General features: G+C 35.5%; 1 long non-coding RNA gene across 1 annotated transcript; it reads left to right on the top strand.

The window, feature by feature from the left end:
- Positions 1-19298: 19298 nt before the first annotated feature.
- Positions 19299-58005, top strand: LOC125690735 (uncharacterized). Its single transcript, XR_007375764.1, has 3 exons — positions 19299-19336; positions 49681-50595; positions 57644-58005. It is a non-coding gene; the product is annotated as an uncharacterized LOC125690735 (long non-coding RNA).
- The last annotated feature ends 14084 nt before the right edge of the window (positions 58006-72089 follow it).

The raw sequence follows: 72089 nt of genomic DNA on the forward strand, positions 1-72089 counted from the left end.
TCAGTGTCAGACAATATAAAAAGTCAGTCTCCCTCCTACTTATAAGCTATTTTTATGTTCTGGAAGTCTGCAATGAGGTCTTTTCAGATTTCTCTTTTCCAAGCTGAGCAAGACCAACTCTATCAATTTTTCTTCCTAAGAGAAGTGTTCCATCATCTTCATGGCCTTCCTCTGGACACTCTTTAACAGCTGCATGTCTTTCTTCTGTGGGGTGCCTCAGATCTGGGTACTATCTCTTCTGGTAGTTCTTTCCTTTAGTAAAATGCTTTTCTTCCAAAAATAAGAAATATTTCTGTATTCTGAACACAAGAATAAATAGGTAATTAACTCTTATCTACAATTGATTTATTATTTTATAATATCTATGATACTTTATAATATAAGAAAATGAAGTCAATATCTTTAATATATATTTTAGTACGTAGTAAACCAGGTGGAACTAGGAGGAAATGTGTGTGACTCTTGTACTGTATTTTCTCACAGCAGATGAGAATTACACAGTATCGTCACTATTATTTTCAATAATTTATGCTCTTAAGTTAAATAAAATATGAAAATAATGGCCTATCCTTTTTAAATTTTTTAATGATATAACCTTGATTCTTATTAGGTTTATGTTTACAATATTGCAGTTTCTCCAACCTTGAGACAGATATTACATGCATTTTTAGAAGCAAATTGAAAAGTTTTATCATTTTTTTCAGCTTTCACTTTTTGATTATATTGCCAATTCTGATTTTTTGTGCATGCTGGTGTTTTTTTTCTGTTCTTTTAGTATTAATTACAGCCCTGTTCTTCAGTGATATTCAGCAAATACCTTCATTTTTACTTAGAGTTATGATTGCAAATGTTAATGAATTTTTTTGTTGTTGCATTTTACTTTACATTTTCCTAAAATAGAGAGAGTAGCATGATAAGTCTGTTATATTTCTTTGCCTTTTCACTTCCACTGAATTTACAGAACTTACATCTTCTAAACATAGATTTAACTTGGTGATACACGTAAGTATCTGAATAAAAAACTCTTTTATGTGAAGTACTAGAGGAAACATTTACAAACACAAACAAACTGTAAAATACTAGTGAATTTTTATAAAGAATATTTTCGTGACTGGATCCCTAGTTCTGTATTGAGTTTAGCTGTGCAGAAAGGTTATCCTCACACCATCCAGAGTGTGCTTGTTTCTTCCAATGCCTTGCTGTAGGCCATTTTGATCTGCAGGCAAGCCTATGGAGCAAATGAGCAATCAGAGGAACAAGCTTTATTTCTGGATTATCTATGCATTATCCTGCTTTCAATTGGAGGCTAGGAAAGCTGCAGATGAATTAGTTACATGTTTCTTGTTAAGTAAAAATATTCCATTATCTTGAGAATTTTGTCAAAGCACACATGAGCTAGACACACAAAGAAAATTCTTAATGTGTTAAAGGTGTTAAAGAACATGTTCTTTTATATTTGCATGTATAAAAATTATTTATAAAAGCAAACTTCTGTTTTTTCCATAATTGCAGTCAGTTTATGTTTGTTTAGTATTTTACATGTCTGCATAACCTGTGCAGGCTTTATTTATTTATTTATTTTTCTCTAAGGAAATGGGAAATGTTCGGTAGATTCAGTACTTAGTTTTTTTCTTTTCTCAGTGAGAAATATTTGAACTACCACTCTCAATGACTTGAGAAGCTGGAATGTGGATTTTTCACAATATGTTGTAAACCAGCAGCTGAGAAGATACATACCCTGTTACAAACATGTTCAAGCAAATTCTATGTAGGGAAAAAGGAATACAACTCAAGTAATATCTCTTGCAGCAAATTAATAATTGCTTAAATATTGTTGGAATATGTACTTATATCATGTTCTTTTTTGATATATTACGGATGTTGAATAGCGAAGAGCCATGTAGTAAGCCAATAAAAGTAGCATGGAAGATATTCATGACAATCCTGTTGCATGTTCCATACTTTTATACTCCTGTCACGCTATTAAGGTTCCTCAAACTTGCAGAAAATTAATAGCACTTACCAATTGCTTTTGAAACAATTGCCTTCCAGATTTTGGAGTTCAGATGATCAGGATGATGACTAGTTTTTGGGTTTCAAACATCTTATTGTACTAGTTTTAGTTCAAGTTAGTGCAAGTCAGATTAACTTCAGCATTTTGTTTTCTTGTTTTCTTCACTTCGTGTGTGCGCGTGTGTGTGTGCAAGCATACATGAAAGAGGAAATTAGCTTTTTCTTCAAATTCTCTTGTTGTTAATAAATTGCATATCTTCTGGAAGTTAAGTGAATAGACATATTGGTGCCTAAATAAGTTTTGTGGTATTCTGTGATAGAATCATCAAATTTGAATCTGTAACCTTTCTGCTTACCTAGCTTTCAGTGATAATTAACTGATGTACAGATGAATCACACTGTCTTAAAATAGAATTAATGAGCATTTCCATTGAGGGTGCAATCTACTAGATTATTAAAGAGCATCTGTGTTCTTTCAATTATGGTAATTTCAGTGTTTTAAATAGTGTTTTACATTTCCTGATGGGAATGCAACTATACTCAGCATATGCTTATTAAGCCACTTAGCAAACAGTTTTATTAATAAAATCCGAGGTGTGTTATTCTATATTTTAAAAACCTGAAAAACATGCTCCAAATACAGGAAATAAGTCCCAGTGCAGCTATTCAGGACAAGCTAAGTGTAAGAACTGAGTGGTCTTCATACGGTAGTTGGCAGCGTATTTGCAGTGTTCTGAGAAACAGTAGCTGAGGAGTACCACTGGAGTAAATACAAATTCACCTTTGTATGTGAATTTCCAAAAGAAGCTCTCTATTCACTTAGAATAGTACAAAGCTATGTATCTTTTTGGTTGTAATTGTATTCATTAGAGGGGAGACATATATTTGGATGGGAAAATAGTAACAGTTTCCCTTGAATTCAAAGGAGAATTTGTAAAGATCCTCAATACCTGAAAATCCGGTAGTGTTTAAGAAGAAAATTAAAAGCACTGTCTCAGGAAGTCTGGGCCCAACAATATACCTGTTCCGTGGTTGTGCTCATGGATTTGAAACATATCTGTGCCTTTTAAATGACAGGTCAAACTTAGTAATGTTAGAAAATGAAAAGGAGAATGTAGACCTTGGAAGATATATAAATATATATATATATATTTTTTTATGAAAACTGAAATCAGAAGAAAACCTCTTTAGATGTCCTTGAGTTGTCAACTAAAGGAAAGAATGATAATAAAAGAAAACCTGAGAAATCTAATACCTAAAAGAGAAGAACAGTACAATGTATGGGGTATAGCTGAACTTTCTGTTTAAATCATGATCTGAGACAAGGACCTGAATCATGTCAGAATATATAATCAATACAGTGGGCTGATAAAATAATCCAAGAATGTACAGAAGTCATTTTCTAATAATGTTGTTGTTGCTGTTTAGAGTAAAATTACTGCAGTATAAAGTCTTGAGGGAAACTGTCACATTGGAAAAAAAAATAGCTTTAAAGTGATGTATAACAATAATAATAATAAACTGTAACAGCTTGGGATGGAAAAATGGATACTCTCCACCTCCTTCCTCCCCCCCTTCCAAAAACAAAACAAAAACAGAAGATAAAACAAAAAACAAACAAAAAACAAACAAACAAAAAAAAAAAAACCAAGGAGGGAATATGTCTTGCATGCCTCCAAACATTTACAAATTTAAAGCAATACAAGATTTTACACATTTTTACTAAATTAGCAAGCTAGCTAATTCATTCAATATTTGCTAGCAACTATTCTGGGGCTGATAGCCAAGCAGTCATAGACAAAGTCTGTTAATAACAGTGGATTTGCAATAACAGACATGCATTTGTTTGCAAACATTCCAACATCTCATATTACTCAGCTTTTTGCCACATCATTTTTCTAGGAATGTTGGGAAAATTACAGAACAGAGCAAAGTAGCATACTGTTTCTAGCTAGATAACAGACCCGATGAAATTCAGGACCTTTTCGTAACAAGGAACAGAAAATTGTTTAGCATTCAAACTACATTTCCATTAGTTAGTGCTGTTTAGTTTTTATGCTTTTATAACTAGATTTTTACACAATAAAGCACTAGAGCCTTGTTCTCCTGGATTGATACTTAGCAATATATGTGAGCTATATGCTTATCAAAAAGTAATAACAAATATACTGTTAAGATTTTTCATGGTCCACTGGACACATGTACATAATCTTCAAACTTGTCAGACAGCATAATTTAGTAACCCCATTTTACAACTGGCTAAATTATAACATTGGAAAGTGACATTAGGGATTCTCACATGAATTGCTTTACCTATAGCCCTCTCAGAAGTAATAAATCAGCATTTTATTACTAATAAAATGAAGTTTATTATAATCACAAAAACTGCTTTACAGTTTATCATTACTAATATTTTCTTACTGTATGGTGTTGTAAAGCAAGCCATGAAAATTAGAAAATTGTGTTTAAAGTGTTAAGGAACTATACATGTAATTTTAGTCGTTTTGTTGATCTTCTTATTAAGGTAGCATGATAAGTATGAAATGGAAACTAATTGTTAGTGGATCCGTGGTGTTTTCAGAGGCTCATACTAGAACTGTTGTAGATGAGAGACACAATTTCTCAACTTTTAGAAAGCTGCTAGCTTCAAACTTTTCTTCCAGTTTTTTATTGATAGTCTTTTTGTTACAGAGCTCATTTATGGAACTAATAATCTCACAGTCATCTTAAAACTTTCTAAGTATGAAATTATCTTTTTTTATTCTGTCAAAATTTTTGCAAGTTAATTTATTGGCATTGTCCATGATAAGCCAAGGTTGCACATTTCAGAATCTCAACTACAACACTCAAACCAACCTTTTTTCAGAATGGAAGTGGGCTTTTTGAAGTATTTCCAGAAATGTATTTGTGAATTTCTCATAGTCCGTGTGATGTTGTCTATAAGACCATGCATGACAACTGGCATGTAGTCCATATTGAAAACTGCTTAATTCTTTGTTGGTAAAAAGCTTTAAAATAAAAATATTTACTTCATTGTATTCGTATTAGGATAATATTTAACAAAGAAAGGAGTTTTTATCATTGCAGGGAAACAGAACAGAATTCTGTGCACAAGTAAGAAATGTAGAAAATAAGCGGTTGCATGCATCTACATGCTTTTTATATATATAAAAAAGTAACTAACATTGCTTTTAAATACTGATAAGACTTTTGATGTAAAAAATATTTCAGCTAAATCTAGGTATGTTTGATTAAAATCTTATTAGAGCTCTTCAGCAAATTAAATAATTTCTTTCTCTTGGGCATTTTCATATCAATAGATCAGTGTTAATAATCTTAATGAATTGTCTGAATTTTGTTTAAACTTAATCTCCCATGTCCCTGCGAAGAAACCATTCCATAGCTTGGAATAGTGTTATGATTTTAAACAGAATAAACAATTCTTCCTATTATTTTTTTTACTCATAAGGAAATTCAGTAGTCTATAATCCAGTGTCATAAACTTGAAATTTAATTTTATATATTTTAAATTCTTTGCAAAGTGCTTGCAGTCTAGAAGAATGAGATTTAATTTAAGGCAACAGATTAACAGTAGAATGTAACAATTAACAGACATTTTATCTTGAAGTGATTTTCCTGTCTTGCAACAGAACTCACTGTATTTCAGACATCTTCATTAGACAACAGTGCTATATTCCTGGCTTCTGGGAATAAAATTGTTTTGTTTTGTTTTTATGATCCTTCCAGGTGCAGAAATATTTCTAGTTCTAAAAATAGATCCCTGACTTTTGCATGTTGTAATGAAAGCCTGAAAATGATTCATAAAGTTCAAAAACAGAAGAATTTCCCGTTTTTTTCTCTCGTGTCAAATATTTTCTTATTAAGACTAAAATAAATGATTTAAATCCAAATGCTGTTGCAATGTACTCTCATATAATGTTTGTAAAGGACATGTGATATTTCACCATATATGGATATTTTACCATATATATGTAAGTATGTTATAGACAGTTTTTAAGTGTTTTAAAAACATAATTTTTACATAAGCACTTGAGTGGCTATTGTATTCCTCCTTATTTCACCATTGAAATATCATTCCTCTGTTTACTGATTCAATTAATATGTTATATGGGCAGATAACTTCTATTAGCTCTAGTGTAATAATAATTATTTCTTCTTTGCAAATTCTTTCTTTTTGAACTATTTTAAGGAAACTTGCAGTTTGAATTCAACATTTTGGCAGATTGCGTGCTATGGATTGGGAATTCATCCTGTGTTTGCATATTAGGATAAGGACCAAATCATAGACTCATTTGAGTTGGAATGGACCTTTGGGGGTCCTCTGTTCCAACTCCCCTGCAATGAAAGGGGACAACTACAGCTAGATCAGGTTGCTCATTGTCCCATCCAGCCTGGCCTTGAGTGTCTCCAGAAACAAGACATCCACCACACAGCACAACAGATTTGGGTTTGCTTTTTGGGAGTCTCCCTAGGAACTTTTGTTGTTTTTTTTGTTTTTTTTTTTTTTTTTTTTTGGTGAAGAGAAGTATTCGTCCATGAAACTGGTCAGTAAAGAATGGCAGGTTGTTTCATAAAGACAGAGTCTATTCTTGAGAAAGTCTCTTCTCTGTCTTGGGGAGTGGCTGGGAAGGACATAATTGATGGAAGGACTACTACCTGAAACTGCTAAGATTTCCAAAAGCTGCAGAACTGCTCTGGGTCTAAACCAAAATCTTCTTTTCAAAAAATGCTTCCTTTCCTATTTCTCCCTGCTTTCTCCCTGTAAACACAGAAATGGATATTATTGGAATGTTTCTGTCTTGTATACTTCTGTGAAATTTCAGCTCAAATGGAATTCTTGATGATGACACTTCTCCAACTTTTCCTTTCCTTTTACACTTTGCATTCTTTTTTTTTTTTTTTTTTTTTTTTTTCCCTTCAGAGGACTAAGTGTGTTTAACTTACCTGCTGTACACTTGGGTTCTATGCGGTTACATCTAAGAAGTCTTTACTGTGTGGGTGGTGAGACACTGGAGCATGCTGCCCAGAGAGGCTAGGGATGTCTCCTCCAAGGAAGTGTTCAAGGCCAGTCTGGATGAGGCTTTAAGCAATCTGGTCTAGTGGAAATTGTCCCTGTCTATAGCAGGGGGGCTGGAAATAGATGATCTTAAAGACCCTTCCAACTCAAACCATTCTATGATTCTATGGTTGTGCTGCACTGCTGTTGGGCATCTGTGCTGAAATACTGACTGTGAAATAATATAAATATTTCTCTTTTTTTTCTTAATAAATAACAAAGTAATATGAAAATTCATTAATTAAGAAAACTATTATTTATAATTCTGTTTTATTTCTGGATTCAGTTTCTTATACACACCATGAATTCAGCTCAATTTTCACCCATTCATAGGCAGATTACATCTGTACTTTAAGTACTGTGAGACTCTTGAACTATATTACTTCTGAGCTTCTAGGAAGAAGCATTATTCCATTTCCAGTTAATGTGCATTTTTTGAATGGTTTTTAATCACTATTCTGAGCTGTAAAAAAAGAAGTGTGTAGCTGTTGAAACATCTTTACTTGACCCCTATCCCAGCCTGAAAAAACATATGAACAGCACAGTTTATAGGCATGTTACTGTCTAAAGAAGGAGTCTGGTTTACCTCAAACAGGTATGTATGCATTACATTTGAGGTCTATGTGGGCAGGTGTTTGATTTAAAGTGCAGTGAAATAAACCTTGCATGTGTGGGCTGTTTTTAAATTTTGACAAGCTAAGGGAAATTGTCTTTTTAAATAGGATCCTATATTAGGTAATGGAAATAACTGATTATTTAATAGAATGGTTTCAATAGGTGAGTATTAACGGTAGTCTTTCATTTGTGGCTGTGTGAAATTATCATGAACGGCCTAATATCAGAACTAAAAACACAGGCCTCTGAGGAAAAACACTGAAGGTTGCCAGCAGTTTATCATGTGTGAAGTAAATTGTAAAAAAAGAGGATATCCAAGTTTTGTAGCTCTTTTTGAGACTATTCCAGTGCTATACTTTTTTAGCATGCAGCAATTCCATTGACTCTGAATTACTGAAGCTTGTAGCCTTTTAGTGGATTAGTTGCCTGTTACTGCCATAACCTAGATATATTTTTATTGTCGTTAAAATTAATTCTCCATTTACCACTGGAATTAACCCATTATTTCTGTCCTTTTACTCAAATATTAGGAGGCTGTAAGGCATGAAGAGTAAATGGACTTAGTTATTTACATTTTAATGGACAGATAATTGTTTCTGTGAATATTTTTGACTGTATAATTAGTCTAATGATAATTACCTACTTTATATGTATTATCTACGAAGTAGGGATACTTACGATAATCAGATGTTAAAATTTAATATCTATGAAAAACTGTCTGTAAATACAGAAAAGTGGTCATTATTACTAAAGATGTTTGTTAAAAATTAGAGTTGGATAAATAATGAATAGTAATATACATTGATACTTTATAAATGAAACATTTGTGCTTGCTTTTGATTGATTGTACTGAGCTCTGGTCACAGCCATGTACTTACCATTGCAGCTCATTTTTGAAAAAGAAAATGATTGAAAAACAAATAACTGAAGAAAGAAAAAAAAAGTAGTTGTTAAAAGGTAATTGTGGATTGCTAATCCACATAAAATTTTACTATTCCTTCATATAGTTGTAAAATTTGGACCTAAAATGTCTGCCTAAGACAGGTCACTTATCAAACTCAGGAGTGGGATGTGACATTGAGGCCTGATAGTAAAGTATGTAGGACATACTTACATACATTTCCATGTAGGACAGCATAAATGCTGGAGACCCACTCGCAAATCCCATCTCAAACTATACAGAGCCTGTTCTATATAAACTGCATAATGCAAACTGTAAAAGGCTTATTTTATATTAAATTATGTATCAACTCGTCTCATGCTCCATAGAAATGGAGCATGGTATAAACAGGTAGATGGGATGTGTTCTCAAGCTCAGGGAGCCTGAATTATCCATGCATAGGGTGTACAGCCATAGATATTACACTGATGTCTGTTCTCTGCAAAGCTGTGCTCTTTTCATATCTGTCTTTCCTCATGGCCGGGTGTGAGGTTGCTCCAGAAGGGTGGGATGATAAGCTTGGCTTCCAGGTGGGGCAAGAGGCTATGACCTCTGAACAGCACAAACAAAGGAATATAATCTATCCTGATTCTCTGTTTTAATCTAAGGAGTTTACTTAATTTCATGGGAAATACAGTGTTTACCTGTTAATCTTAAGCTTCTGAATTAATTCTGCGTAGTGTCCAGCTTTCAGGAAAACATGTTTTTCATAATTGAGATTGGAGTTTTATGTATGGAACCTAAAAAATCCCACTGATTTTCTTTTCAGTTGAACCTGTTGTATTACTCACTGTCTCAGTTTTAGGCTACAAATCTTGGAAAGGTGCACTCATCTGAATTATTGGCTTCAGGATCAATCATTTTACTTCACCTTTTGATGTTTGTGAGAGTGTTGGATCATTTACTCTAAACACACCTGAAACAGAGGCAAAATTATCACTGCTTTCAGAAATAACAGATTTTGTGAACTATATAGTAGTTTAAATATTAGTCTTGATCAACCTGTTTACAACATGTTCCAGTAATGCCATATAACTTCTTCAGTGTGAATAGTCTTTATATCTACCAAAACTTTGTGGCATAACTACCTGAGAAACTGTGATACTAAGAAAAATATTCTACCCTGCCTATTGGCAGAAGTAAAAATTAAATCTGGGTAGCTTTCTGTACGTGCCTGAATCTCCAAAGCCATGAATGTATCAGTTCTCATGGAATAGTAGAATTACTTGGGTTGGAAGGCACCATAAAAATCATTTAGTTCCAACTTTCCTGTCCTGGGAACATTACCAACCGCTACATCAGTTTTGGTCAGAAACCTGTAAATTTTTGACAAACTATACATTTTATGACAGAAAATGGTGTTATCATCTTTTTTGTTTACATGACTAATAAGATTTTTGCAATTTTGTTCATTGTTTCTTTAGGAAAGAAAGAAATAATGATGAATAATTTCTTTCAGTTTGTTTTCTGCAAGAAAGAGGATACAAGTTTTCTGACTTCCTATACACAGTGGAAATTTCATAGCAGTAGATAAGACCATTATTTGTATTTCCAAAATTATTCTATTTTTTTTCCTTCAAGTCGATATGAGAGAGATGCAGGGAAGCACATTGGACTGTACTGGTGTTCTCTTTAATACATGGATGTGTCTGAGTGCGTGCACAAAAGAAATCCCAGTTAACACTCTGACCTTGTGTGTTAATCCTCCAGAAAAGCTTTTGGATTCTACTGCCTAAGCTTGCTGACAGCCTTGTACTGCAAAGTTGTCTGTACTTTGTTGTTATTCTGTTCTATTTTGTTTTGTTTTTTCCCCATTTTTGTAGCTCTCATTAATTAAAGGATCTGTTAGTTTCTTATGGGAATCTTTCCAGATCAGCAGCTTTAGCAAAATGATGTGACTGGTTACCTCTTTCTATGATATTATTAAAATCTTGTAGGACAGGAATAACGCAGACTCCTGCAGTACTGTGTCTTTCCTCTTTAGTGACCCAGCTCATCAAGAGAAGATGCAAAGGTGACCAATCATTGACAGCAGTGCTTGTGAAGTGTGGTGAAATTGCTTGCCTTAATAAGTGAAGTATCACTGCCATCTAACTAGTTAGTCTCCTGACTCCATCATTGTGTTTTCAACATATGTTTCTGCAGAAGTACTCATCAGTACAAAGAATTGACCTGTTCAGTACTAGATTCCTGGCTAAATTAGTGGAACACCTCTTTCTGTGTTAGGCCCTTCATATCCTACCTTAAATAATCAAGCAGGGCAGGTTTTTATCATAAAACTGCAAGGTACTATGACTGCTGCAGACATGAGATGCAAAACCATACCTTTTTTTTACTAGTTTTTTGCATACTGAAATATATTATGTTCTTGGAGTAAAAATTTTAGTCTTGATGCTTGTGTCTGTGTTCTCATTATAAACCCAGCTCTTTGGCATAAGAAATGCATTGTTCACATAAAACAATTAGTTGACACATTCTTATTCAAATTACCAAATTAACACTCAGAAAATCAGGATATGGTTCTTCAGTTACTGGGATAAAGACTTGGTTTGTGTAATCTTGCAGTTAATCTGGGGATGCCCTTCTGTAGAGCACAGTTCAGTTTCCCTGCATAGTACCAGAGCATGACTGTCAATGCTACCCAGGAAAAGGTAATGTCACACACTAAATTTGACTACTGTGTCCTTGGAAAGCCTAAAAGTCAACTTACAATTTACCTCATTTCTTCTCCTTTTCCTAGCACTGAATCTTAGATAGTTGTGTCTGTTTCAGAGATACAGATTAATTGAAATTCCCCCACATATTCTGTTGCATTTAATGCATGCTGTCTAAAGAGAAAAGCTAGGACTTTGCTGTTTTGTGCTTTCAGTTTCCAAGAGAAAAAACATATTCTCTTTTACAATAACTTCAGTGGAATAGCCTTTTCAAGCAATTTGTTGTTTTTTATCAAGCACAGTAGAAGTTCATTATTTCTCATTGTAATGTTCAATGTTCATGTTCTCTATTCCTGTTTCTCCTTCATTTTATGTGAAACATTTTTATTATCTAATTATCTAGTTTTCATTAGATACCTAATTTTCAAAGGAAAAAAAAATAATAGAAACTTCACAGTGCCTGCAGAAGAAAGTACACAAGTAAAAATACATAGGTCACTCTGTCCCTTATTTATTTTGAAGGAAAATACAACAGATAAAAAAAAGGATAATAACACCATTTGACAGATCAAATTTTCACCTGCAAAACATTGTTTTTCAATATAGTCACTGCCATTATCTATATATTTTCATCAGTGAAAGTTAGACAACATGACAGACTTACTAAAATCTACAAGTGGAGGAGATCCACTGTTTCACGGATGCTGTGACATCATCATTGCTAGGAAAATGTTGGGCACTCAGTCCATCTTTCATCAGTCTGATGGAAATCAGAAGGCTCCAAATCAGGACTGCACTGTGGTTGTGATAAGACAATCCAGCCAAGATGTGCTCCATGGTCTTCAAGCCATGGAGGGGAATAGGGCCTGATGCCATGGTGTTGCAAGAGAAAGATAATCATCTTCTCTGGCCTGACTCTGGAAGTTGGAGCCTTCAGCTTAAACATGATGTAGTGGTTAGAGTTCATGGTTTGTCTGGGTTCCTAGAAATCCAGAGGGGTTAACTCTTTCCTGTCCCAAAAGTCAATGCACATCACTTTATCCACTGAGTGCTACATCTGGAACTTCTTCTTCAGTGGGAAAATCACATGTTCACCAGTCCACAGACTGCCATTTTGACTCCAGCTCATAGTGGTGACACCATGTTTTGTCATTGGCAATATCATGATTTAGGAAGCTCTCGCTTTCAGCCTGTTATTGGTTCAATAGTGCCTTGCATAAAGTATTCTTTCTATTCCTATGTGACCATTCACGAGACCCACCTCATGCAAATTCTTCAACATTCTGATATTGCCACCATTGTTTCCAATGCACTGAAGCTCATATTCTGCTCCACGTACAGTTCTCTAATTGTAATCCACTGATTAATATGTTGGAATTGATCAAGATGCTCTTCTTTTTGTGGGAAACAGTTGTTTGTGGCCATTCAGATTGCTGCCCTCATTCATGTCACTGCTGCCTCTGCTGAAATACACCACCCACCACCTCAGTGTGCTTATATCCACTGCTTGGTCTCCATTAACATTCATCAAGCATTGATAATTGTCAATGGATGACATTTTTCAGAATTACAGAAGTATTCATTTATACATCTTTGCTTCATTTGTACTTCTATGTCAGACACCATTTTGTCAAACCATCCCTTTGCTGCTATCTGTCACACAGGAACAAAATGTAATGAAATATTGGTGGAAAGGTTCAGTCTCTACTGTCATACCACCAATGTCCATCTCTGACATTGTGGGCCAACATCATAAAATAGGAGGCATTACTTTTGGAACTTAACTTGTAGTAGAAATACCATAATTTCATTCACAAACCAAATAAGCAAGGTACATACATAGCAGTACTTACAGTATCTAGTGAGTCCAAATAATTTGAACTTCTCTTTCCTGTTGTATGCATTTAGATCATTACAGAAGTTTGCACTATGTGATTACTTGTTGCAGTTTTGAATGTAAAAGAAAACTTCATCTCCTCCTAAAGCAATAATAGCAATGCAGATAGAAACTGTTAGAAAAAGTTCCTTCTTTCTAAATATTTTTGTAATATGAGTCATAGTATATACCACAGTATTAGACAAACCAGCATTATTGCTTTTCTGTCTCATCTCAAATTGTACTTCTCATGCAACTTGTAGCTAATATGTTATCTATAACTTCTGAGCCAGATGCCTGACACTTTAGGCATGGCCATAAACAAATTTTAATGTATTCAAATGAGACTGTTTAAAACATGTTCTTCGCTTGCACATGTCTTAGTTGTTTTGAGCTGAACTAGATGATACTAAGGTAAGAAATAATTATGAGACAAACCTCATGAGGCTCTCAGAGTACTTAATTTGCACTGACTTGAGGCCATACTGTCAGAAAAAAAAAAAGAAACAAAAGAAAAAAAAAGCCAAGGAAGCAAAAATATAATGAGATCTGAATACACTAATTAAACTTCCCAAGCCAAAGGGTTGATATTTATAAACAATTGCTGTATTCTATATGGTCTACTTTATTATTGCTTTTCTAAAGGATCTTTCTATGCCCATACATGGCTTTCAGCTCACCTTTCAGTTCAGTGCTGTCAATAATTCTTTTTGAGAAGAAAATGTTTAGGTTTTTTTTGCCATTCTTGTTCAGTAGTGAAAAATTAACTTGTGCTGCAACTCCTGTCAAAGTTCTTAAGATATGTTTTTCTTATCAGGTCTAGTAATTCACTTCCTAGGAACCTTGATCAATGTGCTTGATATTTTCAATAAAATGGCAAGTCCACATGGAAGCAGATGAAGTGAAGCATCCAGTCATGAACCTGACCTTTTTTTTTTTATTCTGCTGGTTTGATAACATTTTTGCAATATGGGAGATCATTTTTAACTTAGCCAAAGTGACATTTTTACTTTTTCCATGTACAAAAAAAAACTAAGTAGAAATTCAATTTCACTGTGCCTTACTTTTCCTGCTGAACTGCTTAGACCTTTTCAAATACCTTCCCTGAATTATCAAAAGAAAACAAAATTATTGCTTTTTTTTCATGGCAACACAGTATTTCTGTACTTCTACATAGAAGACGATAGATGTACAAGATAAGAATTCACACAAAAAATCACTGTAACTAATTGTTTATTTTCTCCCAACTGTGTTTTGATAATGAACAAAGTAGTAATATGTGCTGTTATGAAATAGTTATGAAGTACTGTACTGAATATGGACAGGTAAAATATTGTAATATTTTTCTGCAACTGCATTTCTTCAGTTTGCTTTTCATTTCAGTATTAAGTCTTCCAGAAGCACTTGAAATGCTAGTTACGAACTCATTTTTGAGGTTGGCAGGGGCTGCTGGAGATGATCTAGTCTAAGCTCAGTCCCTGCTCAAAGTAGGCTCAGCTAGAGTAGTTTTTCCACAACTGTGTCTTGTCTGGGTTTTGAATATATCCAAGGATAGAGGCTACACAACTTCTCTAGGAAACTTGTGCTAATATTTTATCACTGTCAAAGAAAAATGTTTGGAGGGTGTTTCTTGTTTTGTTTTGTTTAATTTTTGAATGAAAAACACTTAGATGAAGTTTTATGCATTCCAGTCTGTGTGTATTACTTTGTCTTTTCAGTGGCTGCCTCTGAGAAGAGTCTGTCTATCTTTTCATCTATTTCTTAAACATGTTGAGATTTCCCTTGAACCTTCTCTTTCAATGCTCAGAAATGCTAATTGTATCAACATCTGTCTATGTGACAAATGCTTCAATCAGCTCTCTTCAGGGTTTTAAGTCATGCCACAGAAGAGAAAGCTGTTTCTGTGACATAAATGCAAGATTGCACGCTTTATAGAGGGATTTATTTTGTACATTTATGTTCATTCAGTGCATATAGTCACTCCTGCTGTTTAAAACAAGGAAAACAAAATGGGAAGTTGGAAACTTGACTCTTCCTGTTCTTCTTACGATACTTTATTTTTAAAAATCCACAACCCATATTCAGATGGTTATTGGAAATTGAGTTGTTAAATAGGAGCTGGCATTCAGGTTACCACTGAATAGAGAATAGATTTTGTATTGCCTTGACATATAGAAAATGGACTCAAAAAAAGACATGGCTAAAAAGCTTTATCTAAAGGGAGCAGCAATCCAAAAATGTTTTCTGACAACCAGTAAAGCTGAGGTAGAGAAATGGGAATTTGATGAGGCAGGGATCTGGGAAGACAGACTTCCACTTTTCTCAGTGAACCATATTGCCTGAGCACTGAGATGTGCAATCAAGAAGAGAAACGATAGGCTTTTTTTGTCTGTCTCTTTGGATCTTGGCAAGAAGAACTCTGCTAAAGTTGTGTCCTTCTTTCCTATACAGCTGAGCAACTGTTTCCCTCTGAATCCCTGTAACTGTAGTACTGTTGAAGGAAGCTCTCTTGTGTGGTTCATATCTTTTCCTCCCAGCAGGTTCTGTTGCTGTAACATTCACTTGAGGAGGCCTGGTGACTGATATTAATACCAAATCCAATCAGGCACAAAAGTTCTTCTGAATCTCAAAGGAAGGGAAAGGTGCTATTTCTTCTCTCCTTCTTTATCTTTTCTTCACCCAGTGTGCCAGGAGTGCTGTGTTAGTATAGAATCTTCGAAGTGTGCCTATTCACCATATCTCTGGTAAAAACAAGCCTGAGAAATGGAAGGGGATAATTTATTTGCAGAGCTATGGATCTTTGGAAAGAATTAATAAAACTCTAGATTGTAAGTTGGTACTAGAATTTTTTATTACTATCACATAAACTAATTAACGTTCAAAATTCTGGGTAATACTACTCAAATTATTTCTTAAGGACAACTAATTCAATTGTGGCAGTATAAGTGAAGGGAATAAATCCTAAAATATGTATTCAATTAACTTATAGATTAATTACCTCTTAGCTTTGACTGGATAGTTAGAAATACTGTTGCTTTTAAACAGGCTGGGAAGTCTGACTTTTTTTTCCTATATTGATGATAATCTACTCTTTATCAATAGACAGGATATTACTCTTTTATTTTACAGAACTGTTATTGTAAAGAATCCCAGAAATTCCACATTTTGTCTGAATTTCTTCAAGATATTCTGATTCTTAATCTGCAGTGTCCATAAGTAATGCTTGAGAAAATGTTGTAGATTCAGTTCTTATAGCATATGAATAATCCCAATCCATGGTACAATTTATTCTTATCATGACTGTGAATAAGAGTTAAAGCATTGTGTCTGAATTGCTACCAAAAGCTAGAGGATACATCAGCAAATAGGAGAACCTGGTAAGCCAGCAGAATTCAGTTCTAATTATTTAATCAGTAAGGTCAAAACAGCATCAAATTAACAGTGATATTCAGTCTACAACATTTTGTAGTGAATGTAAAACACTGATGCAGGATCTGATGATGATTCACTTTTGCTTGTAAATTCAATTTTGCTTGTAAAGCCTTGTAAATACTTGTGAAAATAATTGTCATCAGTAATAAATCTGAAGATCACACAACTATTTTTATTTCAGAAATTGTTAACACTTTACTCATTCATTAAATTTAATGCATTATGTATATATATTCCACTGCCTAGGAACTATAAATCACGTGCAGTAAATTACTACTCTCTCAATAGAGAAACAAACCTAAGGTGTGATTCAATAAACTGCAGTACATGTAATAAGAAGTGATTAATCTGCATGCTTTATTTAGTATTAGACATGCATTTAATAGCATTGAATTGATGCTTAGGTTAAGCACAGAAAACCATTGTGTCAAGGGCAATGTGTATTTCATGGGAACAAATACAGGAAAAGAGGAAACATCATCATCCAGAATTGCAGAATCTCTTTAATAAGCCAATACTGACTTTGAAGATTAAGATTTACTGAGTTAAGAGTGAAATATCAACTGATGACAAAATCAGGCCATTTGCTTCCTTAAGGGATGACAAATCTTTATTTTCTTATTTCAAAACCAGATTTAAGAAGAAAATCAATGCATTTCTTGTTACTTAGGTTTACTGCTGCAGTCATTCACATGGGCAAAGCTAATTTCCATTTAAGTGCAAAAACAGTTAATAACAATTTTCTTCTTAAATTGAAAACATAAGACACAAAGGAAACTGGAATTTCATAAAATGTTTTGTTTTCATTAATGAATAAGGAACTTAATAAATAGATATTTCCATTGAATTTGATTATTTTTCTCTGAAATTGCTTTGGGCTAGCTTGTGGAACTATTGATTCTTGTTTTATTATTTAATGATGTCTGAAGGAGTAACAAGTAGAAATTTTACCGTTGTAATCCTAAAATTTCTTGAGGAGTGGAAGAAGAAATATAAATACATATGTTGCTCCAAAAGTAAGGACTCCTATTTATTTCCGTGGAAACTACAACAAATACAAAGAGCACAATAGCACTATTTGATATGGTAAATTCTCAGCTACGAAACACTATTTTCCAACATAATCACCATCATTAGCTATGCATTTTCACCACCAATGAACAAGTGCTTGTATGCCACACTAGTAAAAATCTGCACCAGTGGAGGTTGACCCATTATTTCACAGCTGCGATGGCAATGACATTGTTGCAATGCACCACTAACCACCTAACTGTCCTCACATCCACTGTTTGGTCTCTATTAACATTCACCAAGCATCCAGGACCATCAATGGCTGCAATGTTTTTCGTATGGAGAAATTTAATGACACAGCTTTTCTTTGAATGCCTTTCTATGGCAGACACCATTTTGTCAGACTGCCCCTCTACTGCCATCTTTCACATAGCAACAAACTTTAATGGAATATTGGTGGGAAAGTTCAACCTCTTCTACGATACTACCAACATCTACCTCTGAATCTGTGAGCCAACATAAAATAAATAAATAAATAAATAAATAAATAAATAAATAAATAAATAAATAAAATGATGCAGCTCTTGTATTAAAACTTCATATTTCATGGATCTTGTCTTGAGAATATTTCATTTGGCCAGTAAGCTTCACCACATCCTTGCAACATTCCAAATTTGAAGTTCATAGATTCTTTTGCTGAATTAATTGAGAAGTTTGCATCTTCTGTGAACCTAGTTACACCATGACATTCAAATTTTCAGTTTATTTGCTTACTGGTTAGTACTTTTCACCATACATTTATTATTTTTTTCCTTCCAAGATGCTGTGTTCTACAAGGTAAGAAGGGTCAGTGAAAGTCCTTGTAGACATGTTTTACAAGTTATCTGTAGAGCTTGTTTCATTTCAACTGGGCTAGTATTAACTCTGCAGTAATAATACAGTAAATTGTAGGGAGACATATTTTTAGTAAAGTCTTTTGGAAGCTTGCCTGAGTGCATGCATCTGTAGGCTCAAGTCAATCCCACAGAACCTAGACACTGTGTCAGCATAGTGGTAGAGAACAGCCAGAAAAAGTTTACTTCTGAAACCTCTCCATGGTTGAAATGAAAGGCCCACCAGCAGAACTAGAACTACAGCAAATATAATAACTGAGTACTGGCCATAGCAGCTCTAGAATTGTACAGCTCAGTAGGGAATCCCTATAGTATGATAGACAGCTTTCAAAGGAAATCCAGATGTTTGTAACTGTTAATTCTTCCATTTAAGTTTCATAAACACATCTTTAAGCCTTGGGTTTTTTTTTTTTGTTGGTTTTTTTTTTTTTTTTTTTTGTTTGTTTTTAATGCTTTGGCACTTTCCATCCCAGGCATTATTCAACAGTTACACTGTCACTAACAGAGTAAGGTTTTTCTTTTAAAGTATCTAAGCAAATATTGTGTTTGGGTTCGGCTTCCACCTGCTGAAAAACAGTTGCCAAGTCTTCTAAGGAAAAGGCATTTGTATTAGAACTGTTCAGTCATGGCCTGAACCACTGATTCATCACTCAAGACAAGGACTGAGTCAGCCATGGGAGCACAGGTGAAGGCAATTTCTTGTGCGACCAGAAGGGGTGGTTCCACCTCTCCTAGCCCCCATTTAAGGGCTGACTGCCACAGGTGAAGGATTTCTTTCTGGAGATGTCTCCTTTTGGGGTTTTTTACTGTGAGCCTAAGACATGGGTAAGTATTTCATTTTTGGTTACTTCTTTCTATGTGCTAATCTTTCTAATTATAAACCTGTAAATGCTATCGTAACCACACCGCTCTTTTAACTGTGCATTTGTTAATTGTACAGACATTAAATACTTCAGATGATCTTTAGTTCTAAAGGAGAGCTTTGCTTTCTTTTGCACTTTGAAAATATGTTCTGTATTATGTGCAAATACAGTGGTGAAATTTTCGTGAAGCTGCAGTAGTTGGTTTGTTTGTTTGTTTTGTGAGAAACAGTGTCCAAAGTCATAGTAGGGAGTTGTAGAAGTGCATGATAGCGTGTTGTTCTTTTCAGTACATGGTACTGTATTAATAAAGAAGAAAAATCTGTCACCAAATGGCTTGATAGCTTTCTGGGTGAACTAAAGGGAACTGTAAAATGTCAGCAGAACAAAAGATGGTATGCATGTGTTCTGTTGTATGAGCCACACAGATGAATTGGCTAAATTAGAAATAAATTTATTTGCCAGTACTCTGTTTCTGTTCTTTGCACCCTGTTCTCCTTAAATTAAATGCTGCAGCGTTTTGAAACACTTTGTAAGGGATTGCTGTGTTCTATAGCATAGAGACCAGGAATTTTCATTGTGTTCAAATTACAGGAAATCCACAGAGGAGTATATATACAACTGATACAGCAAAGCTAAGATGAGACATTAAAACTGTGTTTTCCTAATCACTTCAGGTTTATAGAAAGACAGGGAAATAAGAAATAAATAGTTGAAAAAATTGTCATGCAATTTTTATGCGTAGAATCATCAGTACACACCATAAAAACATAATCTGAATCAGCTGATGCGTCTGTTTTAATAAATTATCCAACCATTTCTAAAAGATATTTTTTATTATCTCCAGAAAGGTTTAGGAGGACAGGCAGCCCTAGTCTTTGATTTACTCACTTCAAATCCTTTATCTGTTCCATTGCCAGGTGTCTTGATCTGGATTTTTTTTTTTTAAGCAGTTTTCTTTCAGTGAGATCATACTTCTCAGTTTTAATTATTGAACAACACCAATGGGTCCATACAAGTGGATGTCTTGTTTTTGATCTGTGAGTGCTTTGTCTTACCTCTTACTACTCTGTCAAAGGATAATACACAAACATTTGCAATTTTTTTATGACTTGATGTGTTTCGTGGTATATTTGAGGCAATTGTAATGATCTGTTGAATTTACCCACTCAGTCAGCATGCTGTTAAGTTAGACCATACATGAAAACCGAATTCAAGCCCCTTACTTCTACTGACTGATGTACAAATTTAAGTGACTATAACTTTTCAAGTAATCTTATCTGCCACAGTGGTGTGCTTGCATTTGAGGTTGTGTGTGCAAACAAAACTAAGGTTTCTGAAGGCCATTGAAAAAAAAAAAAACAGTATTTTTCTTATATTTCTGAATATCTCAGTAATCTTGTCTTACAATAGGTTTGATACACCAGTCAAAGCCTTTCATCTTCATTCTTTCTCTATAAGAGATAACAGCACTTTAGTGTGTTGAAAACCCTACTCCCCAAATGCAAATAACCTGGAAGTAAGTTTCCTAAGTATGAGAAGGATGAAAGCCTGACTGAAAGTCCATTATGTCATCTTTACTGTTCTTTTAAATTTATGCTAGAACAGCAATATTTTTTTCTCGTGGTTTTTGATAAACTTTTCAGCTTCCTTATATTTACATCCATTAAGCCAATTATAGAGTGATTTTGTAATACTTATTCTCCTACAGACATTATATTCTACTCTTGGGGAAGTGTGTGTGACTTTGCTCGCACTCATAGGAAAGCATTCAAGGAATCTTATTTAAACTTTTACACCTTACAAATATATATATTTTTTTGTTGCTAGATATTTCAAAATTGCTGTTTTTAAAGGGGTATGATAGAGAAAAATCTCTCCTTTATACTTTGTAGTTCTTAAATGTACTTTTTTTTTTGCCTCATCAAAATCATACAGAACTCCAGAGGACAACTACTTCTTTAACAATCTTTATTTCAGTTAGTTCTCAGGTGTCGTTGCCTAGACACTTTTGATATATCCAGAAAAATCTGCATGCTACAAGCTGAGTAGTGTTGTGTTTATAACTAAGTAGTTTAGCACACTTTTGCTATGTGTATTTGAGGGGAAAAAAAGACTTATTTCTACTTGAGAACCCTAGCTTAGAATGTGCAGAAAAATTTGTTTACAGTGAAGAAATAAAAGAGCAAAGAACAAAAAAAAATCTATAAATGTGAGATTAACAATGTGCTATTACTTATTTTAAGACATAACTAGTTTTTGATCTTTACTTGTACTTTTAAGTAGGTGACATCTTTTCCAGCCTAACTGTCTCTTTTTCTCTCTTTTCTTTTGTTTTTAAACTGTGTGCCTCTTTTACCGCAATTAAATAGACATTTAATGTAGGCTTTATGATGGATTTGGCTACAGCCCTCTGGAGCTGTTTCTATTAACTTGCAAATAAATTATTATATCTTACAGGCTCTTAACAAACTTTTGCCTGCTTAATTAGGTGTCAGACAGTAAGAGATGCTACTCTTGTTTTCATATTAGTGAGAGATAAAACATTGAAGTAAACTGTGGGTTAATTAGAATTACCTTGCTGGGAGTAGTTTTTTTGCACACCACTGTATGGTAGGGAAAATGGATTTGTTTGCTGCTTTTGTGAAAAGATGCCCAAATACAGCTTGGGCCAAAACCTTAATTGCTATGTTATTATTCATTTGATATGATGTAGGTTCCTGGATTAGCACCTGAAAGCATACATAACAAGATGCCTTTTAAAATTTTATTTTTCCATTCTGTTGGTATGATATTAAACAGAATTGCTGAATTGTCTACTAATAATGAACAGATTTTCCTTGAAACTTATTTATAAGTATGCATGGTTTTTTAATGTGTACAAATTACTTTCCTTCATGTTTTACTGTATAGAAGTTACTGCACACACTATTTGCTAAATGAATCATATGATTAAAACCTGTGTCTCTGAAGATCTTAATAGCTCTTCCTAGAATGTTTTCCATCCTTAGTTCATCATTCCTGAATAATAGATTTTCCGAATGGTGCAGTGTTCCAGTGTTTTCTACAACTTTTTCACTTCTGTTAATGGCCTTGTTTTTGAAAATCATAACAAAGAAAACTCTCTAAACCAAATGATAGTTTAGAAAGCCAACACTGCTTTATTACATTACTGGGTGCATGAGGGTTTCTCCAAAAAGTACACACACAGGAGCTAAATCACACTCATATGTGTTTACCATATGAATATTCGTGCAATTTCTACGAAGTTCCCACCTGTATGGGAACTGAGAAGTCACAGCTTGAACAAATGATCTAGCACCTGGCCACTGAATTGTGGCTATCACTCTTTTTTTTTTTTTTTTTGTTTGTGTGTGTGTGTGTGTAGTTTAGAACTTGTTATCTGCTATTGCCTTTTCCTACACCACCTATTCTCAGAATTATCATGCATATTAAATCAAACATTGCACCTGCATTCCTGTTCAATCAAGAGGTTCTTGCAAAGGGTCTTTGGTCTTCCAGATTACCCACGTGTAGTACTGGTATTGAGGTGCGTAGATTGTTCTTCAGAATTTCTCTGCCTAGTAGATTACTCTTTAGCACCTCCCCAGTGTTTACAGGAAAGGGTCTTGTTTTTAATCTTTGAGTACTGCCTAAATTGTTTTAATCTTTAGTATCCTTTTGCTGGCCTAACACTTCCTTGCCTTTGTTTAAAATGCTGTACCTAGTGTATCCTAAGGTTTTGTTGTAGGAGATGTCTAGAGTTAGCCTGTGAGGGTGTCATATTTAATCACAACTTACATTGCATGTATTTTCAAACTTACGTAGTTCTTCTGTGAGACTCTTCAGGTACCATGGTAACTACGGATGCGTTTTCACATTTTTCTAAACTTTGCTTTTGAATGCAAGGTCTTAAACTAATTTTGAAGAAAACTCATTGTCTAGTATATTTCTTCTATACAAAACATTGTGGTCTTCTGTTCTGCAAGTTTACCACAAGTGTTTGGTAGTGCTTAAGGGTGTAAAACAAGCAAACAAGTGCTCCGCAGCCAATGTTATGTTACAAGTAGTGCAAGTGACTGACTCGTTTGTCTGTGACAAGATTACTTCACTGACAGATCAATCAGGTGGTCCTCGTAGTAAATTGCATGTTAGTGATGGCTCTAATGGCCTTCGCACTTGTATTTACAATACAGAATTGATTTGCAGGCTTTGTCTTATCATGGACTGTTTGCTTAAATTTAAAATTGAGTTTGTCTTGACTGCTTCTTCAAGGCCTGTGTCTGAGAGATGAGTGCTTTACACCCATCAGTGGACGATCTGGGAGGACTATTAGTAGAACAATGCCTCAAAGGAAGACTGAACTAAAGAACAATATGCTGAGAGATTGTCTATTCTCTACTCACAGAAAACTTCGTTGTTTTTTTTTTTTTTTTTAATGTATTGTAGGACTAGTTGAAATTTTGAGGCCCCAGTGAAATTACTGGTAATATGAAGTAATAGGTTAAAAGCAGTTACTTGAGTCATAATGTTTTGTTCTTGCTGGTGTTTGAAATGTCTCTATTTGAAGAGATGTTTGAAGGGCAGTGTTTTAAAAACATGCTGGTAATTGTTATATTTCTGCAAACACTGACACAGGAAACTAAATGAGAGTTCATTTCCTCTTTCTGCATATGTACAACTGTAAACTATATCTAAAGATGTTTTAGAGACAACTCCTAGAAAGCACAGTGGCCCTGGGTACCTACTCTATTGAGCAGACTAAAGAGATTCTGTTCTTCTGAAGGTTTTGGACAGACCTATTTAGTTCTGAGAATTATCTTCATGTTTATCTAGATACTAATTCTAGAAAGCTATTGATAAAATTACTTGTTTATGGTGTGAGGATAATGTATCCTATAGTTATGGGGATAAGATTTCTGATATACAAAATTGACAATATGTAAATGCCATAAGATGTCTAACGCAATTAGTTACAACCAATTTTTGTGTTGTTTCAAAAGAATACAAAATGGTATCACAAAGCAAAAGGGCTGCATGACTGAGATAAGTTGCTTACTGACAGACTCAGCACATAAGTTTCTTCTCCCATTAGGGAAATTCAGCACTCAGTGATCCCTGTTTTAACTTGGCCCAACTCTACAAAACTGTAAATAGTTCAGACCTCTGAAGTGAGCTATAAATTGCTGCAGTTTCATGCTTCAGTGCTTTTTTGCATTTGCTTAGTGTAGCAGAAGTGGTAATACTGCTGTGTGGGAGCCTGTTGTCTGCTGATGAGCTTGGCTGAGAATTCTTAATTTAGTGTTTGCCTAGCTGGGATCTGAAAACAAGTTCTCATGCCATGAGGACCTAAGAGTGGAAGCACAGGCCTGAACCCCACCTGGAGTGACAGAGCATTCATTTCACTTGGCACTATACCCTTTCTGTTTGAGAGAGAAGGAAAGTTGTTTCTTAAAACAAAGCATATTACAAATATGCCAATTAGTTTTTTTAAAAAAGAAAAACAGTTGATTTGAAAGCAGTCTCCCTCTGTGGCTTGTGTGTCATGACAGAGTTTATAAAGGAAGTGAAAAGGCAGTCTATTGCTGAAAGTGGGTGACAGGAGAATATCAAGCATAAGTTAGGGTGTCTTTTGTCACCAACCAGTACTACTAGTAATCACTAGCAGAGAAAATTGTTTACAAGAAAATATCTCTGAACGATGTCTTTTGTGAAAATAACTGCATGTTTAAAGTCTGTACATGAAGCTACAAAACTTCCTGCCTTACAGCTGAGCTGCTAGAAACAAGATTTGGTGATTGTTTCTAGAGATGTTGATTGGCATAACGTACAAAATTGATTACATTTAAGGGATTTGATCTAGTTATCTCAGATCGCAGTGCTTGGGTTGTTGAACTTCTCTGTAAAACTTTGTAGTTAGTAAAAGCAGAACTCCCTATGATCTAAACTTAAACATACTTTGCAAATAAATATTATAAATTTCATTGAACAAATGAACTAATTCAAGATTTTTTTGAACATTTACATTTTGAGGGCTCTAAAAAGCTTTGACATGACAGTGTTGGAGTTTGTCTGCTTTGAACACCTTCAATTTTGGAAGGTTGTGAGGAGAGAAAGATGGAAAATTCAAATCAAAATACTTAATCTGAGACAGAAAAAAACCTCAACTTTCCAAAGGTTGTGAGAGGTAGCAGAATCAAAGTCTGCATTCTGCACCAAAAATTGTCACAGAGTTAACTAGATCAGTCTATGCCTGTGGCAGGTGGGGCAGTAGGCTCCTCGGCTTCCTCCAGCTCCACAAAATGGGAAGGAAATGAGAAAAGGTGTAGGAGATGGGAGCTGGGATCAAGGAAGAGGGGGGGGAAAAAAAAACGGCAACGATCTGTTGAGGAAATCTTATTTTACTAACTATGGTATCAGAATGCAAGATAGCACTATTTAGTACAATCTAATGAAAATTGAGACTAATAAATCAAATAAAATGAGAGAGAGAATTCCTGAGACTGATCAAACCTGATAAGCTTGGTACAGCTAGGAAAGCACACTCCAACACCTCCTGCAAGGCTGTAAGAGACGGACCTACCAGGAAGGGCCAGATCCCATGACTTCTGCAATGTACGGGGGCAGGTATCTGGAATTGGAATATTAACTCTTTAACTCCCAGTGCACTACATGATGTTATGATGTGGAATACCAAAAGCCAAAAATCACAAAACCGTGACAAAGATTAATTTTTAAATTGGGTTATAAATTCTGTGCTTGGAATTTCTTATGTTTTAGTTTCAGCTGGGATGGAATTGTTTTCTTCAGAGTGCTCAGTATGAAGATATGTTTTACCTCTTGGAGGAAAACAATGATAGTAGTTGATGACACACCGATGTTTGTATTTGCTACTAAGCAGTGTTGTAGGGAGCTAAGGCCTTTCACAAGGAAGGGCCCAAAGAGGTGGAAAGGAACAACTGGTACAACTGGTTGGTACAACTGACTTAAAAATGGCCAAAGGGATATCCTACCCCATATGGCATCAAGTCATGGAAGGAGCTTTCAGGAGAGTGGGAATTTGGCTCTCTTCTGCTTCTCAGGGGGCTAGCTGAGAGTTTTTCTGTTTTTTTTTGGGGGGGGGGGGGGGGTGTCACAAGCAAATCTTGTGTGTCACTTGCTATACACATTTGTCATATGTTATTCTTTTTTCTCTATCTTAAAACTGGTTTCAAAAAATGTTGTACTGTGTATCTGTTATGAGAATTTATTCATGTGACAAGTATTCTACATCAGACAGTCTGCCATATTTTGAAAGCAAAATACCATAGCTTCAAAAGTCAGTGAACTGTGATAACTGATTATGTACTCTGTTCACAGATTGTTCAGTTCAGGGCAGTAGTTCATACTAATTTCTGCTAGCGAGTACTCAGATCCTTTTACTTTTTCTACAGGAAATGGCTATGCTGTAGTAGCTTGATCACTTACAACTACATTATGAAAATATTTTGTAAAATAAGCAAGATTAGGAAAATTTTAATAAAGTAAAATCCCATCTATGTGTGGAGTTCATATTCACTTGAATAAGGGATATTTACAACACAAATTAGTGATGGATACTTGTCATCTAGAAACTTGTTTGATTCCTTTTCTGGCATTTCTTCTTCATTCTTGCTGCAGCCCAAAACCGTAAAGTTTTTGACTGCACAGCAAACTGAAAAACAGTGAAAATGATGCTGTGTTTTGTAAGCTACATGCCTCATTTGTGCCAGATGTTTATCCTGTTATCACAGTTGTAGAAATCAGAAACTAACATTACTGCTGACTAGATAGTTTGTAAATGCCCCCACAGATCTTTGTGTTCCTGAAGAGGAGTAAATTCAAAACAGATTGGTGTGCTTGAATGGGATAATAGCAAAACTGTACCCAGCATGATTCTCTGAATTGTGGCAATAAGTTGGTCAGTAAATTCTTTGAAGCGAGAAAAAGAAGAATGCTTTTCCTTAATGGTTATTTGGAGGAGGTGTGTAGCTGTTATAAATTCATGCAACAGCAGTGTGACTTCAAGACAGACCTGTGAAGATCTGAGAAGCTTGGCAGGGCCACCAATGTTTCATCTGCAATCCTCCCAGCCCTACCTCTATCTGAAAAACCCATACTCCAGATTCTCAGTCTCCATGATGTAGTTTGGAGCAGAGGTAACTGTGGTAAGATTTACAAATCAGAGTGTGTTTCAATTGGAAATCTGCTAAGCTAATTTCATTATAGTGTTACATTCTTGTTTCAGATAATAAGATACTTGTACTCCTGATTTCTAGTTCCATTTGTCTTTATGTAGATTGGAACAAAATGAAACTGTCTAATTTATGACAGAGGTGCTATGCTAAAATTTGGTGACTGGATCTGTTTCAAATAAAGTTCATATTTTTTTATGAAAGAGACTTCATTAAAACATAAAACATTTGTGTCCTATCAAATAAGTTCAAAGAAAATGGAGTCACAGGGAAAACACTCCAATAGGAAAAAAATCAACTATTTATAAACATTCTCACATTTACATAGGAGTAAAAGTCAAGAAGGACAACATTAGTTGTTTGCATTTAATGATGTTTCTTCTGGGATCAGGAGCTGGAATTGTTTCTTTCATTCAGGTCTGTTTATGGAGAGGTCTTACAGAAAACACTGGTGGTTTATGCACACATAAGAGAGGGGAAAAGGATTAGTGTTAAGAAGATGGAGATTGATATTTAAGGCTCTTGACAAGCATTTCAAAACAATGTACTCTTACTTCAGACCTCCCTCAGCCCCAGCATACACCCTGTCTCTTACCATGGGTATGTAGTAGGATGAGAGATGACAGGTGTTGTACTACATCATAGTATAAATAAATTTACAGGCTGTAGTGTGTAGTGTAAGATTTTCCTCTGGCAGTGTTTTTTGCCTTCTATCTCTTCAGTTGGTAATCCTTGGCACAAGCCATAGTGTTCAAGAAGGTGATTCTTCTTTTCATCTAATTATGACTAAGAACACAGTGTGAATTGTTCAGTACCAGACTGCACATTTCAGAAAATTAAGCCAATGGAAGTTCCTTGCATATCATTACTTATGTTAAGAAGTCTTGATAAGTACATATGAATTTCTGATTAGCACGTTTTTGAAAATACAATATAAATGTAATTAGCAAAAACTTACTTAGCAACTGCATAATTGCAATGCATAGCTCAGTCAGAAAACCAACATGAATTATGCTACCACTTAGTCATGTGCTGCCAAGGTTGTGTTTCTTTAATAACCAGGTTTTGTTGTGGGATTTACAGACCTGGGTCCTTGTGCCTGTATTTGCAGAACTCCTGTTCTGAAATGTTGTCCCCTGTTGTCATTATGAACTTTGTCTCATTTTTATTCTCAAGTCATATCATATTTTACACTTGCACACATACATGTCCTTCATGATCAAGTCATTTGGATGTCTATATATATGGATGTGCACTGAGTATATAAACAAAAGCATTATTGCATGAGTGTTTATGAGCACAATATTTCTTGATACATGTGTGTATATATAAACACATTTAATAGTGGTGTGTGTGTATTCATACGTCTCTGAAAACTGCATATTTTGCACTACGAACTTGTGTAGAGCTGAAACTCGTTCTGATATAATAGAGGCAAAACTATGGTACTTGCTGATATTTATTTGAAGTTGAGTTTATTTTGAGTTTTTACGCTTGTGCCTATTAAAGTCTGGACAGAGTTACACCGCATCCATGCCATTCTCTCAGGTCCTGTTGCTGTCACCAGAGAGGAGAAATCAGCACTGAAAAAAACAAAGCGTAGCTTTGGAGGGAGCTGGGTTGAGGGGCTGAGCTGAGCTGCCTTTGCCTTACTCTGACCCTCAGGAATCCCTAGACAACTCCACAGCAATAAGGCTGGAACAGCCTAGGAGTTCCCAGAAGTAAACAGGCTGCCAATGGCTGGAATGAGAGCAAATTGAATCACTAATCAGTTTAAGTGCCAGAATCTGTCAATACTGAAATTTTATTAACTTATCTGAAATTATTTAATGGAATTTTTAAAACTAATTTCAATAAGAAGGGTAGTGTAGCACACAAAGTAGTAAATACGTAGTCTCTATGTATTTATAGTAGATCAGAGTTGCCTGTTGTGTTTTAAGAATCAAGGTTTGTTTCTCAAAAACAATTCATTCACATGAACTCGAAGTATTTAGGTTTTCCAAATATTAATTAGTAAAGTACTGGTATATTCTCTCCCAGTATGCATCACATTTACATTATTTGTTTTAAATGTAGAAAATAAATCCTGTAATTTGCATTCTTTTTATTGTAAAATATTCAGACCTTGCTTTTAAGGAAAGGTTGCCAGATGTTCTTACTGGCTACCAGCCAGTAACTTGGGCATGAGGTAGAACACTTTGAAAGGTTTAGCTGTGAGATTTGTCCACTACTGATGAAACTGAAATATTAAGAAATAGTTGGGGAAAATAAATGTATACATGTCTTAGTAAAGCATCCATGCTTTCTGCATTTTTTTGAATCTCAAGTTAGATTAATGTCGTACCTTTTAAGGGTGGTTGTTTATAAACAAAGCAAAAACAAAACATGCAGAAGAAAATGGAAATGGTTATAATTCTAAAATATACTTTTCTTGGTGAAATTGACATGAGATCAAGAGCTACAGTAGCACGTGCTGTCGTCTTGTCTGTGTCAGTGTGAACTGATGTAAAACCTGGGTATGAAGGTTAGTAGGATACTGCACCTTGTGAGAACACTCAGATCTCTAACTTCCTCTCGATTCTGAACTATACTGAAATTAAACCATTAAGTTTTTTAATACAAAAAACCCCAAATATTTCTTGTTTGATATGTATTATTGGAGATGTGAACCTTCTACTCAACTTGATAATGCACCTGAATAACTTGAATGAACAGTACTACCAAGCCAATAAAGCTTATCTTTTGCAGACTGTTGATTGCCCAAATGGTTGGAATGTTTGTACTGGTTTCCAAACACTGTGATAGTGATGCAACTAAATTTCTGTCAAAATAATGCCATCTGCTGAGTTAACTTGCAGAACTTTTTATGGCACTGACAAGGTAATCTCTTTCATTTTCATCAGGTGAAATCAGCATTTCAGATTACTGTGGAGTCTCAAGCTGCATTTTTTTCCCTTTCTCAAAATATCCTAAATAAGTAAACTAATATATGCACTGACATTTTATTGTACAACTGTAGTGAGTTAGCCCCATTAAAAGTAAAAACTTCAGAGCAGTTTGTGTATAAAACAAATGAATTTTTTGTATGTGATAAAGCTCAGTACCTCTATGGTTATTCTTTGCTATCTCACATTAAGTTTTCACTAATAAATTATTGAACTTTTCATAGGAATAATGTAAGCTGTGAAAGTAACTTTTGTCAAAAATTCAAGCAGGTGTTCAAATGATTGCAGTCAGCTGAAATTACTATCTGGTTTGCCAAAGGATTCCACTCCAAGGAGATTTAACATTGCTTTTAATACATGCATCTTAATTTTGCTGTGTTTTGTGAAATTCTAACTTCCAAAAAGGAAAAAACAACAACAACAAAAGAACAGAATAGTAAGCAGTACTCATTTGAAGAAATTCACTGGAAATTTAAAAGAATGAGTAGAACTGATGCAAATACTTTCAAGCAGAACTAACTTAATGTTTTTTGAGCAAAACAGAACCACTTTTTTTTTTTTTACTCCTGTCTTTATAAAATGAAGAACTATTGTTAGATAACTTAGTTGAGGTTGTTGATATAAATATAGAGATGCCTGCACAGAACTGTTATATATTAGTACTGAACCACGTTTATTTAAAAAAAAAAAACTGTAAAGAAAAAAATCTAGCAGTAAAAAACATGAGTCTATAGAGTCCTACAATGCTAGTGTTAGGTTTGCAGAAACAGGAACCCTGTTCTGCACTGCAAATCATCTTATATACCTTAAAGAATAACAAGGTGACTTCAACCCTAAAAGACTACATAAGCAACAGGTATTTACTAGTAGTTTCTTCGCTATATATTTTTGTCACGTTAGGATAGAAAAATAATCTTTGTACACCAGACTAGGATGGCCCTTTCAATGCACTGTGTAGGTGTTTCCTAGCACCTCTATTATTTGTTGTGAATTTTTGTTCTGTGAAAAGGAATACATTGCTAGTTGTGAATTCCTTGATAGCCAGAAGTTAAAAGCTAGTGACTGATCATTATTTTCTCAATTCATATTCTATTCTCTAATGCATTTCCGTTCATATTTTTATGTTCTGTGTTGTGTCATTCCCAGCAGTCAGAATTAGTTTTGTGACCAACAGCAATACTCATTAGTCCCAGAGAGGAGACATAAAAAGTGCATAGTAAGGCATTGACGGTGTGAACATCTATATAGGGAACATGTCCTTCGCAGACTTCTCTGAGCTAATTAGTACTGGGATCAGAATGTTCCAGTTAACCTAACCTGAGCAGAAGTATTCCCATAGCAAGACCTGCTTGTTACTGTGCCTGAACAAATGTATATGTATGCCTGGGGGAACAAAGCCCTGATGCTTTGTGCTGCAATACTCTGGGGCTTGTTCCTCTGCAGCTGAGTCAAATGTGAGAATAAGCCTTGCCTTTGGAAAGGATAGTTAGAGTATGCTGGCTTAGCAGCAGCATTCATCTCATCTCTCTTGAATCTGAAGTCACTTTCAGGTTGACTCTGCAGGACAGAATAGACTTCAGTTCACACATACAGCCAATGTGCCTTGGGTCAAATAACTTCATTATGGAAGTTACTAATATGTAGAAATAAAGACTGAATGAAAACACTTGCAAGAATAAAACATAAGTCTGTGGTGAATAAACATTCTCACATACCCACTTTATAAATTTTTTGTGATTAATACTACGAAATGAAGAAATGCAACAATCAGAAACATGACCAAATGAATGTCTTCATGTGCTTATAAACTTCTTTGTGCTAAAAAAAACTCAAATAAATATATTAGGAAGAATATATTTTATTGGTGTATGTAACTGAAGGTTACAGGGAACCTAATGATTGAAATGATTACTTTTTGTGTTTATTTTTATTATATGTAGAGTGAGGGGAAAGTATGGAGTAGCATTAAGTTGAAGTGTTTGAAGCAGATAAATACAGTAACATTGATAGATTAATCTGCTGGCAAAATTCCTTCTAATGCAGCCCAAGATCCTATTAACCTTAGTGGTAAAGGCATTTTGATCAACTTAGTGTCCACCAGGACCCCCAGCTCTTTTTCTGCAAAACCTTTTTCTAGATAGGCAGACCCCAGCTCATACTGGTGTGCAGTTTTTCCTTCCCAAGAGCAGGACTTTGCACTTTGAAGTCTGGTTGAACTTCATGAAGTTCCTGTCAGTCCATTTCTCCAGCTTTTCTAGGTTACTCTGGATGACATCAAAATCTTCTGGTCTGTCAGCCACTGCTTTCAGTTTTGTGACATCAGCACAAACACAGTCAATGAGGTGAAGTAATAACAGTAGAGAATGTAAATCTTAACCAGCATATCCCTAATGAATTGCTATGAAGGATAAGATATTTAAGCACTCTTCTGATAATGAAGAATGAGGTCAGTAATCATGCAGTTAAGTATTTTTACCAGTAGGATATTATGGACAATAAAAAGATTCCCATTGAACTGTACCGTGTATCAGACATGATTTTTTTCCAGAATAAACTGTTTGCTGAAAAAATATGAGCAGAAATAAAGAAATAACACGTGCAATGGAAAAATGACATTGGTAAAAGTTGCCTGAAAGGATTTCTGATGATAAAGGGAAAATGAGATTTGCTATCATGAAAAAAAAAAATACCAGATAAGGGTTGCTACTTATTATCCTGTGAGAAAACATCATTGAAAATAAAAGCCAGTGAGGTGGTAGAGGAAATGTTGGCACTGCAGTGCTTTTTAATGCCTAAGGCAACAACTTCTAACTATGTGTCATTTCAAAAAGTAATCTGAAGGACAAACAGACTGCCATGATCCTACAGCTTCCTTACAAAATGCTGTTTAAAACAATGCAGACAACTTTTGCGGTTGGCAATGTAGGTATTTAACAGTCTCAGAAATCTGCAGATGCCAATTTCAAGTCGGATCATAAGTCGTGTTTGGTAACAGGGAGATTTCTAAGAGGCTTTTGTGCTTGAAACATGAGCTTGCTCCTGTTACTGAATTGAATGGCTCCAGGCAGAGGCTCATTCTGTCAAGGAAGGCTTGGAATGCGAATGTGACTTATCTTGTTAAATAGTAGCAATGTTCAGCAAGAACATTTAATTATAAACACTATGTCCTCAAGGTATTCATAAATCATATTTTACGTCCTTGAGATATTCATAAACTCAGCAAGTTTAGCATTCAACCTGATATTAGAATATAGCTCAAATCTAAAATTTGAGAACTTAAACTTTTCTACCAACCACTGACTGTATTATATTTGGTACTAAAAATTTCATTCATAGTTCTATGTGTTAGATACCAGGGAATTGCATGCCTGTTTGTCTAACCTCTGTGGCAGACAAGGTAATGGAGCAGATCATGAGAGTTATCACACAGAATATATGGGAAAAACAGGTGATCAGGCCCTGTTGGTATGGATTTAAGAAAGTCAAATTATACAGGTTTTAGGAAGAGTGTCTGGAAAGCTGATAAGCAGAAAAGGATCTGGATGTTAGTCTACAGCCACCTGAACGTGAGCAGCAGTGTGCCCAAGAAGGCTAATGACATGTTAGTTTGTTTCAGAAATATAGTGTGGCTGATACCACTAAGGATATGATTGTACGCTTGTATATGGTACTAGTGAGTACTATGTTCAGTTTTTGTCCTCTTGCTTCAGGATGTGTGTTGCTTGAGCACGTGCAGAGAAAAAAACAGAACTGATGGAGGGACTAGGAAAGAAGACTTGTGGAGAGTAACTAAAGGAACTGGAGTTGTTTAATCTGGTGGAGGTTGAGGGGAGACCTCATAGCTCTCTACAACTACTAGAAAGGAGGTTGCAGCAAGGGCAGTGAAGGGCACCTTTATTCAGGTGATAAGTGACAGATGCAAGACAGCAGCCTCAATCTGTGACAGAGGAGGTTTAGATTAAACATTAAGAAGAATTTATTTGTGGAAAGAGTAGTTAGGTGTTGAAACAGGCTGCCCATGGAAGCTTTGGAGTAACTCTCTCTAAAGAGGTAGTAATAAGAGGTATTGTGCTAAGGGACACAGTTTAGAGGTAGACTTGTGTGAGGTGAATTGTAGGAATTGATGGTCTTAAAGGTCTTTTGTATGATTCTCTGAAATGTAAAGAGATTGTATTTTATATTTTTTTATGTCCATATTGTTTGAGAGTTCATGGAGTTTTCTTTACTTGAATAATTTTCTCTATGATTTTTCTATAGTGAATCTTGAAATTCAGCTGATTAGTCAATAATTTCTCTGTTCTACAATTATAGTAGCTGAATATGTCTTAAGATGATGCTATTTTGTTTTCAACCTAATCACTTCTGAATTCACCAGTCTATGTACTGTAGAAGTGACTGACAATAGAGAAGAGTGATGAAGGATTATAATGCAAAGGCTGTTAATACAGGTGGTCTGGAAATCTGGAGAAGTATAGGCCCACATCAGTCTTTAAGAGTCTCTTTAGTCTTTTAGGATTTGAGATAGCAATAAAGATGACATTAATAAATATAAAACAGAATTTGTCTTTTTATCTTGATACTGATTTCCAGGTAATCCTGCTGTGTAAAGAGATGGTTAAAACAGAAATATTTCTGAGAATGAAACATAGAGCAATGCTAACGTGCCTGTTCAGGCTATAAAACGTGAAACCTCTCAGTGGCTCACTTTATAAAACCTATGCAGTAAAACTCTAAGTGGTTCTCGTGCAGAAATCTTTTAATGAGATTTCTCTCCATGAATCTTGGGTATACGTTTAAATGTAATGAATTTTACATTGAAAAGGAAAAAACACTTTTTGTTTCTAAATAATTTCCAGAGATGCTTCTATACAATTAATTCAGGAAGCCACAGTCTCAGAGAAACAGAATAAAGCTACCCTGTGCTTCTAGAAACTGTGTTTCACATTGCTTAACAATACAGTGGTTTCTAAAGGTGGAAAAATCTCTCTTTATTTAAAGGCATTCAATGTCAGAGAGAAAAAAAAAAGTAGGTTTTATTGCTATTAAATAGCATGTAGTGAGTGCTATTATGTAATCTTTTAAACCATCCTTTACAGCTAGCCTTTTTCCCCTAGGGGGCATAGATAAATAGGTTACTGTAATGCTCTCATGCAGGAAAAGCTTATAATCTCCAGATATAAAAGCAGAAAAACTCAGTTTTTATCACTAGAGAAAGAATGGCTGAGAACAATTCACACATCTGGTGGTACAGTAGTTCTTCAAAGTCCCAGATATGTCTCAACTCATAAGACAACTCAAAGTAATTAGTCAAGAAGAATTACATCTGCTTTTATAAAGCATGTGTTTTAAAAATAATTTCAAATTACTAATGATCCCAGAACTCTACCAGCTGGGCATCATGATGCTAGGAATATCAGTAGGAAGAAAATTGAACTGTTCATTAAGCATTTTCAAAATAAGTAAGCTATGACCAGTATTTTCATGGTGAAATATCAGGTACCTTTCTATGGATGCATGTAAAATTTGATGCCCATAAATCATAGAATCATAGAATCACCAAGGTTGGAAAAGACCTAAAAGATCACCCAGTCCAACCGTTCACCTATTCCCAATAGCTCCCACTAAACCATGTCCCTCAGCACAACATCCAGCCTTTCCTTGAACACCCCCAGGCTCGGTGACTCCACCACCTCCCTGGGCAGTCCATTCCAGTGCCTGACCACCCTTTCTGAAAAGTAGTACTTCCTAATGTCCAGCCTGAATCTCCCCTGCTGTAGCTTGAAACCATTCCCCCTGGTCCTATCACTAATGACACGAGAGAAGAGGCCGACCCCCAGCTCACTACAACCTCCCTTCAGGAAGTTATAGAGAGCAATAAGGTCTCCCCTGAGCCTCCTCTTCTCCAGGCTGAACATTCCCAGCTCCTTCAGCCTCTCCTCATATGGCCTGTGTTCCAGACCCCTCACCAGCTTTGTTGCCCTTCTTTGAACACGTTCCAGGGCCTCAATATCTTTCTTGCAGTGAGGGGCCCAAAACTGGACACAGTACTCGAGGTGTGGAACATAAATGTTCAACAAGCACTGATAAATGTCCCTGGGTGCCATTTATTCTGCATGGAAAAATCCAATGACATGCCTTTGCTCCATCCTCACTCCCATGTAGCAGCAGTAGTGGGAGGGTTCAACCTCTATTACCATACCATCAACATCTACTTTTGACACTGTGGGTAGACCTAATAAAACAGGGGGGCATTACTTCTGGAGAAATCCCTATGTATGTATCTTACAGTAATGTCTATCTATTGATCTTTGAATTAATCCTTTTTATAATGTGTTCTTATAGTTGCATTGGTTTTATCATTGGTTATAGTAATTAAGAAAAAAATATATTTTTTTTTCCATTTTCCTCTTCCCCTCTCTAATATTAATATACCAGTCTTCATTAATTTTTGGTGTTTTATTCCTTTTAAATTTTGAAGAAGAAAATGATAAAAAGGGATAATCTTTTTCAGCTTTGCAGTAGAGAGTATGAGTAAATCTTTCTCTTCTTTAGTGTAAAGTAGAAGCTACCCTCAAGCTGAACAGAACTCATTTTTGAAACCACACAGAAAAAATATTGTATTTTTGATGTTGTGAGCCCAGGGGAAATATGAGTTCATACCGTGCCAAATCCTTCTTCCAGAAAATGCATTTTTTTTAATGAATTTCTCTCTGGTTTAAAAATATTAGAAAATTAAATTTTACCTCTATACTTATGCTAACAAACGTAGTAGTTTCAAGTGCAACATTAAAGTGGCCTGTTTCTGTGGTCATAAAGAAATAAAATGTTGCTGCTAGTCATGTTGGGGTTGAAGGTAACACTTTCTGAATCTTTTTTTCATACCAGTGGTGTAAATCTACCCGTTTTCATACTTCTCTACTCGATAAATAACTTTACTTATTCCTCCTACATTAACATCATATTTCTAGATGTTGGCTTTGTTTCATGTGATATACGTAAGTATTAAATGATGTGCAAAAGGAGTAATAACAATTAGGGTATTTTATCTTGTATTATATCTGCTAGTGTGCTTTTTAATAATAGCATATAAAATTTTAAGATTAAAAAGTAGAAGTCCTTCAGATGCAATTTCTAGATTGGTATTTCCAAAGTGTTTTGTGATTGGAAACAATTACAAATGATGATGGATCATGTATGTCAGTTTCCCCTGGGTTCCGTATAAACTACTGTTTTTAGTTTGCAATGGAAGATTGTTAGCGGAAACTGTTTTGCTTGTTTTTCTTTTTAATTTTGTTTTCTTTACCGTCTAAGAACAATGCTTCTGTTAATTGTGTTATGCTGCACCACATTTTCTGTGTGTGTGGTTTTAGGTTTCCTGGTGGTTGTTTTTGCTTTTTCTTCAAAACCTTTGTTGGAAAATCCCTTCTATTTGTATTTTTTTTACTATCCCATTGGTATGGGAAATCCCCAGTGGGCTTCTGGACAAAACTGTCAAGCAACAGTGGTCCTAAGTCTTCCAGTGCTTGTGGCCCTGGGAGACCTGTAGTGCTATCTCTCATCTAGGACCCAATGCTTCATTGATCTTTAGCTGTGGAGGTGTTTGTCAGATAATCTGTTGCTCTGTTCTCTTTCTTGGAAATGCTTCTGTGTGTGTTTCTTTTCCAGAGGCACTGCTGAAGCCACCTTTCTGCAGAGTGAGACCTAGCCTTGATCTAGTCCTGAGTACTGACTTGATCCTTGATCCCTTCTTGTCAAAGACACCCTCCAGACACCTGGGCATATCCACATTATCTAGATATATGTGTCATTTCTGTAGCTATGAAATATTTTTGCAAGTTGTTCTTAGTTCATAGAACATGAAGTCAAATGCTCTACTGTTGCTTCCTTTTTCTTCTTTTACAACATCATATAAATCATATGTCCTGCTGAAGGTCTTCTACTGAGAATTTGGAAGTGCAAAATCTGCTGAATAAATGTTTAGAGATGTGTAGATTTAGGAACCATATTTTAGTGGAATTCTGCTAGTGGCTGAGTCTTGCAAATGAATTATGCTCTATACTTCACCTAAATTTTACCTTAGGGGGAAAAAAAAGAAAAAAAAAAAAAAGAAAAAAAAAATTACCACTACAAAAACAACCTCTAAAAACTAGTTCCCTCAGACAGATTCAAAGAGTGAACTAACATGCATGAAGTATATCTGATAATGGAACTGGGATTTGGAAGACAAATCAACTTAAAAGCTATTTGATAGTGTACATGTAAATAGAGAATATATTTCTGTTGCATAAAAATGTTATTTGCATTTACCTGCTCTGTTAAGTAGTCCTCTTTTATGGAGAAAAAGATAGAAGCTGACTGTTTGAACTCTCTGAAATATTGTTTGAACTAGATGTAGTTATTTTCCATGTAGTTGAAGTACCTCTCAGATAGTCAATCAAGGACCATGGCTTTTAGATGGAAAAGTTAATTACTGTAGAAACACACTTTGAGCGAATCATAAGGGTGTAGTCAAGTTTTAGTCTTCTGAAAAGTCGATTATGATTTTTTTCCTATTGGGAAGGTCTTAAAATCTTTTTAGTAAGTTTATCTCTTTTTTTTTTTTTTTTTTTCCCTCTGTGACTTATCAGATTTCTATTAAAAGGATCTCTCATTCTTATTCTTTCTTAAAACATAAGAAGTATGAGATGCCTTTGCAAAATAACTGAAAGTGGAATTCAATATAACCAATATGCTTAGAGTAGAATTAACTTCAGACTTATTTATTTTTGTATATGACTACATACGAAATTTTCATCCCAGTTACTGATTTAAATGGTCTCCAAAGCATACTTAGTGTTGATTCATTTTTTACTTAAACAATCTTCCTGTCATAATCTGAAACTGGAAAATGTTTCTACTGAATTTAGAAGCTTTTTTTTTTTTTTTTAAACTATTTGCTAAAGTTTCAGGGTTGGTTGTTTTCATTCTCACTCTTATGAATTCAATTTCAGAAGACTGGAGCTCTCCTTGGAGCTATTTAAAACACTGTCAGAAGTCTCTTGTGTTTCTACTAATCCTGTGGTTTATTTTGTAGTGTATGAGTGTTTTGTTTTCCAGACTTTTTTTTTTTGCTTGTTTTTGGTTTTAGTTCTGTGCTGTAAATCAGCTTAGTTCAGGGGGAGCTGCTGTGATTTGTGAACAGAATATTTCATTGCAGAAAGCTGTTGATTATTTTGTTAGAGTTTGGCTGTTTTTCCTGTTTGTTTTTAAATACTGTGTGTAATATTTAGGTCTCATCTGTTTATTTTTAGTCTATCATTCCTAAACTTCAACATCTGCCTTTGATATATCCTTTTTGCAGGCCTGAGAACCCTTAATTCTCTTAATCCATTGTAACTCATAGCATGTCAAATCAAATTAAATATTTTTGTTGTAAGTAGGTGTTACAAACTATTTTATCTCATGGTGATGATTTACTTTTTCATACTCTGTAAATATGAGGTGTTTTTTAAGACGAATAAGCTCTTCTATTTTGAACCATGAAATACCAGCGTCAAAGACTTAAAAGCTTGGGATTGCAGACTACAGTGCAACATTCTCCTCCAGAGGTAGTGTATGGCTTATTCACACTTTTCCACATGTATTGTTGCTTCCATTCCTGGAAAATGGATAGTACTTGCAGCTGCTAATTCTACTGCTGTCATACTCCCAGTGAAGTCCATAGTGATGTCAATGGGATATGAATAATGAAAGTGATGCAAAAGACTGAAGAGGTAGAAGCACATAGCTAATCTGCATGCTTGCAATATTTTCCTGAAACAAGCTGTGTAAGATTTTTGAAATCCACATTAATCCACTAATTGCACGAAATACAGGGACTGAATATATTGCAAACTTAGTAATAGTTATAGTTATTCTACATTTGAATTTCTCCTTCAGGGAAGTGGCATTGTATTTCTCTATGAGGTATTAGTGCGAAGAAATATCACGTGCAGTATTTGTGGTTTAACAAGTCAAGGAATCAAGCACCACACAGCTGTTTGCTCACTTCTTCACAGTGTGCTGGGGAAAGAGAATAAGAAAAAGGTAAAATTCATAGGTTGAGACAAAGACAGTTTGAAAGGACAGAAAAGATGAGAAAATAATAGTAATGATAGAAAAATATTTTTTAAAATGATGCAAAAAGCAATTGCTCACCACTGTTAACTGCTACCCATCCAGTTTCTGAGTAACCCCACTGACCAACTCCCCTCAATTTTATTTTTCAGCACAATGCTAAGTGGTATGAGAAACCACTTTGGCCAATTTAGATCAGCTTCTCCAATCCCCTTGCTGCCAGGTCATTGTGAGAAGCAAAAATATCCCTGACTCTGTGCAACACCACTCAGCAACAACTAAAATACTGGTGTGTTATCAACATTATTCCCTAAATCCAAAACATAGCATCATACCAATCACTATGAAGAGAATTATCTCAGAGGAAACTAGAACAAGGACAAAGGAAGAGCAAACTCCGTAAATTCAAATGACCCAAATAAAATGATAATTAAGAAGGGATTAAATTTCTTTTTCATAACAAAGGCATTTCAAGGAATAGGTGATAAGTTCTTCCATGGGTTAGTCTTCTGATTATATGTAATGTTATCTGAGAAGTGCCAGGATGGGAATGTTTTAATTTAGTTCATTAAATGCTTTCATTTTAATAGCCTAAGAAGTAGTGAAAGACATTAATAAAATGAGACTGTATTTATATGTATGTGGCTAGACATTTATGCAAGTTCAGTCAATTCTGCTCTTTTGGAATCCCATACAGAGTTTGCAAATTTGTTTTTAACTGTGAAGATGGAGTAAATGAAATATAAACCTATGCATTTATTAACCATGGGCTGCAGGCTCTGTGGTGGAGCCAGAGAGCCGTATTTCGGAGAGTCCTGCTGGAGCTGAGCCAATCCTGCTTTTTCCGATAGTGCCTTTGCTCACCTTTAGATGAAGATGTTTTCTAGCAGTTCGTACTCCACCCCTCCACTATCAGTTCATGAGAGCAATTGGGTAAGCCTCAAGTTTTCATTGTTTATTTATGCTGAGCTCCCAGATCTATCAACTGCTTTTTTTTGTACCCAGTGTTATATTAGAAAAGATTTTAATACTTTCTCTAGAGTCTATTTTACAATTACTTTTCAGTAATTCCAGCCAAATGATAAACCTGTCCTTGTTGCATCTGAGTGCTTTCTCAGACTGCCAGAGTAGCACGGTAGGCTTTCTCTTCTTGTTCAGAGCCTTTATGTGCTTCTTGTTGGATTACATGCCTCCAGTGTCTGTCCAGCTGTACTGGCTGCATAGAGCAAGGAAGCTGAGATCTGAGTCTAAATGCTTTCTTTCTTTAGTTTGAAAACATAACCCTGCCATAGGGACCTCTAGAAGACCTTAAGTGTAATCAGGACTTTTCATCTCAGACTCATTCTGTTTTGTTGATCAGTCAGTTCAAAAACAAACCACTACTAATCAGCAACAGTTAAACCATCAGTGTATTATCAACATTGTTTTTCTCCCAACTCGGAACATAATATCATACCAGACACTATGAAGAAAATCACCTCTGTCCCAGTTGAAAGCAAGACATCTAGTTAAGTAAATTCCATACAAATGTATAATTTTACTTACAAATTGGAGTCACTTTTTATCCTCTGTGAAATAGACAGAAGGACAGCAGTAGTGTCAGGCTATTGATAATTGTAGCCATGGGAGTAAGAGTCATTTCTCTTTCTAATTCATGCTACCAAATGAAAGCTCACTTCTATGGGAGGGCACTGAGGAGCAGTACCTCTGCACTTCAGGGGGAAGGAAGAGAGTATTTGTAGCAAGTGAAGATGTGGTTAGGGCTGCCAACAAGGCTATATTTAAAGTTGTGGTTAAATGTTAATGCTGAGACAGATGAAGTGATTGTTTTTTTATGTAAAGCTTGGGTTATGGTATGCCTGTGATGGAGCTGGTGATTCTGGGTGTTAATTAAAAATGGGAAAGCCTTTCCCATTTCTCTCTGAACTCCATTGTGTTGCATTTCCCCCACAATCAGAGGACATCAGGATAGGAGATGAACATTCAACCTCCTCTATACAGCTGCCTCTGGAGGCTGTCCTTTCCCTAGATCCAGTTTTAAGGATCAGAGAGGTGACTTGGTTTGTATTCCATTACCTTTTTCTAATCTCAGCAGATTTAATTTTATTTTTTATTTTTAACCATACTGAGAAATACGCTCATTTGAAATATAAGAATTCAATTTTTATTTTCCTATGGAAATAACTCTGGCATGAGTGATTATCATTTATTTGACTAAACTGTGTTGTTTATACAATACTATGTAACCTGCTGTTAACTAAGCACGTTATGATTTCTGACACTTTTCCCAAATGTTCAATGAGGTGGTTCTTTAAATGCCATTACTATGAACTATAAAACAAAAGGATAGAGTAGCTACAGTCCACAGAAATAGATGTACTTTTAACATGGTCTACTATTTTTCCACTTGAGGATTTACCAGAGAGAAGCCTCAGAAGTATAATCATAAGTAAAAATGATCTGCTGGGATAGTTTGTGCAAGGAAAATTGCATGAGTTGTTCTGAAAGTAATGCCTCCTGTTTATTTGCATGAAAACTACAGCAGATACATAGAGAAACACTACTACAGCAAATTCTCAGCTATAGAACATTCTTTTTCAACACAGTCATTACCAGTAGCAATGTAATTTCACCAGCGATGGACAATAGTCTGATGCTGAGCTCGTGAAGATCTGCACCAGCAGATCCACTGTTTCACAGTTGCTAAGACATCATCGTCAATAGAGAAATGTTGCCCATGCAATCCATCATTCATGAGCTCAAGTAGTGTCAGTGCCAAACCCAGAGTATGGGTGGGTGTGGTAGGACAGTCCAGCCAGGACTGGCAGTGCTCCATGATCATTAAAAAATATAAGTATCTTATTTATTGAGCCATCTACAACACGTAAGAGAGTAGGACAGAGATAGTAATCTCATGTTTCCTCAAATCACCCTCTGGCTTGTTGTAGATGCCAGCTTTATTTTCTACTTGCTGACCTGAAGGATGACTGTATTTTCTCTAGGTTTAGAGTACCTGTATGTAGACTGAGAAAACAAAGGCAATGTGAGGCCATAACCACAACATTTTACAGAGTATTGTGGTGGAAGGGTTTGCAGATTGAATGATTTTTTCTTTTTTAAATAAAGACTTACACTCCGCAAACACTTGCAAAGTCACAAGGGAAATACTGATGTAGCTTAACACAAAGTTTTGATTTGACTCCATTCCCATCACCAAACATTTTTCATTGAAAAGTTCTTACAGATTGGAGAGCAAATTTCATTAAGAATTTAAACAGAATACCAAGATGCTTTTTCCATCTTCTTTCAAAACCAAATGTTGAGCTGAATGAAAATATTTGTGTAGTGACAAATTTTTTTGTTTTTGTCAAATATTTTTCTTTATTGACCATCTGTACCTTCAATTGCATCCTTTATCTGTTGCTTGGTGAATGGAGAGAATATAGTGAGGAAAAAAAATGTTTCAGACAGTGATAAAATTATTTGAAGAAAGAGCTTCATATGTATAATTTTTCTGTGCTTGTACAAATCGGGTAAATGTAGGCATTATTACTGGTTTGAATAAATGGCTGCTGAATTTTCACAGACATGTATTTTGTACCTAATGGAAGTGTCTAAAATTTCTAGATGTTTACATTATTACAGAGTCAGGGTGATCTGGAAGATGCTCTCAGTATATCTGTTACAGTGCTCTCCGCATCACTAGAGCTAAATGAAACACTTTACCTCCACGCATTTCTCACAAAGCATGATCACTACTTAAGAAAAATGTGAATGACTCCTAAAGAAAGAGAAATTTCTGATGAAGGACAGAAAACAGGCAGAAGAGGATAGTCTTTTAAAAAACTTTAAACCATTCACACTGAGCATTACTTTAAGTGGAAGAAAGCATTATAAAAGGCATTTATGCTTTATTTGATAACCTTCATCCACTGATTTCCAACATGTAAAATAAATTGTAGAGACAGAAAAGAGGATGAATTGGATAATACTCTTTAGATGTAAGCGTTATTGATATTGCAGGTTTGATGCTTCTTATGTATGGGTGGTGGTGTTTCCCTTTTTAGGTTATTAGTTTTAGTCTTTGTCTTTTTTTTTTTTTTGTATTTTTGGGTTGTTTTGTTGGTGTGTTTTTTTTTACTGAGCAATGTGAGTGAACAATGACAGCATTTCATTGTTCTCAAACAGCTGATACACTAGATGTTTTTTCAGTGACCAGGAAACTATATACAGAGGAGCACTGCTGTACAGATGTCTATTTTGCTTTGTTTTTTTAAAGTTTGTCAATTTTAAAAATGTTTTGCATCCTTGCTGACACGTGTACAAATGTGTTGGGGTAACACATACAAGAAAAAAATACTTGGAGAAGAATTACAGGTGACACTGTAAGGCAATTAGGGATTTGTGCCTATGGTTGAATGGTGACAGCCTTCATCTGCAAATTGCAGTAAAATTAGTCCTTTTTGGTACAAGATGAAGATAATTGTGAAGCTTGCTGGATTATCTCCTTATTTATTCATAAATATTAATTGCAATATACTTCAAGACTCAGATCAGAATCTCGTCATCCTGTTATTTTATCTGAAACATTCACGTTTTGTGACTATTCCATGCTGCAAGCTTAAATCTAGTGGAGTTTGAGTTTATTCTTTGTCCTTTCTTATTGTGTGCCTTAGAAATAACCTGAGGGCTCTGTAGTGCTTGTTAAGGCCTGGTTGGTAGTTAAATCACCCACTAATTTCAAGGGGTAGATCCCCAGATCACATGATAGATCTGGGATTACTTCTTAGGAGTGGTGTTATTTTTGATAGTAGAATAGTAGATAGAGAATAGTAGAATACTTTTCTCTTCTCTTGCTCAACTGCATGTTGAGTAAGTTAGAGACACTGAAAGGGGAAAACAACAACCAGGCTTGAATCACTTACACTAGGCACTGATGCAGTAAATTAAAGCAGCTGTACTCTCAGCTTAGGACTTCTGGATACTCTAAGTCTCTTATTCTCTGTTAAGAGGATAAGCCTTGAATACAGCTTAAAATCTCTCATTTTGAAAGTGTGTTCTTGTGATGTATACTTGCTGTACAATTACTCCCATTGTTAGCAGATCTTCCTCAAGCATGATGTTTTCACAGCACAGTTGAATTGAATGAACTTCCAAGTAACTTTAAAGAATGTATGAATATAATTGAATCACTATGATCTTATTTATTTACTCTTAGAATGAATATTACAAAATAAATTTCAGTACCATCACTCAACATATATTCAATTAGTTTTGTCTTTTTTCCTTAGAATATCTTCACATTTTCCGCTAGCTTGTTGGAATCATGTGATGTATCACTTAATTATTGCTATGAATTAACGATTATTAAGAACATGAGCATGAGAAATCAAAATCTAAATCTACTATATTTAACAAGATTTTTAAAGAAAGGATTGTACCAAAGCAATGGTTTTTGCAGCCACTGTGGCCCATGTATAAAAATTGTTTCAAAGTTTGCACTGATAGAGGTAGCAAATCTTAGGTTGGAGGTGGAAAGAAAGAATAATTAGACTGTCTCAGCACAACTACATGAAGAGTTGAAATAGGCAGATGTGTTCTTATTTTTTTGAACGTGGAGAACCTTCATTCTATTAAAAAAATAAAGAAACTTATTATCTTTGCACTAAGTTCATGGTGTGGTTAGGAATAGTTGCTGGAAATGGCTGATGTTCTAGGGTAATGTACTGTATACATTTATTTCTGTACACATTTGTAATGTAGTTGGAGATGTTTGCCTAGGCCAGTTGAGTTGCTCCTTGATGAAGTTAAGTAAGATACTGGACAAATAGACAGAAATCAAGTGAATTTTTAATGTTAATTTCCAATGAACCTCACCAATTTTTTTCACACCTTATGAAGTTGATCTATATCAAGTCCATCTACACTACTGCTGAGCTATCTCACACTTCTGACAAGATACAGTTTTTCAGAAGGGGTAATGATATTAAGTGCACTGTGCCCCGTGTGTGATGGGGTAATTGATTCAGACCATGGTGGCTCCAGGCAGGGAAGTCCATCTCCTTTTGTGAAATGAGAACCTATGCTGGCCATTATGCAAATAAAAACATAAAAGCTTAAGCTCCCTGCAGCTCTTAGTTCACAGAAGTAGTTTATTAAGGAGTACATCTGTCTGACTTCCTTCATCATCCACAAAGCAGTACCTAGTTGTCTTCTGCTGGGTTTATGTTTGCAGTCTCTGGGAACACAGCTGCCTGCTGGCACTTGCTGTTGCTAGAGCAGCAGGAGTTTCTGACAGGGGATTTTGACAAGCCTAATTGCTAGAACTGTTGAGGCTGCCTGCTGCCTGAGATGGTCACAATATCCCTAGGCTATTTTTTTGGCTTAAAAAAATTTTTTTTTGCTTCCTCCTTTTTTAAAGAAAGAGCCTCCTTTCCCTGAACAACTAATTGAATCTGAAAATTAAAATTCAATTGTATATATCTCTTCTACATATAGTTTTAAAATAAAATTATGAGGTTTAATAGAAAATTAGCAATTTAGAGATCAAAAGCCCTTGTGCCAAATTTTACATCCTACCTTATACCTGCTAAGATAAGTGGAGAGGGAGCTTCTTGTAGGCAAGGAAGAGATCCTGATTTTTTTTTTAATCTTTCATCACACCATCTGCAGATAGCAGTATGCAAGACAAATGCCTTGTCAGATAAGCCTAAAACTTATTTAGCAGATTAGAATCTTTTCCAAAATAGCATATGTTAAATGCCAAACATGTCTGGATGGTTATGAGCAAAAAGTAATACCAGGCTAATGTGATAAGATAAAATAAACAGAACCAGTTTTCAGGTTATGCTCAGAAGAAATATGGGCTAATTCATCTCAAGTGCAGGTAGTTTAGGCTATTACTTTCTCTTTAGGATTTGTAGTATCAAAGAAATGTTATTTTTCTTCTTTCTTTTGGTCTCCTGAGTTAAATGCCTGTTTTATCCTATTATGTGATAGGCCAGCTAGAGTAGCAATACAGAATGGAAAGAGAATGGGTAGATGAGTTTTACCTGAGGTTTCAAATTTTTTTTTTTTTTTTTTCAGTAAAGTATTGCAAAAGCTCAATTCATAGTGCCAAAATAACTGTGGTAGGGGAGAACGTTTAAGCCTTTCCTGGGCGATTTCCCTGCCAGTGTGTCCGGAGTGGGAGTTAGTGGATTTATTAAGCCATTTGGTGATCTTTGGAAGACCCTCTCAACCACTTATCCTCTGCTGGTGGATTCCCTATTGCTCCCTGCTAGTTCCCATGACAGCATCAGTAGTCATGGGACATGTAGAGGGGCATGGTTCTGCACTGCAAATAGCAGGAGTTACAGTTGAGTGATATAGAAATCTGTGCAATAGCATCATAGTGAGATACTGTTGTATTACTAGAACTCAAAAATCTCCATATGTTGACAGTGGAAGCTAAAGCATTGTGATAAGATTATTGAGAGGAATACTTAAGAATTTGTATTTTTTTCCTCCAGTGTTCCCAAGCCAGCCTTATGATACAGTACTGAGCAAGATAGACTAAAAATTCCGTTGCTTACCAGACAAGAAAAAGCTGACAATCTCAGAGGAAAAATTAAATCTTTCTGCAGATACAGTGCATGGGGAACCGTGTCCTGTAATAGAATAAATACTGTTGGTGCTAGTTGGCCTGGATCCAACTGCACCTCCTGAAGGAGTTGTTTCAGACCCTCCTGCTGTCAGTGATTGAGAGCTTGCTTCTAGCCACCATCTTGATTTATTCAGAGCTTGTTCATCTACCAGCCTCTTTGTTTATCTGAATTACTTTTTTTCTCTCTGTTTTTTTTCATCCTGATTTATTTGCAGAGAATGTTTCTATTTTCTTCTTGGCCTCTTGTGTTGTTAATCATGCCAAGTTCCTTTAATTTTTTATTGGCCTACTTGCTCTCATCTTCAGTCAGTATAAATTTGTGGAAGATTAACATGTGACAGTAGTATACACTGCATTCCATAAGGGATTTTTCACCTAACAGTCAAACACTTTGGGTTGACAGTCCTCCATAGGAAGGCTGCTCTGAAAGTAATGCATCCTATTTTATTATTTTGACTCACGACTTCAGAGGCAGATGTTGGTGATATGGCAGTAGAGATTTAACCTTCCTGTCATTATTCCATTACATTTTGTTGCTGTGCAACAGCTGGTAGTAGAGAGGTAGTCTGATAAAGTGGATTTTGACATGGAGGTGAATATGAAGCAAAAGTGTGGAACTGAATTCATCCATGCAGAAAACATTGCAACCATTGACATTCATCGATGCTTGTTGAATGTTTACAGAGACCAAATTGGATGTGAGCATGGTGGGGAGGTGGGTGATGCATTTCAGCAGCAGTGAAAACAGTGGCTCACTTCTGGAGGTGCTATGTTGAAAAACAGTGCTTTGTAGCTGACAATTTTCTCTACTAGGCAGAGTTATTGTGGTCTTCGTATCTTGCCATTTCCTTAGAAATAAATAGGAAGCATTACTTTCAGAGCTACCTATGTTGAAGTTGATACAGGATGTAATTGAAACAAAAAAAAAAAGTGTTTTACAGGGAAGGATATCAAGCAGCTATGAAATGGAAATAAAGTATTTAATAAATACACTTTTAATAAATGAGAGCAAGAAAACTCTAAGTAAAAAGACTGTTTCTTAATTTTAAAATAACTGTACCAATGGTAATTTACTGTTTTCTTTCGGAGAGGAAACTGCTAGGTCAGCTACTTGCTTTTTCTCATCTGTAATAATTGGCACTCACTGTTCAAAATTTTTCAAGTCTTGATGGGTGGTAAGACTTATTGATCTCACCTAGCTCTGATTTTGCTGCTTCTCATGAAGCTACTTTCTCTGCTTGACATTGTGATTCTCAATGCTCTGCTTCTCATCTGCATATCCATGCTTCACACAACTATTCCCTCTGCTCACTGCTCCCACTAACTGTGCATCATATCTCTTTTGCTAGCTGTGCTTCATAGTGCTTTACTCGTGATTTTTTTCATCTCATCTTTTTCTTCACTGTGTTAGCTGTTCTAGCCAATTTCAGCAGCTTTGCCAGCATGGTGAACTGACCCCAGCCAGCAATTACACACCTACTAGCCACTCATTCCCTCATACTGGGTCAAGATAAAGACAGTCTAATGAGTGAAAAGGAAAAACAGAAGAAAAAAAGAAAACCCAATATATGCAAAAGAAATACATCGCCAGCAGACCAATCCCTAACTACTCTCTAAGAAACAACTATTTTGGAAAATCTGCCGACCTAGTTTTATTTTTGATCCTCTTGCCAAACCCCAGCCTCCTCTCTGGGGATAGAATGAGAAGCACAGAAGACCACGATTCTGTACAAGACTGTTCATAAAGAGCTAAAAGTTTTGTGTATTAACTTTGTTCTTACCAGAAGTCTAAAACACATCACTACCGAGGCTACTACGAAGAAAACTGACTCCATCTCAACAGGCGTAGTATAGCTAGTAACTTTTGTTTTAGAAGAGAAGACAGCACAGAAAAACGTGTAAGGAATACAATCATGTTTGATAACTACTGTATCTCCTACTTTTCAGGAAGCTCTTATACTAAAAGCAAAGCATTTCCTTTTCAAAAATGTCTTGGAAATATACAGCAGTCTTCGTTGAAATTAAAGGATTGATCAAGCTCTCTTTTGAAGTTATGGGGCTGAAAAATCTTTAATCGCGAACCTTCTTTAAGTCAGTGTTTGCCACATGGACTTATATTCTTCGCCCAAAGGCAGTTAGATAAGTATTACTGAAGATGTCTAAAGCAAATCAGGAGATGAGTTTTCCTGCCAACAGCTTTCTGGTAGACCTCATAGTAGTTATATTTCAAGCTTTGTGTCAGATGTATATTCACACTGTTCCAGAAAAAAAATGGTGTTTGGAGGACAAAATGGTGACTGAATGAGGAGCAGAAAGGATTTTTGAGGTAAGTGATCTAAGCAGTTATTTTTGTTTTAAATTTCTTCACCTGTATCCTTGATAGGCATTTTGAACTGTTATTTGATGTGGATTTTATGATTTTTTTACATTTTATACTAGCCATTTTTAAGATACAGATGGTTTAGGTAACTGAGAACCTCTATGTAGGTACAGCATATATATAAATTAAAGGCTCAAGTTAGAATTTTGAGTTTAGATCACCTGTTTGTGTTATGAGAAAAGCTTACCTGTTTAAATAAAAACATAAAGGTAGGAAAGCTCTCACAAAAACAGTAAAGAGAGGTTAAGCAGAAAATGCAAGTAATTTGCATTGAGATAATTTGATCCTTTGCAGAAGATATAAAATTAAAATTTCTTTTTGCTATTAAAAACTATGATTCCTGTGGATAAGGTTTTGTTATGTGCCTACAATATCCTGGACTTGGAGGGCTGTCCATATTACGCTAATGAAATTATTCTCATTTCATGCACATCTGCCATATGCTTATTTTTGTCATCACAAGCAACCACTTGGAAACACATTCCAAACCTTAATTTCAAACATGTTCTTTATTTAATGTAACAAATTGAAGTCATATCTGAACTATTGTCTTGAGTTCTTATTGTCTTTATTATTCTATTACCCCCCCTCTCCTAATCCCTATGCGTTTTGGGGATTTTGCAGCTCAGAGGTTGTACAATCAATGAGTATACAGATGTTATGTTATGTAATATACAGATGAGGTGTACCAGAGAACTTGGCTACAAAGTTATTACACCAAAGCAGAAAAGATGGGACACTTACCCATATCCTAGGCTTACTTATGAAACTCCAGAAGAGATTCTTCCCCCACTGGTAGTCAGATCTTAAATGGGTCTAGGAGAGGTGGAGCCAGGCTCCACCCCTTCTGGCAGCACAGGTGAATTACCTTCACCTGTGCTCCCATGGCTGACTCATTGCTTGCCTCAGGTAAGGTCAGGTCAGGTTCAGGCCATGATTCAGTAGTTCCCGTATAGAAGTCCGTACAAAATTTATTCTATGTAATTAAGAAGATGTAGAATGCTAAAAATGCACAAAAATCATATTAACTTGTAGGAAGTCATTGTACCTTTTGAATGCCTCTGCACAAATATAGACTTTGGTATAATGTTCCACCTACATGTGTTGCTAATAAACATATATTGAGAGAGAGGAACAAATGCACAGTGATTTATGAGTCACTGGTAGGAGTAAACTCCAACATATTTATAGTAATATATGTCTTGTTTTGCTTCATGGGAAATAGCTGTTTTACACATTAATTATTTTCATTTAAAACGTTAAAACCCATCTCTCTTTTGCTGCACGTCAAGCTCTTAAATACATGTGAGTGCTTCTTTGAAAGCAATGCTCCCATTTTATTATGTTTGCCTGTAATGTCAGAGGCAGATATTGATGATATGGCAGTGAAGAGGCTAAACCTTAGCACCAATATTCTGTTACATTTTGTTGCTGCGTGACAAGTGGCAGTAGAGGGGAAGTTTGACTAAAATGGCATCTGACATGGTGGTGCATATGAAGCAAAGGTGTTTCATTGAATTCCTCCGTGTGGAAAAAACGCCATCCACTGACATTAATCGATGATTGCTGAGACCAAAACAGTGCATGTGAGCGCTGAGGCAGATGGTACCATGGTTGCAGTAATGTGAAAGACAAATCATGTTCCACACAGCAATGCACAGTTGTCACATCAAAAGATGAAGAGCAAATTGGCTAATGATAGTGACTATGTTGAAAAATAGTCTTTTGTAGTTGAGAATTTCCTCTATCCAATCATGTAATTATGCTCTTTGTATCTGTTGCAGTTTCCAGGGAAATATATAGGAGCCGTTATTTTCAGAATGACTTATGTAAGTTAAATAAGTAAACCACTCCCTCACAGGTTTGATCCAGACAGTGACGAAGTAGTTACTCTAATTCTCTATCATTCTGTAGAGTAATAGATACAAATTATCCTGTGCCCTGATTTATCAGTCCAATAAAATGACCAGTATTCTTCAGAATGCCTGTGACGGGATTTCTTCGATTACAACAATGTATGGGGACAAGCCCATAGTTACAAAAATTAGCTAGAAATCATTCACTTGTTGTGGTTTATCTTGATATATGAACTCTATGCAAATACAGTAGCAAGTAGAATGTTTTAAAGTGTGAGGGTCTTCTGTGTATAGACTTCCTACATTTGTGTATGTTGTGTAAGGTTTTGTAAACAATAAACACTGCAACCTATTAGGCTGCAAACAAGGTACATTTGCTTAAAGTCCAGGTGTGGGGAATTGCATGTTCTAATAATCAAGGAAAAGTCAGGATCCATTACTACAAAAAGTGCTGATTATCTTTGTTGCAAAGGCAATGAATTGACTTCTTATTTATTTAGTTAGTTAGTTTCTGGTGTCTCAAATATATCAGTTACACTTCTTTACTTCTACTGTGAGTGAACAGTGATCAACTTTTCATTAAGTGGCTATCCAGAGTACCAGAAAAAAAATATTCATGCAGCTTATTTCCTTTCTTAATCTATGAGTTAGACATAATAATTTTAGGAGCTTTTATCTTTTGCCCTGTAACTAGTGCCCTGAGCTGGATTCTGAATTATGTTTTACCACTGTTGCGAGTTAGTAACGCAATACAGGGTTCTCTTGCCAGGAAGATTTCTTTATTGCTGTACTGATCATGATCATGACGTATATCTCTCTCTCTCTACTTTCTAAAGCAAGCCTTTTATATTCTAACATGCATATTCACTACATTTCCACTAACAATCCATTGGCTAGAAAGCAAGCAAATTCCATAACAAGTCTTCATAATCAGCAGAGTTTATCTTATGGCTAGGTACAAAACACCCCTGTTTATTCGGACCCTCTACCTCCTTTCCAGAGCCTCATTATCAATTACTCGAGACTCGATGAGGCCAAGCTGACCTCTCCATCTCCCATATCTCCCCCTTCTTTACCTAATGAAAAAAGCATGCAGTTTGGCCTCAACTCTCCCACACACCACTTAAAGTATGAGGTTCTCTTCTCTTCGGTTGTTTTTTTAATTCTCTATGCCCATGAAAGCACTACCATGGGAATGTTTCCTTTGTGCTTACCTGAGAATTATTCAGGTATTTCCCCTCCTCTTGAGGAGTCAGTCTGAAAACTTGCAGCACATTTGTCTACTGAGACAAGACATAGTTCACTGCAAATGACTTGGATGCGTCTGTCATCTATTCTCCTGTCCTGGGACAATTCCAATTACTCTTCTACTAGACCACACTTCTTCTGAGAAGACTTGGTAGTTAATTTATAATGTTGTACCTTGTTAAACCATCCGGTGTTGCAGCAAATTGCACTATCCAAGAATGAAAACATTTCCAGGACTGTTTTCCTCTATGCTAGATGCTGAAATCCTCACAATTTTTATACTTTTACGACAAAATTTTGAGTCATCTTTGATTCATTGGCAGCTTGCTAGAGAAGTAAATCTGCTGTCTTCTGTATTCATCTGAAGAGCGAAGGAGTTACAAATATCTCTTTCAAAATATCTCCTTTCACTGAGTAACTAGGTGGCTGCTTCTATTTTTCCTCCTTATAATGGAAACAAGAAAATACAGCGCAGGTGGAGGTTCTCCTAGCACTGTTTCTTGTCTTGGACAGCTGGTTCATGCCTGGGGGAAATCGTAAACATAAGGCAAGCACAGAATGGCATTTCCACTGAAATTGAATTCAGCATCTAGGAGAATATATGAGCAGGTGATACACCTGAGTAGGTGCTTTAAGAACCGAAGAAATATCTTTGTAGTATCTTGGTATGATAGACATGATGTTACTTGTTCAGAGTAAATTTATGACAATATCTACAAAAAAAAAATGTCAGCCTTCCACCTTCAACTTCTTGTAGCAGAAAAAATGGTATCGGAAGATTGGGAGCTTTAATTTGTTTTAAATATTGTTTCAACCTTCCGGTTTCTCTGTTGACCTGACTGTTGGTTTTGTTTTCTTTGTTTGTTTTGAATACACTCATTCTATATATAACGTGTTTGATTACAGTCATGGTTTTCCATCCCAGGACATCATTCACGTCTTGCTTTCAATCACTTTGCCGTGAACATCATGAGGTTCGAGTAATTCAAATTCAAGGTCTTGCACTTTTGTCTCAGCAATCCCCACTGTCAATACATGCTGAAAGATGAAAGAACAAGAGCACAGCCCTGCTGAAAAGAACTTGGGAATACTGGCGGATGAGAAGCTGGATGTGAGCCAGCAGTATGACCTCACAGCCCAGAAGGTCAACCATATCCTGGGTTGTATCAAAAGAAACGTGACCAGCAGGTTGAGGGAGCTGATCCTTCCTCTCTGCTCTGCACCAGTGAGACTTCACCTGTAGTAATGCGTCCAGGTGTGCAGTTCTTGAACAGGAGAGATATGAACATGTTGCAGCACATCCAGAGAAGGGCCACTAAAATGATCCAAAGGATGAAACACCTCCCTAGTGAGAACAGGCTGAGAGAGCTGGAATTGTTCATACTGAAGAAGAGAAGGCTCCAGGGAAACCTGCAAGTTGCATTTCAGTTTCTAAAGGGGGTGGTTATGAGAAAGAGAGAGACTCTTTCACAGGTCTACTGTGATAATGAAAGGGGAAATGGTTTGAAACTAAAAGGCAGCAGATTTAAATTGGATGTGAGGAAGAAGTTTTTTATGGTAAGTGGGAAGGCACTGGAATAGATTGCCCAGAAAGTTGGTGGATACCCTGTCACTGGAGAGATTCAAGGGCAGGCTGGAGGGGGCTCTGAGCAACAAGAGCTAGCTGTAGGTGTCCCTGTAGTCTACAGAGGAGTTGGACCAAGTGAGATCCCTTTCATTCTAAGATCCCTTCCAACTCTAACAATTCTATGAATTACAAAAATATTGTTTGGTCCTAATGTACTCAGTTTGAACTAATCTTTCCTATATTCCCCCCTTTTGTTGATTTTATGCATTTCTAACTCATCTTGGCCTAATTTAGATTTTAAAATCTTCAAGGAAAGGGCTTTAACCTTTTACAGTCTTTCAAGGATCATGCAATGTTAATGAGTTTTATAAATATTTAATAATAATAATATTTTTTAATAATAGAAAGTTCTACAGCTTTCAGAATATTCTGTGATATTGCTACTTTAAATATTGACACTCAGAATCAAATTTCTGAAATAACGCTCCTTTTTTTCCTACTTACCTGTATGACCAATATGATAGCTAAATATATGTTAGGTATTGATTATACAATGCACTGTGTTCACATAGACTCCTAAATCTGTGTGGTTGCTGCCTACATAAATCTTACTGAAACCCATGTAGATAGGAGGGCTTATATGTGTATTGCAGGAGCCTGCAAATCAAGCATATGAATAACTGTCTGCCCAGGAGTTTCTTTGCAAAATTGCAGATACAGAAATGGAGGTCTAGATTAACCTGGCACACTGCAGTAGAGCTGTAAACAAGGGACTCCCACAGCTGCTCTCTGAAGTAGGCAGAAATCTTACACCTATCAGACTGCACACTGTGTATTCACCATGTCACACTAAACTGATTTATTGACAAGTTTAGTATGACTCAATCAACACAGAATTTTACAGCCCACCAACTAGCTAGTTTGGGGAATTGGGATGCATCACTTGTTCCTTCATCTTCCCTAAAATCAAGGGATCCAGATAACAAAGACTTCAGCTTCCCACTTTCCTTCCAGTCTAGGTAGTAACAGCTGATGGGGCCACATAATAACTGAGACCCAATATTCAAAGTTCTGATGTTTCTGCTTGTAAATTAAATTCCTGTTTCCAGGGTCATTGGCTTGCAACCAGCTCACATAATAGTTGGGTTTGTTATCATGTGGGCAAGATGATAAAACCTAAGTTTCTGTTTTGTTTTTGTAGTAGTTGTTATTGTTGCTACTGTTAGAAAAGTTCAGAGTGTTTTTTTATGTCTGCTTTCATGAAAAATTAGATTTAAGCAGCTGGAAGCACATACAGGAGGTGCTAACAGATTTAAAATGCAGCAAAGACTATAAAAGTGAAAAGGACATGCTGTGCAGACGTGTAAAGATTATTTAAAGAAGATATTTTAGCTGTCTCACAGAAAGTAGTACTTAACATTTGCAGGTGCACTGGCATCCAGATCTTATGCTGATTGTCTGCTGCAAACACCACTGTCATTAGCAGTAATAACTCACTGTTTCTAATCTGTAGCTCAGGCTCTTCAGTTTTGTTAGTAATTTGAGCTATGTTTCATAATAGCATGTGAAACAGGTTTCTGAGTATTGGCTTCTTTGCTCTCACAGAGCCTTTTGGCACCTTCTTTTTTTTTTCTCTTGACTGTACTATCACTTAGGTATATTCCTGATTATATGCACATAGCTAATTTATTTTCATGTGAGGAGATTCTGCCAATTGGATATCTCTTCGTCTCTATTTCTGTTGCAAGAGCCCTTCTTAAATAGCAGAGAGTGGAAATAACATCTTCATGCATTTTTGATGTGTTTTTGCAGTTTTTTCATCAATTTTAAATGTATAATAACTTCAAATAATTATTCATTTATATAATTAAAACAGCATGTATGTGTTTTTATAAGTGCAAAAAAAAAAAAAAACATATGTTTTTATTTACTGTTGTTGTAACTGCTGTTTCTGTGGGCATTATTAAAGGTTATTGTCAGTATCAGGCGTTTGCTTAAAGAATCCCACTCTGTGAAGATGTCAGTAAGATAAAAAGAATTTTTTCTTGTCCTTGCTTAAATGTCTTAAATTCAGCAAGAACGTTTACAGTAAGGAAACAAAAATTCAGTATTATTAAGAAAGTACATTCTGTATTTGCTTTCTGTTACTATCATAAGCCTTTTAGGGTGTGGCTTTTATCACATCTAAAAATCACTAGTGCTAGCGTCCTTCCTTTTCACGTTTGTTCATTAGCTACCATGGTTTATAGTTTAGTCTGGAGTACTCTTTTCATAGTTCTTCTTGCACTGTCTGTATAAATCACTGTGCCATTCCATTTTGCAGTTCCCTATTCGAAAATGAAATCCTCACTCCAGGGAAATCAGTGGCAAAGTACATCAACTTCACTAAGCGAAGAATTTCATTCAACCAGATCCCTATTCTTCAGTCTCTCAGTTTGACACAGTATATCCTTATGTCAGGAATTCAGAATGGAACATTTGTTTTCTGCTCTTTGCTATCTGATTCTATCAAATCTTGCATAGAAGTTGGATCAGATTGTACTGTATGACTGACATCAAGGCAAATTGCAGATATTTCCAGAAAGAGAAGCCAGTGCAGATAACTCATTTTCATGCTGACCAAGGCTTTAATGTCACTGGAAGTCGTCAGAACGAATGTCACTAAGCTGAGCTAGCAAACTGAAGTTCATTCGCTAATTGTTTTAGTCTTGTTATCGTGTCAAGACACTATTGTAAGTACATTGTCTTCTCTCTTCTTGTTGCTGGTACTTTAGACAGCTACTGAGAAAAATTTCAACATGGTTCATTTTATTTTTTTTATTGTCACATTTTATCAATAAAATGTATTACTGTCTTTTTTCTGTGTGTGCTCTGAAAGCTCTTGAAGCATGTGCCATATTGTGAAGTGGCAGATCAGATGGCAGCCAAGTTATTTTTTCTAAAGGACGGAGGTTTTTTGAGTAGATGTTTTTGCAGTAAAATGCTCTATCTTCTTGAGAAAAGGAATCAAAATATCCTTGATTAGTAGTAGTCATCCCCAGTTCGAGAAGATTTTTTCAGCCTGGTTAAGGTCAGTAGCGTAGGAGGCAATGCAACAGAGAGGTATCTTGTTTCAGTGATGCTTGCTATTTGGAACAAGATGTTATTTGGTATAAACGAGAACTGAGACAAGAGCAACAGAGTTTAGCTCATAGTTACTATTTACTATTAAGAAAAAAAACTTTCATTTCATTTCATTTTTTTGGGGGGGAGGGAAGGAATGATGATTTTTCAGTATCCTGTAGGGCTTTGTGATTATATTTCCAGTGGAGATAAGTCTCCATTAAGTTTCTTGTGTGATTTTAACCAAGTTTTGTACTTCATTTTGTTTTCTTCTAACTTCATTTACTACATAACATAAACAAAAATCCTTTTAAAAAGATTTTTCTATCAGCTCTTTCAGGCTTCATCAAGACACCAGAACTTCACTGCTTTTTTTATTACTGCTATCATTTTAGTTCATCCTTTTTAGAACTGGCAAGGTTATGTTATATCACTGGCCTTAATTAGATGTTCTTTGCATTTTATTGAACGTGTTCAAGTATTCTTATAAAGAAGGTATACTTTTATGAATTGTAACTGCTGTCTGAAAGTTATTTTACCTATAGGGTCTCATGGTTTTAAACTGAAGGACTACTTAATATACATAGTTCCTGCATACCTAAGAATGTGTCTGTATCTACCTATCTGTTCATCTGTTTTATTTGTATTTTTGCTTCCTTTAGCTCAGGACACCTGTACTAACCACCTGCACTTTGCAGGCAACTTATAACTTAAAGTGATTCTCTGCTGAAGATTTAATTACCTGTACTTAGTTGCTGTTTCTCAAACTGTTTCAAGATGTAATTAGTTGAAACTTTAATCACATTGCAGTACTTGTATGTGTGTGTGCTTGCAGGGGGATTAAACATGAAGTGACATAGTGATTAGTAAACAGGTATGACCTTTATCTAGCTCCGTAGTTGTTCAAAATAGCTGTAGCAGAAATGTGAAATGAGTTGTAATTTACTCTGGTAATATTTGCTTCATATGCAGACATCTGTTATTCTGCTGCATCCATTAAAATAATTATTTTCTTCAATCTTCATTAGATTAAAATATTGTTTAATTTTCCACAGAAAACATCTTTGATATAATTGCTTAAAAATAGACATTCAAATGCATTCTTATTTTACTATCTCATGATAAAGTCCAAATTCTACGAGAGAATTGTGCCACTTTTGGATAGAAAAATGAAGTAAGCATCTGTTGGCTAGCAGCGAGAGACCTGATTTTCTGTATCTATAACACGATTAGAAAAAATTCATCAAACAATCACCGAGAATGGAAGGAACAGCTAGAAATTATCTTGTTCAACCCATTTACTTAGAAGTTTCTTATCACTTTTCAGTATCTTCAGGGAAGAAGTCTTCACCTTTGTCTAAATGCTGTGCTTGGCCACTTCACAGTTGTGGAGAAAAAAAAAAGATAAAGAAAAGAAAAAGGCTTTTTGTTTGCGATGATTTTTTTATTATTATTACTATTATTTATGCTTAGGGGGGACTTCTCATACTGCAATATGTACCTAGTGCTTTTTCTCCTAGTAGGCATCACTGATAAGGTTCTGGCTTCATCATCTTTATTTATTCCAGTAGGTACTTGTGCATTGAATGGCACCTCGCTTACCATAAATTTACGTTTTTTGCTTTGTCAGTTTGTTTGTGAGACAGCAATGAAAGCTTTGATAAAATCAAGTTTAAAAACCTTCACTGCTCTCTCTAATTCCACCAATCCTGTTCTCTTTTCATAGGAAGTTATCAGGTTGGTTCATTGGTTCATCCATGCTGATTACTCATAATAATTTTTCTAACCTGAATACTGGAAACCACTTCTTCTTGTTCCATCACCTTTAGAGGAATGCTGATGAGGCTGACTGCCTTGTGGTTCCCTGGATTATCTTTTTGCCCTGCCTAGAGAAACCAGCAACATTCTCATAGGTCTTTCCCTTCAACCTCAGAAATCTGCTCCAGTTGTTGTGACCTTTTCAAGATAATTGAGTGGCTCTGCACTGATGTTAGCGAGCTCCCTGAGCACTCACAGTTCATCCCATCAGGCACTATGGCTCTGTGTATGTCCAGGTTGTTAACTGTTCCCTGAGAGTCCTGTTCTGAGCGTCTTTCTTGCTGTAGAATTTCCTGTAGGTCTCACGAGCCTAAGGTAATCTCAGGTAAGTATTCTCAACTTTTTTCTCACTTTTTCTTTCTCTATTTTTTTTTTTTTTTTTTTTTTTACCTTTTTTCTTTTTCATTTTTCCTTTTCCCCTTTATCTCTATGTCTGCTTTTATAGATGGTCTGTTTGGATGCTGTATTTGGCCAAAATGTTTCTCCCATCTATCCAAACTGTTCCAATAGCTAAACTCTTAGGCAGACTTTTAACATGTATTTAGAATTAATCTGCAAGAAGGAAGTTCAAAGGGTTATTCTTTGAGAAACTTCTGCATATTTAGTTGGTTGCGCCATTAAAAATCGTAATGTAGTCCATTGAGCTGCCCATCTACCAAGTAAACATCTTTCTGTTTTCTTGTTACATTTTACCTTCTTTTTTATGTGGTTCCTACCCTGTGGGCCTTACAGAATAGATCACAGTCACTCCCCTTTCTTGCATGGAGAGCATTGGAACATGCCAAGTTTTGTGTGTACATAACCATGAACAGTGTGCTAGTTAGCTTGAATCACTTTGACAGAGATGTTCACAGCTACTGTGATTACTGTTAGAGCTCTTGGAACTCAAACACAACCTGGGAATTATTTTTAACTGCAACTTTCTGAACCAAAAAAGAATTCATTGATTATGAAGGTCTGTAAAGTTTGGGTTTTTCCCCTCTTACCATGTTATATAAGGACAGCATTAGGATTTCACAAGATTTTTCAGAATGCATTGTCATGTAAGTTGAGGTATTTGAGGTGTTGCTGAAGTCTGACTTCCATTAAAGTGAGATAGTTTCAGAGCATTTCTGATTGAAAGACTTTTCCAGAAAATGGGTAATATATTTCCACATTTCCTGATGGTCTTAATTGACCATAACTGAAAAACTAGGTCCCTTAAGCCCACAAATACTGATAATTGTGGTTACATTTTTTTCTAATTGAAACTATAGCTAATCCTCAAGAGGAGGATTTAGAAATACTAAGTATGAGATTTAATGCTGCATATCCTTTTTTTTTCATGGACAGATTTATCTGATGCTTGCTTACATCCAAACTGAAATGAAAATCTATTTTTGCAGATGTTTTAGTACATTCGTTTATTACAAGTTAGTAAAAAAAAATATTGCTATGGAAATTAGATGCATTTTTTTATTAAGTCAAAGTACAGAGCTAATTTAAAATAATCTAATAAAAATTACTAAGAAGTGGAGACTTTAGTTAATATACTCAGCAGGAATACCCATGTGCTTCTTACTAGCCTGCAGACTCCTCAGTACGAGGTGGCTAACTTGATAGCCCAGGTGTTGTGAATTGTGTTTGTCATGCTGTGCTTCTTTGGGAATTGAACTCTTCACTCATATTGCTGAACCAACAGAGATGGATTTTTCTCATTAACTGAATCCCAATAAGGTAATCATTATAGACTTCTTTTAAATGGATCTCTGTATTTGATGTGTATTATTCATTCCACCAAAGAAAAGCCTTTGGCTAATCATATTTTAATGACCTACGGGACTTAAAGGGAAATATAATTATTATTCAGAAAATCTTCTGTATTTTCTTATGCAGCATGCGGCTTAATTAAAGGGAGCAGACTGAAAAATAAAACACTAAAATTGGTTAAACATGAAATATGTTTGTTTTCAGTTGAAATCTCTCAGTGGAGGAAGAGTTATTCCAATAAAAAGTAGGTGTTTCTGAAAAAAATTAATGGAGGTCTAGTCATTAAAACATTTTAGCTTCTGAAAATCATTTCATTTCTTACTTTTTTTATTATTTTTCATTAATTCCAGCATATTTATATTGAAGGATTAGAAAGTCATTTTAATTTTCATTCAGTTTGTAAAGAATCAGTCTGTGATAGTTCTGAGTTTAATAAAGTATGTTTTATTTCAGTTGACTATTTCTTGGATTTGTACAAAATTCTCTTACTATACGTTATACGCTTGTCATATACAACTACAGAGTAGCCTTTTCTTGTTGCAGTACTGCGGGTTTCTACTACTGTTTTGCAACGCATCACACTTGACCATATAATACAGTGGGAAGACACAGCCTATGGTCTTTTGAGTGATTGTGTTGGTGGTTGGAAGTTAGCAGCCCCATTATGTTGTACCTGAGTTAATTAACCATGAGTGGCAGTTAAACTTTCCTGCAAATGAAAGAAGCAGAAAACACAGATAGAAAAAAACGGAGGGAGGACCACTAGATCACAGTCCCCTGAGGTGACTGCTCAGCTTCTGTGTGTAATTTTTGATGCCTCACTCTATGCACAGAGAGCATACAGAAGACAAGAGCCTAAGTCTTCTCAGAGCAAATAAATTTCACTTCAGACACTTTCAGGCAGTAAACTCAGAACATATTGAAATAATAGGAAATTGACCAGTCTTGGTGTACAACTGCAAGCATTGTCCATGTTTCAGATGCACAGTGAAAATATAGCAGTGCTGAAAATGTTTCCCCTGCCTTGACATCATGCAAAATCTGAGTGAGAAAATATTTTCTTTCACCTGTCCTTCAAGATCAGTCAACTACTATTAGAAACATGTACTCGCTTCTAATTGTACATACAGTCGAAATACTGTATTGTCTTGCTAGTTTATATCTCCTAAAATTACTCGTGGGTATTATATATTCAAGTTGCTCATTCCAGTCTGGGGAGTGCAAAATATAGTGTACTTCCCTTCTTCTTTATCTTTCAGGGTTTTGTTTTGTTTTGTGATGACTACATTTTTATACATGACATAGGTGTTATTAGAGCTACACATTCTGAGGATTTAATTTCTGAAGAATATAAATAGGCTTGTCTCATTTGACATTTCAGACTATTCGAGTGACCTATACTACCTTCATGATCTATCTCGGGTAAATAATTGCAAATGATCTAGAATCTCTTGGGCGAATTCATCCATTCTCAGCTAGTTAAACCCATTTAGTTCTCTAAAGAGAACAAAAGAGAAGCGTTTAGGGAGGTAGAAAATAGTTGTGTTACTGCATGCTTTGGAAATCATATCTAGGAAACTGTAGAAGTATCTAAATTATCTGTTTTGATTTATTCTTTGTGTGTGTGCATGTGCCCCTGTGTGAAACCCTTTCTCAGTCAGAAGAACGATGCTGGATTTATTTATTTCAAAAGGAAAAGAAAAAAAAGAAAGGAAGGGGAAAGTAAAAGAAAGGGAAAAGGAAGAAGAAAAAAAGTTTGCTTTCAATTGGTTTTCTCTCTCTTTTTTTTCCCCTCACTTTATTTGTTTTATTTATTTCCACTGTCTTTATTGCTGTAATTCATGTTCACATATGGTAGAGAGAACTCAGGATTTCTAATGCCTTAATATCTTCCAGAACTTTCTTTTTTTTACCTCTTCTCCTGCCTAAAATTTCCACAAAGATTATATTCAATGTCAAAATGAAAGATCTCAGAATAGTTTTTGTACCTATTCCCTCTTTTCACAACAAAAGCCATTCACTTCAGCCTTTTTTTTCCCATCCACATTTCAAGCACATTAAGAATTGGATTATGCCATCTGAATGCCATGAGAATATGTCACACAGGAATTGTGCTGCAGTGTATTTTAGATTTCATGTTTATGCTTCCTTCACATACTTTCCAAATGTTAAGAAAATATATACATAAATGTAGATGAAAAACACAACTGAAATGATTTCCAGGTTTTCATTTGTAATACTACTAAACTAAAAATACGCCAAATTAAGCTGTATAATTTTACACATTTTATGTATTTTTGCAGTATTTAAAATATGTAGTGTCAATATAATGACAATATACTGTTTTTATAATATTTAAGTAGATGCCTTCAAATGTGAAATGTGATTTGTGTTAGAAACTTTCTTTTCCCTTTCTTCTGTATAGCATTTGGATTGTGAATGATTTATATCATGTTTGTTTCTCATTATAATTTCTGTTTAAACCTTTGATTGTATTTTCTGTCCCTGCGATTTATTAACCAAGAAGAAAATGTGACTAGACTTGATTGACAAAATTATGCAAGTTCATTGCCCTTCAAAGAACATATTAATCTTGTAGGTGAAAGATTACACAGTGTGTACTGATCAAAATAGTGTTGTTTTTTTTCCCTTCTCCTAAGGTTTTTAGAATCAACTTTCTCATCATCATTCATACTGACATATGATGAGATAACAGAAAAGGAATTATAAGATATCATAGTCATGTACTTTATAACTTAAAAACAAAACAAACAAAAGTAAAACCAGAAAACTATTGTTATATTCAAAATCCTCCCCAGACAACAAAACTGAGAGAATGCAAAAGAAGATTGGAAATGTTTATTCATTTGTTTTTTCCTGGTGGCAGACATACTCACAGAATCACAGAATTGTAGGGATTGGAAGGGACCTCCAGAGATCATCGAGTCCAACCCCCCTGCCAAAGCAGGTTCCCTACACCAGGTAGCACAGGTAGGCATCCAGGCAGGTCTTGAACATCTCCAGAGAAGGAGACTCCACCACCTCCCTGGGCAGCCTGTTCCAGTGCTCCGTCACTCTCACTGTAAAGAAGTTCTTGCACATGTTTGTGCGGAACTTCCTATGCTCCAGTTTCTGGCCATTTCCCCTTGTCCTGTCTCCACTCACCACTGAAAAGAGTCCGGCCTCGCCATTCTGCCCCCCACACCTTAGATATTTATAGACCTGGATCAGGTCCCCTCTCAGTCTCCTTTTCTCAAGGCTGAACAGACCCAGTTCACTCAGCCTTTCCTCATAGGGGAGATGCTCCAGGCCCTTCACCATCTTCATGGCCCTCCGCTGGACTCTTTCCAAGAGATCCCTGTCTTTTTTGTACTGGGGAGCCCAGAACTGGACGCAGGTACTCCAGATGAGGTCTTACCAGGGCAGAGTAGAGGGGGAGGATCACCTCCTTTGACCTGCTGGCCACGCTCTTTTTAATGCACCCCAGTAAGCCATTGGCCTTTTTGGCCACAAGGGCACACTGCTGGCTCATGGCCAACCTGTCGTCCACCAGGACACCCAGGTCCCTTTCCGCAGAGCTCCCCTCCAGCAGGTCATCCCCCAACCTGTACTGGTGCATGCAATTATTCCTCCCCAGATGCAAGACTCTACACTTGCTTTGGTTAAACCTCATCCAGTTTTTTTCTGCCCAGCTCTCCAGCTTATCCAGGTCTTGCTGAATGGCAACACAGCCTTCAGGCGTGTCAGCCAATCCTCCCAACTTCGTATCATCGGCAAACTTGCTGAGGGTGGCCATTATCCCCTCATCAAGGTCATTGATGATGTTGAACAAGACTGGACCCAGCACAGACCCCTGAGGAACAGGGAACTCCTGTTCCTGTACTCCTGTACTCCCAAAGGGGAAGAATTAAGAAGCTGTATGCTGAAGGCTTACTGATATTTTTTTGTCTGGATAGATTCAAGTAGGTCACAGAAATGTGAACAGTCTTTCTTTCCTATTAAGGCCTTAAGATAATCACTGATCTGGAGCTTTGCCTGAATGTGGTAATGTTTGGTTCGACTTTTACATGCTACATTAAGGTTTATGCTATGGAAAAATGTTGCACTGAATCATCAGCACATCTCTATTCTGTAATGCTGTGGGAGGTTGGTCTCTGCAATGATATGGGCAGTCTGACCTTGTGGAGGGGAGCATCTTTATGTGCATGTGTAAGAAAACCAACAAAAGGGAATCAGTTTTAGGAGTCAGTACCTAGTGAAAGACAGTCTGAACTGCTACAGTCATATAAATTGAAAAGCTAATTTTTGATTTAGTTCCAGAAATGCAGACTGTATATCGTAGCAAAACACACACTATTCTTCTATTACATTATAAGAAAACTTTTATTTCAGTATTTTGTACAGCCAATAGGTTTACTGAGCTCACAATAGTAGTTTTGTAGGATTCTGTAAAATATGCAGACATGGAGGCTTTATTTCCTAAATTTCTCCAGTCCATGAGTCACAAGTCACTAGTAAGTATGTCTGTGACTAATAAACCATATGTGCATGTATACATGTAACATCACAGCAATTAATAGTTCAGTAACAATTATATTTGTTAATATTACAGCTTACTATAAACATAACTAGTAAAGTATCAAATATACGACTGATGGTTTACTTACATATATTTCTATATAAAAATTCTCAAAGTGTTACCAATGTGAAGCACTTTCAAACCAAGTGGAGAAGTGAGGCATGGGGGTGTCAAACAGATTTCAGAAGTGGGTTTCTAAAGAAAAATTGCGGAAGAGAGCGACTGCCAGGACTGAGCCCAGTGGCGGGACCAAATAAATAACAAATGACACCTCATTTCAAAGGTGATCTATGTCCTGAAGTTTGGAGGTGGACAAGCATCCCTAGCAAAGTTTTAATTTGTTTAGAAAGTCCTGTAGGAAGAGGTAAATTTTACTCAGCTCAGGAATTTCTGAGAGAGAAGCTTCATTTTGGATAGGAAACAAGAACTTCTTACATCACAGAGACATAAGAGGGTGTAAGACACTACTCTCAGAGCAGTCAAAAAATGCTGATAATTTCTATTTTCCACCTGTGAAAATCAATATGTGATGTTTTCTCTCAGGAAAAAAAAAAAAAAATTGTCTTTCCAAAACTATTTTATTTTCTTTCAGATAAAGTGCCCAATAGCGTTTGTCATTTCCTACTTTCCCAGCCTATTTTCCAGGCTATTTTTCTTCTCAAAGAAAAACTGTTGCCAGTGCAATTCCTTATGTTAGCCTTTATCAGTGGTATCATCTGGATGTCTCATGTTCTTAGTACTCAGTTCACTCTTCACTAAGAGGTCAGTGGTGCCTTGTCGAGGATTCTTCTGTATCACAGGCTGGTTTCCCAGACTAGCAACCCACTGGCTGGCAGGCACTGCCTTCTGTCAGTGTTTTAGCAGCCATTCTTTGTCAGTAATTTTTCCCATTATAGTCGTGTCACCTTTAAGGCTACTTCCATCAGCACCTCAATATAATTCTACAAAATATCAGTGGCTGTACATTCCACGTAGTACTCAGGGGAGAAAAATGAGCCAGTAGGCTTAAACTGGCAAACTGATTCCAGTCACAATGACCTTTAAATGACTTGGGATCTTTAAGTCAGCAACACAGACAGTATTCACTTCAAGTAATAATGCCTCATGAAGCTTAACCTTTCTTTTCTTTAACTTTCTATTCATAATTGAGAAAGTAAATCATAAATCATCAATTTAAATTGGCAAACTGTGGTATTTATTGACATCACATACTCTGTTGTATCTTTAGGATAATGGAGAGCACTAGTAATGTAGCCAGTTTTCAGTCTTTATTTTTTTGGCCAAGCATTAGCCAGTTTTCTGTTTGTTTGTTTGCTTGTTTGTTTTTATTATTATTGTTATTATTATTATTCTGAATTAAGTAATGAATGAAAAAAATATAGGGAAAGGAAAACAAGAGTTTAAGAGGTTAACGATTTTTAAGGATTAAATGAATTCATTTTATAGTTCCTTCTGAGTTTTCCTCCATTCTGTGGTTCTTGATTCAAAAGAGAATTAGAAATAATATTCCACGAGGATCCCAGAGGAGAAGAATGAGACCTTCGGTATAACTCCGATTTGTAAGTGGCTAAAAGAGAAATAGAAAATACTAAAAATGTTAAAAATCTGTTCAGAAAGGAGGATTCCTAGGTAGGGAAGCATCAGAAAATGTCCATTATCATCATTTTATCACATCTGATCCTGCTAAGAAAGCGTAGATCATAAAGTATGAGTCATAAACTATTATTAATGCAGGGAGAAGCTACGCTGGACTTCTCTAGAGTACTGACTAGTGAAATTAAGGTTTTTGTGAAGTACATATATGGTTTTAAAGCATAGTGCACAATGAAAGTTGATACTAATCAATTTATAAGGGCTGGCTGGTTTAATGAGTATGTAGAAAACCAGTGCAATTAAGTTGCATGTTGCATTGTGAAAGGGAAGGATTCATGCATCCAGGCTTCTTTCTTTCAGGTGCACAAGAAAAATATTTGTGATGCCACTTAGAGCTATCTTTTTTTAAAAAAATCATCCACTGGATGTGATAATGGGTCTGTTGATAATTTTTTTCCACAAGTGGTTAGCTCATCCTTCAGATTATTCATTGTCCAACAGAAACAACTGCGATCCACAAGGATTCCTGTCAGTACTGACAGTAGTTATTATCCTTTCTCTATAATCTGTCTGTCAAATAAATGCCCCAGAGTTTATCTAGAATTCATTTTTTATTCTGTTTCAGTGTTGGCTGTAGCAATAAAGTGTTGGGATACAAAGGATTTTGTTTTTTTTTTCTTTTGTTTTTCTTAATTGCTGTTCATCTGTTTTTACTTTTGGAGTAAAAAGAGCAGAAAAGGTGTAAATATAACTTTCGTGGGCAATTCATAATGTATGGGGCTATAATTTGGGCATTGAAAACATGATTTTTGTGCATGCTTCAAGTTGTTCCTTTTTCAAAGCTGGGTGTGAACTACACCTTTCGCATTGAGAAAACATTCAGTTTGCTATTCAGTAGTGATTCTAAGCAAAGAGGTAGAATTAACTGTGCCTATCACTGTTGCTTTTCAGATAATCAGAAAAAAAAACCATATCTCTTCTTTATTTTAAAATTTTTTTTTGTCAACCAGAACTACTGAGTGAGCATTTGGAACTATGTTAAGAATAAATTGAATAAATTATTTTGTTTCTCCTCAGATTGTTGCCGCTGTTTTTAATTATTTTGGGTCCCCTGGTTCCCTTTTCTGGAGGTGTGGATTTTGCAAAATCCTCCCACCCCACTAGTCACTGGGCTGAACCAGCCCATGAACAGTCGACAAACAAATGAAGGTTTATTCTTTATATAGTAATACTATCTTCATGATAATTGCCTTATTACTCCAGGGCCTAGGTTTCTGGGAAAATATTAAGAGTCATCCTAAAATTATAGATTTGGCAGTACTGTACTAGTGTGAATTAGACTCTAAATCTTGTAGCAATAGTAAATACAAAAGCATAGCAATCCACTGCTCATTCTTAAATATGTCGACAATTAACTTTCTCAATATGTCCCCCTAGAAGGCAATTTAGCCTCATATTCTCCCTTATTCTTCCATCACTATTCATGAATTTGTAATATAACTCAAAATGCTTTTTGAATTGATGAGCTTTTCAAAAGTTTTCTACCACAGACAGAAAACTGCAAATAACTCATCTAACCATGGTATACTTTGTTATCACTGAAGAAGATTCTCAGTGCAGCTCATCAAATGATAACTGTAGTTGTAGTGAACAGTAGAATTTAGGATTTATTGAATACAATATTCTTGAAGAATGCAAACTTGTATCTTGATGAATAACGACACATCATTTCAGCTTTCCTTTTAGTTATATGAAAAATCTAGAAGTCATAATTTTTCTCTAATCAGGTGAGAAGCCCTTCTCCATACCAACCTGCTTTAGATAAACAGTGTGTTTTTGACAGACATCTATAAACAATTCTCCATGAGGCATTTTCAGTGCTTTGTAGATAAGTACATGTATTTTGTTGTCTCTTAAAACTTATCAGCTTCTGCATCTAAGAAAACTGGTTTCTGTTTGTGCTTTTTTCTTTATTCCCCCAGTCACATCCTAATGATTACTTGTAATCATTGGATCAACTAGTATAACCTCTCTCATTTTACAACAAACATTCTTGTTAATTTCCCAGTTCATGAAATTACAGCTTGCACATTTGCATTTAATCTCTTTTCATTTATTTCTTTAATCTACAAGTCATCTAATTACTCCTGAAAGACAAGAATACGCTCTTCAGTAGTGATACTGTTGCTGAAATTTCTCACTACCATGATTCTGTGTAATGTAGTTACAAAAAATAATAAAAGGATGCAGTTCCAAAACAAGATTTCTTTTCTCATAACCTACCTTTCAATGTAATTTCTTTTTCCTAATTGTGTGATTTGTTTTTCTTGGTATTCAATTATTTATTCATTTTATAATACATAAACACTGATTTTCTCTACATTAAATGATAATTTCCCATAAAGCATTTATATCAAAAGCTCTGCTTAAATTTAAGTGATTAACATGGAGGTACTGCATTTCTCTGAAAAGAGTGGTAGCAATCATATTCGAATGTCTGGTAAAACTATGTTGATTTCACTCTATCTAAAACTATCTTTTTCATTTCATTTCTGAGATTTTTCTGTATAGCGGTCAAAGCGCTGGATTTGTAGTAGCTTAGATATTTTGTTTTTCCTTTGTCTCCCCATACTTACTCCTGACAGAGTAGTACTACATTTGCTGTTCATTACTTTGAGGTTACAACCTCTACATTGAATGATTTATTGAAAACTTTCCTACAGGAATTCTCTAAATACCTCAGTTTATGGATTATCTTGCCATTCAATTTTATGAAAGTAAACTCAATTTTACATGTTATGCAGTCTTTTCTATTACCTTATCTTCAAATAACTATTTTTTCTGCAATTTCAAATTACTTAGCAAAGTTAAGTTCAACTATGCTTATGGCCATTTATATTTCTGACTTTGATTTATGTAACTCATTCAACCTTTATTCCTATCTTTATAGATATTTTCACTTATTCATTACATTCTGTCTTTTCTGCTTATTTGTCCGTGCAGACTGCTCGCTTGCCAATTTTCTCTTTTCTTGAAATACTGCATTTATATTTAAATTTGGTGCCTGTTCCATATTTAGATCTTTGTATTCTTCTGTCGGCTTTATTAATTATCTTCCTAGTCATACTAAAATCCAAATCCTGCATTTTGATCTGTTTTTATTTCAGCTGCCATTTTGAAATTATATTAGTCAGCTCAGGATTTCTAGATCAAGTATTGCACTATTTATTCACACCACCTTCACTGTTTACTGGAACCGCACAAATGACTAATTGATTTAGAAATTTCCTGCATATTCATCTCCAAGCAGGTCTCAGAGTTACTTTTGTGGAGTAGTACAGGTCAGAAGATAAATGTTACGAAGGAATTGTCTGGGAAAGTTGCATTGCTTTATAACCTTATGAAAAAGTCTCAATTTCAAATCTCTGACGTAGAAGTATTAACACCTCTTCATGAAGTCTTTTTATGATGTGGTTTTTCTTAAGGGTCCTTTTACCTTTCTTAATATATACTACTTTACCATCAACTTTAACCTTAATCCCATTCTTACTTAACAGTAAATTCCTTTAGGTAGCTGCATCACTGTTACAAATTGTCTTGATTCACATTTCTATTATTCCTATTATTTATGAGTTCATATTTTCACAACAATTTCTGAAGGCAGTTGTTTACCAGTGCCTAACTCATGTCAGCAAACCGGTGTTTGAGTTGCTTTGCTTTGCCCTCATTTTTGCTTTCAGCTGGAGCTCCAGCTAAATTATTGGCTGAAATTTCTTCCAGTTATCCAAATGGAACAGAAGACAGAAGGCTATCCTTTCTTTTTGTGTTTTTTTTTTTTTCTACTATCACATTCATATTCAAATGATTTATTTTATTTATTTATTTAATTAATTAATTTTTTTGCTGTAAAGCAATGAAGTATTAGTAG

The sequence above is a fragment of the Lagopus muta genome, chromosome 3 (assembly GCF_023343835.1).
Source record: "Lagopus muta isolate bLagMut1 chromosome 3, bLagMut1 primary, whole genome shotgun sequence".
NCBI classification, from domain to species: domain Eukaryota; kingdom Metazoa; phylum Chordata; class Aves; order Galliformes; family Phasianidae; genus Lagopus; species Lagopus muta.